This window comes from Malus domestica, chromosome 06, assembly GCF_042453785.1.
Source record: "Malus domestica chromosome 06, GDT2T_hap1".
NCBI lineage: Eukaryota > Viridiplantae > Streptophyta > Magnoliopsida > Rosales > Rosaceae > Malus > Malus domestica.
The window spans coordinates 23385329-23457417 of NC_091666.1; the positions used below are offsets into that span (position 1 = coordinate 23385329).

Below are 72089 nucleotides of genomic sequence, written 5' to 3' on the forward strand. Positions count from 1 at the left end.
GAAGTTTGCAAATTTCAAAACTATAGTACATGCCACAAAAACACTAGGAGACATCAACTCGTACGAAATATTCATCAGGAGGCGGACTTGTTGAGCTCAATGACGATCACAGTAATATTATCTTTACTCCCCCTCGCCAAAGCCAACTGCGCCAACAAAGCCGCCGCGTCCGCCGCCGCATTCGATCCGCTCATCCCCTCCGACGACCTCCTCTTCTTGTCCGCATCCAGGCACCTCCGCACCACCTGACACGCATGCTCGTTCGAAACGACATCCCAAATCCCGTCGCTCGCAATCACGAGGAAGTCGCAGTACTCGGTCCTCTCGCTTATCGTCACCTCCGGCTCCGATATCACGTACGGCTTCAGGTAGTGGTCGCCGATCGACCGCGACGTAGCCAGAACTCCGAGGACGCGGCATCCGTTACAGTTGATCACTCTCCCTCCCGCTGCCTCCACTCTCTCGCGCTCGTCGGGTCGGTCCGGGTTGTGGTCACGTGACAGGGGAATCGCCACGCCGCCTCGGCACAGAACGGCACGTGAGTTTCCAGAATTGGCCACTACGACCTCGTTTTGCCCCACAATCACCACCACTGCACTGGACCCCACCGTGTTCACCCTATTACCTTCCGTGTCGGCGCCATCGACACTGCCGCCGACCTCCTCGTCCATTTTGGTGAAGCACGAGGCCATGACCTTCTCCCAGTCGACCACCCCCTCGCCACCGCGTATCCACGGCTCCACCTCCTGAGCCAGGTGGTGGTGCAGCCGATCGCGGCACGCGTTCGACACTGAAGAGCCGCCGTGGCCGTCGTAGACTGCGAAGAACTGGTAGGAGTCTACCGTCGTCACGACCACGGCGTCATTCATCACTCTCCGCCGTCCTATCAAGGAGATCGAGCCGTATGAGAGGCAGGATGTCCTCTTCAACATATCCTTTTCACTCTCCTCCTCTGCGTTTCCGCTTCCTCCTACAGCGGAAACAAGGATTTCAGTGGGGGATTGGGGATTCTCGGAGGACCAGTGGGTGGAGGAGGAGGAGGGATCGTGCTCTTTCGAAGACGAAACCGAAGCAAGCTCGTGGGAGCTCCGGTCGGTGATGCTCCTCTGCCTCCTATTCACGTAGCAATTCTCAAATCGAGAATCGACATCCTGCAGAGTTAGACTCTCCATTTGAAGAAGAAGTCGAATCGGATTGGCGAATCGAATTGTGCGGACAGAGACTGAAAAAACTGTCACTTAGATTCCACCATTTTGTTGTTATTTCAGAGTTTTCTGAGCTGGTGAGAAACAACATATCAGCCTGAGGAGGACTGAAACATTTATATAAAAGGGGAGAAAGATGAAATCTGGACCGTTGGGAGGGGATGGATGGGGGATGGTGGACACGTGTGAGGGGTGTGTGTGTGAAGGCGGTAGGGTTTGAAGGTTTAAGGAGTAGGAGGATTGAGGTTTTTGCGAGGGGGGGGGTGGGGGAAGGGGAACCGCGACACGTTGACAGTGCAGTTAAATTCCAAGTGGTTAGGGTTTCGGCGGGAGATGGTGACGTGGCCACTTCCAGGATACCCAAACGTTCGGGTCCCCATGAGTCAAGAGACGTTGCGTTTAGAATTCTAACCGCGGCGGTCCAAACGGTGCTGTGCCGTGCCGCCGCTGCATGCTCCTCTCTCCCCAACTCCAAGTGGTTTGAGTTTCGTTTGTTTGACACGTCGTTTCAGTTTAATGGGAATGCTTGGATGGATGCCCTACGTGGTATTTGGAACTGGTTCTTCACTTCGTTAAGCTCGTTTGGAAAATGCAGGAGCTAATTTAACAACACGTAACGGTTGAAATATAAGCATTGAGCTGATTTCTTAAAGCTCAAGCAAGTATATTTGAATGTAATTTTGTTTTTTCTTGTCTGTTAGTAAGTAAAAGGACTGCTGAGATTAGTTTTCGATGTAAGGCTCGTAATGTTGCCAGCTGTCATAGCAGCTGGTGGTGTGAGTTCACAAATTTGAAGTGTAAAGAGAGAGCGCAACGATTACTTCTCTTCTCCTTCTTCCTCAATGAATAATGTGATCTGCAGATAATTTCTTTTTGCTGCATATTTTCCTTCGATTAATCCCTTATCATTTATACAAAAGTTAACATGGTATCAAAGCTCCGTTTGATCTGAATCGAGGGGTAAATAGGGAAGTCCAAGCAACACTAGGACCTATGATAATATAATGTCTATGATATAAGTGTATGTTGATCAACTTGAGGGATTTATAGTTCCAGGTTCTAAAGACGAAGTGTTTTTTGAGCTTTTTATGACTTGAAACAAGCTCCAAGAACTTCGTATGAAGACATTAACACTTATCTGCTCCGTACTAGATTTCAGAGGAGTCCAAGTGAACCCATACGTACATCAAGACGAGAAATGCAAAGTCATTTATAGTATCAACCTGGGTTGATGACATAATGTATACAGGAAGCAGTGATGAATTGATTGCAGAGTTTAAAGTAGATAAGCTAAAGAAATATTAAATGACTGATCCTGTTTTATTATATGACTTTCTTGACATGGGAATTATTCAATGTGAGGATGGATTTGCTGAAAAAGTTTGGTTTGAATGACTATAAACCAGTGAGCATTCCTCTTATTGTGAATGACAAATTGAAAAAAAAATAATGATAGTGAACCTATAATAATGACTATGGGAAGTTTACTTTATCTGACGGCAACGAGGCCAGATAATAATGTTTGTTGCCAGTCTACCATCTAGATTCATGCACAATCTAATAAAGAAGCGTATTGAAACTGGTAAGAAAGTACTCATATGTATATTCAAGGAGCTTTCAAATTTGGAATTAAGTACGTGAAGGGGAAATCTACGCAGTTTTTGTTAGATATTGTGACAATGATCGGGGTAATGTTAAAACTTATATGAAAAGCACATAAGATAAGCTTTTCCATTCGTTGCATTTTTTCATGGGCTTCTGTTAAACAACAGAATGTGGTTTTATCCACAACTGAAGCTGAATATGTGAGAGTATGAGAGGTTACTATACAAGCAGTTTGGCCTACGTTTGTCTTGGAAGGTTTTGGAGAAATGCAAATATAGATGCAACTCTACTATATTGTGACAATACCTCAGCCACTGCAATGACAAGAAATTTGTGTTTGATCAAGGATCAAAACACATCGATGGAATGTATCACTACATCATTCCTAAAGAACATCATCGATTTTTTTTTTTTTTTTTTTTTGTCTGTTAGTAAGTTAAATGGATGGCTGAAATTAGTTTTTGAAGTAAGGTTCAAATGTTGCCAGTTGTCATAGCAGCTGGTGGTGTGAGTTGAGAGAGAGAGTAGATTTCCACTTGATATTCACAACTTTGTAGAGAGTTCGTACAACGGTTACTTCTCTTCTCCTTCTTCCTCAATGAAACACTGAGATTTGCAGATAATTTACTTCCATTTTAACTGCATACGTTCCTTCGATTCAGTTCAGAATTAATTCCTAATCATTTATATATAAGTTAATAGTTACTCTCATAAGTGGTATCATTACGATGTAACTAAGTTTTAATCTTGATGACATCATTGTTTCATAGTTGTTTGTTATATGTTTAAAAAGTGCATTATTCGTCCACAAAAGAATGTAACTAGTAAATCGTGTGAGTGTGTTTCAATGTTATTTAATATCCAACAGTTTGCTAAATTTTCTACATATATAAAATAGTCAAAACAAGTGTGTTTTAACTGACTTATCAGAGATGCTCTAATGAAATTTTTCGTGATAAATATTTTGACAGATGAATGCATCCGTGTATATTATAGACCAACAATACATGTAGATATTATAAAAAGAAGACGATGGGCGGTTGAATATATTGATACCGAAAGGGCCAAGATCGTAAGAGAGATGTTACAAAAGCTAGCTAGGTGGTGGTACTCAGTATTCTTTATTGCGATGACGATGCATGATTACCCTTTGAAGTTTGAACCCCAAGCCCAAGCGTAGTTTTCCATGCGCAAATACGCTATATATGGATATATATTGGTTTACATGCACAAATACTTCGATATATGGATATGTCTTTGTATCTCAGACTTTCCTCAGACTACATGTTCAGATATATGGATATGTCTTTGTATCTCAGACTTTCCTCAGACACATATATTCAAGCTGCATGCAATATTAAGTTAATTTTATAAATATCTAACGCATGTTAGTAGCACTGACAGAGGTTGAATTTTGTTTGGAACTGCATGCATATGACGACATTTCAATCAGTCCCGCTGCTCTGACATGGATAATTTTCAACACTCTCGCTCCCTCTGGTCAATTCTCTCAGAAACTTCTTTCAACTTTTAGCCAACTACTTGTCCTTTTGGGCCAACTTGTGTTGCGCATATCTTTGACGAGCATCAGAATCAAGTCCATGACCAGGTTCTTTCTTTTTTATTTTTGTAAAAAAAACTAGTTTGTGGCTTCGTCACAGCAGTTCATCTTTTCAGAGGCTGGAATGACTTATACAAGCATTTCGGCCTCCTCCTAACCACTATCGTGCGATTCACCTGCGACGGGAATCGAACCTAGAACATGCCATGCGGAATACAATAATACTGGCCTGAAATTCGTCCCCAACCACTTGACCTCCGTCGTGGTGGTTCATGACTAGGTTCTTTGAACTTCTTCAACGGTTGTTATTGGAGGATTGCTGTAGCTTTTTATAAGATTGACGCATGTTGTTTGATGATAATCAGTAATATAGTAAAGCAGTTGTGAATTTAGAAAATCGTAATTTAAAGTGTTTAACGTGTGAAAACAATGTAATTATATGAAACTACTTTAGTTGTGGATAACGATTAAAATGGACGAGTTATGGTGAATGTGATGATAGTGATCGTTGTGGCAGTGGTGTCAACCAGGGAGGGTAGGGTAGGGTAGCAGCAGCAATGGTGTGCGGTGGTGTCTGTTGGTGGTGGTGGTGAGGGAATTGGTGGTGGCATCGATGGTAGGGGTGGAAATAGTGGGGAGAGGTGGTAGCAATGATGACGAGAAGATGGCCGTGGTCATGGCAAAGAGTCAGAAGATGGTACGGGGAGGTGGTAACGATGGTTAAAAAGTGAGACGGTTTAGATCATTTGAAAGAAAATGTACTACATCAGTATTTTTCTGAAGAAGATCCAGATTCAGTAAACATAAATTCAGGTTGAGTGTACAAATAAGCATATGTACAGTCACAAATATAAAAACAGAAACTAGAACAGAACTTGTGAACGTCATTGGGTTTCTGGCTCCACATGGTAAGCATCTTCAAGCATCAGCCTTATTTTGCATTCTTGTACATGTTATCGATCAAATCCTGTGCATCAAAAGAATTTTCACTCAGTGTTTTCACCGCAATTAACATCTTTACATGTAAGAAGCAAGTGACCATAAATGAATACTCATCGAAATTAATCGGGTGTAATTTTGATCATAAATAACTTCCAGTCAGCACTCTAGATTTGAGCTGAGAAAAAATTGTTGTATCTAAATGGACTATCCGCTTGGATGATCGATGCAACGGTAACAACTATTAACCTCCCTGAACCCGGCTTCATGGGTCATAATGGATAGACAGAAACAAATCATCTATCTAAACAGCCACATAGCATATGCATTCTTAGGTCCCTATATCAGATATCATGACTTCAAATGAAGCTAAGAATGCTTTTTGGAATGTGTCAAGCGAAAATCAAGCAACGAATGTCCAGTTACCATAGTGGCGAAAGGGTGTTGAACACGGCATTCAAACTTAACATTATGCGTATGTTAAAAACAAAAAGGTCGTACCCAGTGCACAAGGCTCCCGCTTTACGCAGGGTCTGGGAGAGGTGAATGTCAGCTAGCCTTACCCCCATTTATGGAGAGGCGTATGTTAAAAACAAGCATTTAGAAATTTCAGAGAACATAACAGGAATACAAGCTACCTTGTAGTATTTAAGCAACTGGGGTCTCTTTTTCTTGTATGTTGGAGTGATAAGGTCACGCTCCATGTCAAATGGTTCTGGGTCGAGGTGAACACCTTTTATAACCTCAAAACCTTTCAACTGCAAGAACACAAGAGCGTCATAAACAGCTTCATAATATTTTTCAAAAGCCAAAAATAATTCCCTGCCCAATGACTACAAATTTAAGGTACTCAAATTAAGAAAACAGAAACCTTCTTCTCTTTAGCGATCTTGTTCAGCTCTCCAAGTATGTATTCTTTCACCTTTGCATTTTCACAAAGAGATTTGAAGTCACCAGATATACCATTTTGTTGAGCCCAACTTTCAACTGCTTGCTTGTTGGGGTTAACTACCGCGACCAGGAAGGACTCAAAGCTGTTCCCATAAACCCATATCTACAATTTGCAGAACAAATTACAAATCATCAGACTAGTATAAATTCACGTCAAGCGGTTGAAACAAATCCCACTATAATAAAATAAGAATATTGCATTTAATGCATGCATCACTTAAATACGCAAGTCATTATATCTAAAAGAACATTTTTATATTAAAGAGGTGCATGAGAATATAAAAGCACAAAGAAAATTGCAGACAAAATAGTGTAATTTTGAAATACAATTACAAAGCTGAAGGGCATACCGCGTCAATATCAGAAAAAAGTCCATAAATATTCTCCAAGTTTTCAACTGCAACATACTCTCCTTGTGAAAGCTTGAAAATATTCTTCTTTCGATCAATGATTTTCAAGCTTCCATCTGGTTGCCACTCACCAACATCCCCTGATGCAAAGATAATCATGGGCAAAGTTAAATGTTTGAAGTGAAAGATATGGGAGCCATAGTAGACCACGAAATACATAAATATACAAACCTGTATGGAACCACCCATCGATCATAACCTCTTTGGTGAGGTCCTCACGTTTGTAGTACCCTGAAAACAAAGTGTTTCCCCTTACACATACTTCTCCACGCGGTGTGTCTGAAAGAGCATCATATCCCATTTCAGGGACGGATTCTAGGCACACATCCACATTTGGAACAGGAGGACCCACAGTGCCAAGCATTGACAGCTCATTTGGCAGTGATACAAATGTCCCCGCACAAGTCTCTGTTAGACCTACAGTAGCATATATATGGAATGCGTTATCAATATATCCAGCAAGATTCAATAAAGTCGAAGATAAAATGAAAATTAGCTTATATAATCCTAGCTCCTGAAGATTGCTTTACCATATCCTTGTAAAACATGAGCGCAAGCCACCACTCGTAAGAAAGCTTCTACATGAGTAGAAAGAGGAGCAGCTCCAGATAGAATAAGTCGCACCCTACCGCCCAATCCTTGCTTTACCTGAAGTGGTCAGAACATAAATTAGGCTCAATCTAGGAAGAAAATATGGTTCCAATTGCTGTTCATAGCATATAGAGCATGGTCAAGAAGAAAATAAAAAATAAAACATTCCACTACCTTACTAAACACAACTTTGTCAGCAATTGGAGACGCCTGTACATGCCCATGGCCATTTTGCATGTTATGATACTTGCTGCAGCACCAGATCAAACATATCAGATTGTAATAACAACTATCCTGTTATCTACTGCCCTTAAGAACACAAGTATCTATATCTACTTCAAGCCTTAATATCAAGTAGGCAAAAGGTCACTAAAGTAGGCATAAGGTCACTAAACTTGCACGGAATCCACACAGGTTGTATACACACAACAAACAAATAGACAGGATATTTTAGGGGAAAAATAGCAATCCACATGCAAATACAATGCATCTTGTTTACAAAGTAAGAGAAGAAGGGTACAAGGGATAGGATAACTCACAAATTCAAGCTTCTTTTCACAACTGGCATGTAGAATTCGATAAGAAATAATATTTTACTAATGATCAAAGCAAAGAATGGCACTTACTATGAATATGCAACATTGAACAAGGTCTTTTTCAGAAAGCCGCCTGATGAAATCTTCTGTGTCAAGCCTGGAAATGTGCATAGAAGTTATATAGCATATCAGTTTTAGTTATTACGCATTTATTTGATGATATAATTGCATCAACGAGTAAGAAGCCTCAGTTCTGTGACTAAAATCATGCACTAACAAGGGATCCCTCCACTGAGATGAATATGTTCCTTCATTACTTTCCACTCATGTAACTCCGCCTATGTCTTACATGGCCGGTCCCAAGCCCGGATAAAGGAGGAGGGGGAGGGCGTCAGGTAGTCGACAGCCGGCACTCCATGATCACGTCGAATCCTTATGAAAATGAATCCAGAACAAAATCGCGCTAAAGCTAGGGCGTCACCCGTAAGTGGCGCGCTGTGTGGCCCAAGCACAGTGATAAGTGAGCAAGGGTCGCTGTATCTCCATCGGCACCCGGATGCAGTGTTAAATGAGCAAGGGGGCCATAGAAACTTCTTTTCGAACGACTCCACTCAAAGTTGTTTGGGAGCATATGCTCCTATCAACTTTACCCGGGACACACAAAAGAAGTACTTTGATCCTATTAGACGGGGGAGGGTGAAGAAGCTAGGACAGAAGGGTAGAGTTCAAGAGAGCAAAATGCGTTTAGGAACGTGGAATATAGGAACCTTAACGGGAAAATCTATGGAAGTAGTGGAAGTTATGGTGAGGAGAAGGATAAATATTATGTGCCTACAAGAAACTAAGTGGGTTGGTAGTAAGGCAAAGGATCTAGAAAACTCAGGGTTTAAACTTTGGTATTCGGGCACAAATAGAACGAGAAACGGTGTTGGCATCATCGTGGACAAGACCTTGGTACAAGATGTTGTAGATGTCAAGAGGGTAGGAGATAGAATCATGGCAATCAAGATTGTAATAGGACAAGAACTTATCAATGTGATTAGTGCGTACGCACCTCAAGTAGGGTTGGATACGAGTTCGAAGGAGAAATTTTGGGAAGATCTTGGAGACTTGGTGCAAGGAATTGCTCAGACGGAGAAGTTATTTATAGGAGGAGATTTAAATGGACACGTGGGCAGGGAGACAGGCAACTATGGAGGTTTTCATGGTGGCCATGGTTTTGGGGAGAGAAACGAGGATGGGGAAGCTATCTTGGATTTTGCAATGGCATATGATCTCTTCTTAGCCAACACCTTCTTTAAGAAGAGAGAAGAACATGTGATCACCTACAAGAGTGGGTCGTCAAAAACACAAATAGATTTTCTTCTAATGAGGAAAGGGGATCGTATAACTTGTAAGGATTGCAAAGTTATACCAGGAGAGAGCGTGGCTAATCAACATCGCTTGTTGGTGATGGATGTACATATCAAAAGAGTAAGACAAAAGAACAAGACTTGGAAGTGCCCAAGGACTAGATGGTGGAATCTAAAAGAAGAAAAACAAGTCATTTTCAAAGAGAAGGTAATCACCCAATGTGTGTGGGATAGAGAGGGGGAAGCTAGCCAAATGTGGGATTCCATGGCTAGTTGTATCCGAAAAGTAGCAAAAGAGGTATTAGGAGAGTCCAAGGGCTTTGCCCCACACCAAAAGGAATCTTGGTGGTGGAATGAGGAGGTACAAACAAAGGTGAAGGCTAAGAAGGAATGTTGTAAAGCCTTATACAAGGAGAGGACCGATGAAAATGGTGAAAGGTATAGAAAAGCGAAGCAAGAGGCGAAGAAGGCTGTCAGAGAAGCTAAGTTAGCGGCTTACGACGATATGTATAAACGACTAGATACCAAAGAAGGAGAGTTGGATATCTATAAACTATCTAGAGCAAGGGAAAAGAAGACAAGGGACCTAAACCAAGTAAGGTGCATCAAGGATGAGGATGGAAAGGTTCTTGCTACAGAGAACGCGGTTAAAGACAGATGGAGAGGTTATTTTCATAATCTTTTCAATGAAGGACATGAAATGAGTGCTTCTTTAGGGGAGTTGAGTAACTCAGAAGAGTGTAGAAACTACTCTTTTTATCGTCGAATCCGGAAGGAAGAAGTGGTTGTAGCTTTGAAGAAGATGAAGCATAAAAAAGCAATAGGCCCAGACAATATACCAATCGAAGTGTGGAAACTTTTGGGAGAGACAGGTATAACATGGCTCACTGACCTTTTCAATAGGATTTTGAAAACGAAGAAGATGCCAAATGAGTGGCGAACGAGCACTTTGGTGCCTATCTACAAGAATAAGGGCGACGTACAAAATTGCATGAACTATAGGGGTATTAAGCTAATGAGTCATACAATGAAGCTCTGGGAGAGAGTCATTGAGCATAGATTGAGGCAAGAGACACGGGTTTCGGACAACCAATTCGGGTTCATGCCAGGGCGCTCAACCATGGAGGCAATCTATCTCTTACGAAGATTGATGGAAAGATATAGAGATGGGAAAAAGGATTTACACATGGTCTTTATAGATTTGGAAAAAGCGTATGATAGGGTCCCAAGAGACATTCTTTGGAGGATTTTAGAGAAGAAAGGAGTACGAGTAGCATATATCCAAGCTATAAAGGATATGTATGAAGGAGCAAAGACTGCCGTAAGAACTCATGAAGGACAAACCGAAAGCTTTCCCATAACTGTAGGATTACATCAAGGCTCATCCTTAAGTCCTTACCTTTTTGCGTTGGTAATGGATGAGTTAACAAGACATATTCAAGATGATATTCCTTGGTGTATGCTTTTCGCAGACGATATAGTGTTGATAGATGAAACTCAAGAAGGGGTAAATGCAAAGCTTAACCTTTGGAGAGAAGTGTTGGAATCTAAAGGTCTTCGCCTAAGCCGATCAAAGACAGAATATATGGAGTGCAAGTTCAGTGCAAATGGAGGCCAAAACGAGTTAGGGGTGAGGATCGGAGATCAAGAAATACCAAAGAGCGACCGTTTTCGTTACCTAGGATCTATCTTGCAAAAGAACGGAGAATTAGATGGAGATCTCAACCATAGAATACAAGCTGGATGGATGAAGTGGAAGAGTGCATCCGGCGTGTTGTGTGACCGCCGTATGCCACTGAAGCTCAAGGGAAAATTTTATAGGACGGCAATAAGGCCGGCGATGCTGTATGGCACAGAATGTTGGGCGGTGAAACATCAACACGTACACAAAATGAGTGTAGCGGAGATGAGGATGCTTCGTTGGATGTGTGGGCACACGAGAAAGGATAAGATTAGGAATGAGGATATCCGGGGTAAAGTAGGAGTAGCCGAAATTGAAGGAAAGATGAGAGAAAATCGGTTACGGTGGTTTGGACATGTGCAAAGAAGGCCTACTGACGCTCCGATTAGAAGATGCGACTATGGGACAGAGGTTCAGGGCCGAAGGGGTAGAGGAAGACCTAGGAAAACTTTGGAAGAGACTCTAAGAAAAGACTTAGAGTACTTGGATCTAACGAAGGACATGACACAGGATCGAGCACAATGGCGTTCTAAGATTCATATAGCCGATCCCACTCAGTGACTTGGATTTTCCAAGTCTCCAACCGAGAAGTTTTCCTCACTCGGAAAATTAAGGGAACACTACCCCAACCTACATGCTCCACTCAGAAAGCTTCAACATACAAGCTTCAACAAAAGAAAATTCAAAGACCTTAGCGAAGAAGGCTTTGGTGTATTTAACACAATACGTTGAAATGAAGGAAAGCTTATTTATTGATATCCCCGATAAGCTACAAATATGTACATATACATGAGTCAAAATAAACACACAAGAGGGAGCCTTCACAAAGGTTGCTTAGGAGAAGTCTCAGCAGTCGGTAGAGCCCCAGAAAGAGAAGGCACCGGAGGGGGATCATTTGGAGCCTCAGTACTGGACACAACCCTAGAAGGAGGAGGCATCAGAGGTTGATCATTCGGAGCTTCATTACGCGGTACAGCCCCAGAAGACGAAGGCAATAAATGCCTTTGGAACAAACCCACAAATCTCTGATGATCAAGTAAAACCTGACCATCAGTTTCCTTCATTTGGTCAAGCTTCCTCTTCATGTTTGTAGCATAGTCATGTGCGAGCCGGTGCAACTGTTTATTCTCATGCTTGAGCCCTCTAATCTCCTGTTTGAGACTCATCACTTCAGCCGCCAATGATTCAACTTGGCGGGTTCGAGCAAATAGGCGTTGGGCCATATTAGACACAGAACCTGCACACTGAACACTGAGAGCCAGCGAATCCTTAACAGCTAACTCATCAGACCGTTTGGAAAGTAGTCTGTTATCTTTGGGAGTGAGAAGGTTCCTGGCCACCACCGCAGCGGTCATATCATTCTTCATCACGGAATCCCCAACGGTAAGAGGACCAGTAGGAGAGACGAAGGATGGGCGCCATATGTTGTCTGGAGAAGGCGGGGCTGCCTCTTCAACAAGGTTCAAGTCAAAACGACGGTCGGAGGGGCCAGACATTTTCAAAGGTGTTGAAGAGAGAAGAGGTCGGACAAATCAAGATCTTAGAAGTGCAAGAATGAAGCTTCTACTGGTGGAGATTCAAGTGTGCTTTGGAACTTAATGCCAGCCCCTATAAAAATCTGCACTCGACGGAGCTTCAGAAATCGAAGAGGCGCCTGCTCAGAAATCGAAGAGGCGTTTGCTTTCTCAAAAGTTGGGCTGCTCAAAGACCACGAAGGCCGATCTCAGAAATCGAAGAGGCGCTCGCTTTCTCAAAAGCTGGGCTCCCCAGAGACCACGAGGGCCGATCTCAGAAATCGAAGAGGCACCTACTTTTCCAGCCTTGTCAGCACCTGTCACACGCACACTCAGCTTTGCGGAAATTATGGGCATTCTGTCGAAGACTTCTGGGGAAGTAGAAAACACATGAATCTTACTGTTCAATCACCCACTTCCCACACGCAACAATAGCTCATGGGTACCACATATAATTTTGCCAAAGTTCTCTGCCAAAGTTGAGCACGTGAAGCTTGCAGCTCCCACTACATCGCTATGACCAAGAAGGGTAAAAGAATAGCAAAGAAACAGCACTAACAAAGTTTAGACCCATAAATTTTGAAGGTCTAGCTACCATATTATTACCCACAAGGGTAAAGGAACAGTACCACTGCTGGATAATTGGAAAGTCCCTGTGTGTCAACCTCTGTGCTTCGTGGCAAGGTAGACTAGCAAACATGCCCAACCTTTACTCACAGTCGAGAAAACACTCCCAATAAGATTGCTTGCTCCAAAATCGAAGAGGCACCGTCCTCCGAATCTCGAGAGCCAGACTCCCAACATGACTACTTTCTTAAAAATCGAAGAGAGGGTAAAGGAACAGTACCATTGCTGGATAATTGGAAAGTCCCTGTGTGTCAACCTCTGTGCTTCGTGGCAAGGTAGACTAGCAAACATGCCCAACCTTTACTCACATTCGAGAAAACACTCCCAACAAGATTGCTTGCTCCAAAATCGAAGAGGCACCGTCCTCCGAATCTCGAGAGCCAGACTCTCAACATGATTACTTTCTCAAAAATCGAAGAGATACTACTCCCCGAATCTTCGAGAGCCAAACCCCCAGCATGATTGCTTTCTCAAAAATCGATGAGGCATCGTTCTCCGAATCAATCGAAGAGGGGCTCGCTTTCTCAAAAGCTGGGTTGCTCAGAGACCACGAGGGCCGATCTCAGAAATCGAAGAGGCACCTACTTTTCTAGCCTTGTCAGCACCTGTCACACGCACACTCAGCTTTGCAGAAATTATGGGCATTCTGTCGAAGACTTCTGGTGAAGTAGAAAGCACATGAATCTTACTGTTCAATCACCCACTTCCCACACGCAACAATAGCTCATGGGTACCACAGATAACTTTGCCAAAGTTCTCTGCCAAAGTTGAGCACGTGAAGCTTGCAGCTCCCACTACATCGCTCTGACCAAGAAAGGTAAAAGAATAGCAAAGAAACAGCACTAACAAAGTTTAGACACATAAATTTTGAAGGTCTAGCTACCATATTATTACCCACAAGGGTAAAGGAACAGTACCACTGCTGGATAATTGGAAAGTCCCTGTGTGTCAACCTCTGTGCTTCGTGGCAAGGTAGACTAGCAAACATGCCCAACCTTTACTCACATTCGAGAAAACACTCCCAACAAGATTGCTTGCTCCAAAATCGAAGAGGCACCGTCCTTCGAATCTCGAGAGCCAGACTCCCAACATGACTACTTTCTCAAAAGCGAAGAGAGGGTAAAGGAACAGTACCATTGCTGGATAATTGGAAAGTCCCTGTGTGTCAACCTTTGTGCTTCGTGGCAAGGTAGACTAGCAAACATGCCCAACCTTTACTCACATTCGAGACAACACTCCCAACAGGATTGCTTGCTCCAAAATCGAAGAGGCACCGCCCTCCGAATCTCGAGAGCCAGACTCCCAACATGATTACTTCCTCAAAAATCGAAGAGACACTGCTCTCCGAATCTCGAGAGCCAGACCCCCAGCATGATTGCTTTCTCAAAAATCGAAGAGGCATCGTTCTCCGAATCTCGAGAGCCAGATACCACAGACCACTTTTTCAAAGTGCTCTGACAGAGTTAAAACATGTGAAACTGGCAGCTCCCACTACCGTGCTATGACCAAGCAGGGTAAAGGAATAGCATTACTACTTGTTGTTAGGGAGACTCCTATATATGTCGACCTCCATCCCCAACGGACAGGCAGACCTGCAAAAATGCTCAACCCTTCATCATATCTGAGAGGGCACTCCCAACGAAGCCTTTCGAAATATTCAGCTTTCTTTCCCCCCGATAATACCTCTGCAAACAAGCTATACTAGAGCAAGAATATCTCATATCATCAGGGTTAAAAGCAAGAGTATCCCATATCATGCTTTTTCCCTGTCTTTTCCTTTGGCCTTGTTTTTACCTGCAAGACAAGGAGAAAGAGAGCAATCAGTCAGCACTTGGAATCAAGCTTCCAGCCAGGAACTGACTGCCTGGAACCCCTTACCTGATTACTTACCTGGCATTGCTCTCGAGTACTCATCTTCAACATCTTATGTTTCCAGGGAAGATTCCGCATCTGCTTGAGGAACAGATAGGGCAAGTGCGAAGGATACAAGGAAGCATGTGGAGACAAGCGTAACAACACACGTGCCGATACATCCATTACTCTGTCAAAAGAAAAAGTATCCCATATTAGCAGGGTGGAACGTACTCTAGATTTGATGGACTTGTTTTGACCCTCAAATTCTTCAGTCGGCCTTATACTCTGGAGGAAACCAGAAAACCCTCCAGCTCAGTTCAAGAATAAGCCTGTGGAAAGTTACTTCTTCAAAAGCAAAAGTATCTCATATCATCTCTTCTCATTTTTCTTCTCTTTATCCTTCATGCTGCTGCAAGATGGGGAGAAGGTGAACAATCAGTCGGAGCTCTGATTGCTTACCTTGTCTGTCACCTCTTTCAGCAGACCCCCTAGCTCGGCGACTTGGGGGACTCCTACTACATGGTTTGTATCGTGCTTGACCAAGCCTGAAACTACAAGTAAGCTTCAAGTGAAATTGATACATTACCTTGTGCATCTCCACCAGTTGAAGATACCACCCCTGGATGGAGGAAGAGTACTTCCAGAGAAGATGCCACATCTACCTATGAGACAGATAAGGCAAGTCAAGACGACACCACACTCCGATACTTAGAAGTTTCGTGATTACGAGATCATTCTCCCACAATATTTCCTAATGTCATTTGTACTAAATCATTCACTTGTACTCACTAAAGGAGAGCTTGAACCTATGTACTTGTGTAAACTCTTCACAATTAATGAGAACTCTTCTATTCCGTGGACGTAGCCAATCTGGGTGAACCACGTACATCTTGTGTTTGCTTTCCTATCTCTATCCATTTATATACTTATCCACACTAATGACCGGAGCAATCTAGCGAAGATCACAAAAAGCGACCGTTTTCGCTACCTAGGATCTATCTTGCAAGAGAACAGAGAATTAGATGAAGATCTCAACCATGGAATACGAGCTGGATGGATGAAGTGTAAGAGTGCATCCGGCGTGTTGTGTGACCGTCGTAGGCCACTGAAGCTCAAGGGAAAATTTTATAGGACGGCAATAAGGCCAGCAATGTTGTATGGCACAGAATGTTGGGCGGTGAAGCATCAACACGTACACAAAATGGGTGTAGCGGAGATGAGGATGCTTCGTGGGATGTGTGGGCACACGAGAAAGGATAAGATTGGGAATGAGGATATCCGAGGTAAAGTAGGAGTAGCCGAAATTGTAGGAAAGATGAGAGAAAATCGGCTCCGGTGATTTGGACATGTGCAAAGAAGGCCGACTGACGCTCCGGTTCGAAGATGTGACTACGGGACAGAGGTTCAGGGCCGAAGGGGTAGAGGAAGACCTAGGAAAACTTTGGAAGAGACTCTAAGAAAAGACTTAGAGTACTTGGATCTAACGGAGGACATGACACAAAACCGAGCGCAATGGCGTTCTAGGATTCATATAGCCGACCCCACTTAGTGGGAAAAGGCTTTGTTGTTGTTGTTGTTGTTGTTGTTGTATTACTTTCCACTCATGTGAAAGATCCAGAAAATCAAATTCATTGGAAAATTCATCCAGGTAAATGTACCTGTATTACCACTATTCCCAAAAGCTTATGATGTTACAACTGGTCTATGATTACTTTATGTTAAAACAGACCCCTCACATGTGAGCCTCTCTCCACCATTGGAGCCCAACTTGTTAATATTAGAAGGTTGCAACTGCACGAATTTCAACCTAGGGTCTCTTGTTCAGGTACCATGTTCATGTTTTGTTGGTTTGTCACTGTTCCCAAAAGCTTAAGATGTTGGCATGTACTTATATAGTTGAACAGTACCTGCGTAGATTCTGTCTAATACACGTGGAACAGCACAGAAGATAGTCGGTTTTAGCTCCCCAATGTCTTCAGTTAATAATTTGACATCCTGCAGAACAAGATATAACTTATAAGTCAATATCACACTTGTAATTTATGGTTAGAAACGAACAAGAAGTAATTGTTCTCACCCCACGCCAAAACCCTATTTGGGCGCCAGTCCAGATAAATAACTCCTCAATCACCCGATCGAAGATATGTGCCAGGGGAAGAAATGAAAGATATACATCCTCCTCACTGAGCTTTAAAAATGAAAACAAAAACCAAATATATTTTGCAAATTGTCAGTATTTTAAAACACAAGTAACCAGTTCTTATTCTCACAAAATGAGGTATGTAGGTTGAAATGAAAAGGAACTCACCTGTTCATTTACACTCTCTAGCAAACGCTTCACCCCAGCCAGAAGAGTAATGATGCTTTCATTGGATATCAGTACTCCCTTGGGGTCACCAGTTGTTCCACTAGTATACATTATAGTGCAGATATCACTTTTCTTTTTTACTGGAAGGTCATACTCTTTATTCTCTCCCTGCAGGAACATATTTAAAACTTAAGCCAGCAAAAATGAACAGTATTGATCATTTGGAAATGAATAATTAACAAACTGTGCATGAAATATGACAATTAAAGCCAGATCCCCTCCTCGAACACATTACAGATTTCCTCTAAATTATCAGACAGTAATTATCTTTCAAAAAACTGATTAGCAGTTCAGTAATTCCACACAGATAGAGAAGCACCATTTGCAACTTTTAAACAGCGCTCAACACAAGAAGAGTACTCCCATAAGAAATTTCCCAACTATTTTCTCCATAAAAGTGATGTTGAGGCCCTTTTCCTTCTTTTCTTTTCGGATAACTTTCTTTGGCTCACAAATATAATTTATTACATGAGAAGAGATTGGGAGGAAAAAAAATATAACCCACCAATTGCAGAAATTCACTCCATGAATATAACGTCACTTCATACTGCCCAAGTGTTTCCTTTTGTTCAGGTGTAACATTGCCAAAGCTCACAAGTGCTGTAATTAAAATAAAGATGAAGTTATTTCTAATTGATAGCAACAGATACATACACTAAGAATCTCGAAAATAAATTGAGACATATCAAACTTACTCTTCAGATATTTTGCTGCACCAGGAAATGTTTTCAACAGCTGAAATAAAGGGCAGTGAAAGAACAGAGCTTGAATAAGCACTAGCAGCTTTAAAATGTTTGAACTCTAAAATTGTCACCAACTCGCATTTTTTTACGCAGTTACTGTCAATATTCAACCTATATTTGAAGTATAATCTGCCAACAGTATCCTCTGATGTACATGTACCACATTAAAGTTTTACTAAGCAATAAAATAAAAGATACAAAATTGTGTACCTCAGGTATCTTCTTTTCTTCAGCAAAAGCAATTGAAACTTCAGCATGGCATATGATAAATTCCACAGCACCAGCACCTAAACCATATATCGGAGATTAGGGACAAAATATAAATAACTATTGAAAATCATGAAAAGTGAGTTAAGGTACACCTCAACTATTTCAACCAAGCCTTCAACCCAACTGATTGGGGTGGGCTACATAATAAAGAAGAGATATGCCTACCTAGAGTGTCATATAAAGGCACGCAATAGAGTCCATGAGCATTGCAAGCCTGCAGAAATGTTTTATTGTTAACTAGAGTTTCCTAGAGCAAAGGATATTTATGTAAAAGTAACAAAAAATGAATGAGCTACAACTCAGAGAATGTGCATGCCTAAGCAGAGATACCAGACACAAAATAAAAATTTTTCGATGTAAACTCCTCACTTCAGAATTCAAGAGGTACCACAATGGACAGAAAAAGACTTCTTTTCTTGTTTCTTTCATGGACCACATCAGTAGAAAATATGAAGTAACAAAACAAACTATGGCTTGAAGGTACTACTGCCTTTATCATGTAAGCATTTTTCTAAACAGGTAGATGAAAATGAAAAAATACAGCATACCTCCATGCTCATAATCCATTCTGGGCAGTTGACACCATATATACCACACTTGTCTCCCTGCAATCAGCAATAAATACGTTAAATCATAATCTGCATGTCAATTCCACGCAAAAGTAATTCGCAAAGTATTGAATAAAAAATAAATTAGCGAATGATAACAGATGATGACATACTTCGACCACACCACAAATGCGCATGGCATTTCCAACTTTGACTACCATGTCATACACTTCCTTATAAGTTAGCCACACATATTTACCAGCCTGCAAAGAACCAAAACTTTCCATATTAGCTACAAGCCAAAAGAATGAGTTAGAAAGCATGCTATGGCGTCGGATAGACACAGATGATCTACAACTACGATATTATACCTTCCCATTCACAATCTCCCGACGACCAAGCATGGGGTTTCTGGGATTTTTCTCCACTGACATGCTGTAAAATAAGCAAGATAACTTACAAACAAGAAAAATTCATACATAAAATAATTTAGTATTCGATTGTGGATAGATCAGATCAAAGTGTTATGCTTGTTCCATAGTAAAACTGAACCACCCATTTTTCATAACAAAGCAGAGCTCTTTAACAAGCATGACCCAGAAAACCATACTTCTTCGATTAAATTACCGGATTGAAAACAGAGTTCTTCAGCAATCATTGTGGATTTCGGGATCGAAAAACCAAAACAATATTTACCGTTAAATTTTTACTGCATCACTTTAGCATGGTCAAAACTGAATGTATTGCATTCAGATTGTGAAAGCTGCCAGTTTTTTTTTCAGTCAAAGCCACAAACTTCACAACCGAAAGTACAAAGTTACAGAATTTGACACTAGAATTCTCAGAATATACACAGAAAAATCCGTACCGTGCTCGATTACTGAGAAATAAAAAATCAAGTAGAAACAAAATCCTTTCGGAAATTCAAACTTCAAATCCTCAGAATTTCATAATCCGATATAAACGAAGCATCAAACCTCAGTCAACTTGTTATTTTAAACTTAATTTTAATAAAAAATTGGATCCAACGACAAACTTCCAAGCAAAAAATCACTAATATTAATTTTCTTTCGTTTCCTTGCGCTTTCTCGGCAACCAAACAGAAGAATTGGATTAAAAAATAATAGTACCGGAAAACATCCCAGCAACTGTCCATTCCGGAAATCGCAGGTGGAAAGCCATCCTTGGCGAACAGGCTCCGGTACACAGGTCCCTGCGACGGCTTGCCGTCCTTGGCCTCCTTGGCCTTCTCCACTTCTATCAGATACTTGTACTTCGTCGCCGCCATTTCTCAAATCACAGTCGGATCGCGCGGAGCACCCCCTCTCTCTCTGCAAATCTGAGAAAATCGAGAGAACGCAGAAAATGGGGAGGGTAGTTAGTAATATTTATATGGGAAAAAATAATAGTCAATGAATTTAGGTGGCAGTGGGTGGGTAGTTTGGTAAATTCGCTCACGATTTCAGAGGCTCTGCCGCTCGTAGCTCAACCGCTCGCAAGTGGTATTTTTACTTGTAGACGAAGACGAGTTCACTGAGTCACTGAGTCAGGAAAACGCAGAGAGGAGAGGACCACAAAAGGAAGGCTTTGGGGATTTTCGCTTTGGTTTTTTGGGTGGTGGTTTTGCGGTCGAGCCTCTGTGCGGAGAGAGTTCAAAGTTATAAGACTGGTCAGTAGAACTGACGGCTGTGATTTCAGGGTCTGGTTTTGTTTTTGACGGTTCATTATACATCGTGCGGTAAAAAATTATTTGAAATTAAAAATTAAAAATTAAATATAAATGGTACTAACGAAAATTGACTGCACGATGTATAATAAACGACTGCAATCACGGGATTCCAGGATCCCCAGGCAAGGATCCTTTTCTAAGAAAGAGAACTTCTTTTTACTTTTTGAACAAATCAAGTTTTCTCACTTTGGCTAACTTAGAAAGGTAGCAATTTCCTTTGTACAATTATCTCTACTAATTAATAAAATATTTATTGTCAATCAAAATCCTATAAAATTATCAGTTTAACTCTTTAATTAAAACAGAATATGAATAAGAAACATGGGGTAGAAATGTAATTTCACACAACCAAATTTTGCTTTTTTTTTTTCAAAGCCTCATCTAAATGTAATCCTAACATATCTCTAATAAAAAAAATTAAAAAAAACCAAATTTCTAGAACAACAAAAAAGTTGAACAAAATTGGATTCAAAGTCATTTGTTATATTTTTCTTGGTCCAAAAGGAAACAAAGACAAGTCTTATGGCGTGTTTACCAAATTGAAATTGAAATGAATGAATCAAAATTGTATTGTTTTCAAGTCATTTTGTTGTTTACTAAAATTTAAAATTTTAGGGAATCAAAAACACGTGGGGCCACCTAAAATCCGTAATCACACTTCCGAAATTCTCGGATTTGGATTCCTGGAGAAACTTTTCATCCGGATTCTAACTTTTATACCGAAACGACCCTCATGATTTTTGGCTAATCCGAAAGTACCCTAACACGGAGTCCTGCAATTTCATCTGTATCAACTCGCGGTGAGCTTCAACGGCGATGGCGGTGCAAACAAATACAAAACCACATACAATGATACAAATCAAAACAATCATGAGAATCAAGTTTCTAACAAAACCCAGAATGAGCGAGAGATATGGGTTCCTTCGCACCTTTGTTTTGAGAACCAAAGAGGGCTCTGACCTCTTTTCTTCTTACTACTTATTGCAATTTATTTTTCTCTTTAATAAATTACTTTTATGAAATGTTTTTCTTCTTCTTAAAATGAAATAGAGATAGATGTGCTTCTACAAGGTAATAAAATGTAAAAATATTTGTTAAATGTTTGCCCTTTGATCTTAACTCCTCACTAAAATGTTATTAAAAATAAATATAGGATAAAATAAAACAAAAAATAATAAGGGCATTTCAGTAATCTTATTGATTTATATTCCGATTCATTTGAATTAGTAAACAACTTATATGAACTAAAGTTCATTTATACTCCGATTCCAGAACATCGAAGTAAACAATTTCAACAGTAATCCGATTCTAACTCCTCCTCAATCCAATTCCTCTATTTTGATTACGGTTACGTAAACGCGCCATTAGTCTATTCATGTAGACAAACCAACCAAAATGCAAGTGTGGTCGGAGGAACGGCTTTCCTGCCCACAACTCGCACTCCCTTTTTCTTACAAGGAACTTTCTCTTCAATCTGACCAACATTATTTGCAGTCGAAGTACATAATTATGAACGGCTAGTGATTTTAACGCTCATCTTTTAATTTTATGCACTTTTGTGAGTGAGAAAAAATACAGATTATATTTACTTTCGAGTGCAAATTGTTAAATTGACACTTGCCGGACCAAAGAACTACATGATGGTTAACTGTCTTGCATTTCAATTTAAATGCAGGCTTGCAGCTGCAACTAAAGTTATTAATTGTGCTCTAAGGTCAAATCCATCAATCCACCTTCTACTTTTCGTCATGTGGCCCTCTTCTATCTCATTAGGTTTAACAAATTATTCATATTATTTTGAAAAATCATGCATAAGATGGTAGCTTCGTCATATCTTCTCGTTCCCATTCCGCAAGCTTTGTACAATAATCAAAAGTGTTTGTTTCGAGATCAGCTTTCAAAAATCATATCTGTACATAATAAACTAAACTAAAAACTGTCTAGCCGTTTAATTAACGTTGACAGGATAATTTAGTGTTTAAAACAGGTTGATGAATAAAATATTTTTAATTTATTCACTGGGAGGTGCAAAGGATACACGCTACTTCAAATTATACAAAAAAAAAATAAGAAGAGAAAGTTTGAACTCAGAATATATTGGTTAACATTCTTTATGGCAATCTTCTGTTTGTCCAATGGCTGAATTCTCCCTTCTTTTCATTTTTATTTTCGGAAAAAAAGTGAGGTGATGTAATTGACCGATTGGAATCGGCTGGGGATGCATTTCCTTATTTTCTTCACCCAGATTCATACGTTATGGGCAATGCATTATGCATGTTGGTAAACCACTCAGACTCGGTCTCCTTTTTGTTTTACGTTTTCTTATCAACCCATAGTCCAACACCAAAAACGAAGCCTACATAATCGGAATTATAACTATTAACTAGAGCCGGTTCTGAAAATTTGAAGGCTCTAGACGAGCTTTCGAAGTGGGGTTTTAGAGTTCTCTAACTCTCGATCCTTTTGCACACTAATGTGTATAAAAAAAATTACTGAAAATTTAACTTCCCCCCTCCAAACTCATTTTTTATAGCCTCTAGCCCATCATATAATATTTGTCCGAATAAAACCCAATGATTAGGATTAGACTTGGCATTTCAAACCCAACCCGTTAACCTGATTTGACCCAACCTGTTAAAATGAGTATTCGGGTGAATGTTTAACGGGTCGGGTGGTTAATGGGTTAACCTGTTAAGCACTCGTTAAATAACGGGTCATTTTAGGTGAACCCGTAAAACCCGTCAACCACCCGTTAACACCCGTTATTGAGGACTTTTGTGTAATTTCAATTGTCAATAATGAAACCCTCCCTCTATCTCGCATTGCATTGCACTATTGTTGTACAAGCATGACATCTTTGAGAAGTTCTCCCTCATCTTTTTCCTCAGAAATTACCACTTTCTCTAGCGTCTTCTTCCACTCCGGCATGCCCTCATCTTCTTCCTCCGAGTCCTTCGCGTGCCCTCATCTTCTTCCACTCCGGTGTCTTCTTCAACTCGACGGCGTGCACAATACTGCAGTATTGCACTATTGCAGTACGGGATAACGAAATTGCTTCTGGTTCTTGTTGCCCTTCTTTTAACAATGAAGGCATTCATGAATATTAAGAGATATTTGTGTTCTTCTGGTTTGTTGTTTCAGTATTTGAAATATCAAGCTAATAAATGGGTTCTTTGCTATACCTGCACTGCATGATAATTCGAAGTACCACTTTCTTGAAGGTCCAAAGGTTAACGGGTGAAACGGGCGAACCGTTAGTTTAACGGGGTTGGGTTCAACCCGACCCAAATCCAATACACTCGACCCCGTTTACAGGTCTAATTAGGATCCAACTAAGCAACTTACCAAATTAAGTTTGTGTGTCTGTTTTTTTATTTTTTGGATCCCTAATATACCCATCTAAGCCAGTATGGAAAGTTCTTGTAATTTTGTTTTAATTGATCACGTGCATTGAATTTGGCAAGGTCTTGTAGCCATGAAATATGGTTCTAGATGGAGGAATTAATTTACCTACTATGAAAATTAATTTTATGAAAACAATATCTATTGTTTAATTTTATACCTATAGTATAATTACATGAAAATAGTTTACCTACTATGAAAATTATTTTTTTTAAAACAATATATATTGTGTTGTAGGTATAATTTACTGAACGATTATGGAGGTCATAGAGAGAGAGAAAGGTGCGGCAATAGTAGAGAGAAGAGCGATGTGTAATTATGAGTGTGTTCTATTCCACCCCATTGTGCCGTTATTTATAGTAGTAGGGAAGGTTAATTCCGTACCATTTTAGGATTACAACTCTTAATAGGTAATCAACTCCTGATAGGAATATAAGAGATATTTCAAGATATACTAGGATTTACACAATCACATTCATAATCTAATAGGACTGCAACACTCCCCATTGAGTGTGTAAATACTCAAGTAAATGGTGCATCAGGTCTTCAATGATGAAGCAAGTACAGTTAATGAAGTCGTTGGCACAATGAGCGAATGCGAGTCTTAGATCAACGGAAGAATGCATAAAAAGTAAAACTCACAAAACCTCGCTATGGTAAAACCCAAGGTGGGAGAAAACCCATAAACTAAGAAGAAAAGTGAGAAGTTGCATTAAGTCAAAACTATACGTCTTTGGGACGCAAGTAGTAGAGCTCACAAGGGTATGATCAACCCAGGATGGGTGCCTCATTAAAACCTAGTTAGGTAGCAAAAACCCAATGGGAAAAATGCTCCTAATTGTAGGGAAAAAGAGTACATTAAGATCAAGTGAGTATACTTCTGGATACTCCCCCTGAGTTTGACATAACTTCCAAATGAGAACTACAAGCATTGCATATCAATAGTTAGGCATATCAATTCCTCAAACAAGCTTTTGGAAGGTTGACTTCGGCAGTGACGTCGTGTAGAGGTCGGCAAGGTTGTCTGGGATCGGCTTGCATGACTTCAATCTCCTGATGCTTTGCTGATATAGACACAATATGTCTTGGCGTTGACTTTGTTGATGTATCATGTCTTGGTTGGATGGATACATGTGGCATAGTCTTCATGGATAGTCGTCAGGACTCAACGATGGATGAAAAACAACAAGTACTTCGTAATACTCAACAAGAACTCCTAACCATGTCTCACTTGTGGCATAGTGAAGTGAGGTGAGTCTTGGAACGATTCGAAGATTTCACAATTAAGGTCATGTCGTGGACCTCCAAGATATTGCGATATCCTTAACGGTAAAGACATAACTGTTTAGGGATTTTGCCTTATGCGGGTTTGATAAGTAACATGCGTCAGCATAACAAACAAGGCAAACATCATTTCGAGGATCAAGGGGGTTGGATTCGCTAAGATGCGTTGGGATTTGCCCATGTACCTTTAGGGTACGTTTTTAATACAAATTCAGTGGTTGCGTGTAGGCGCGGTACTGCATCTTTACCAAGATCAACAGCGAATGAGATGTCCTTTCTAAATACAATGAGCTAAGTACAAGGAAGCGCAAAGTTGAACTTTAGATATAAAATTTCGGATTCCATAACCTCTTCAAGGGTCTCATTTGCATATAACGTATGGATGATCAAATGTATATTCAAAGGTAACACATTCGGGGCGTAGTTCGAATGGTACGACCAAAATACCGTCAGAACAATGCTTCAACATCAGGTCAAGGCATAAACAAGTTTTCCCAAGATCCTTCATCTCAAATTTCATCTTTAGGTGCGAGTCAATTTTCTCAAGATCTTCCAGAGTCTTAGCGAGATTCATGTTAACGACATAAACTGTAACTCTAGTAATTTGGAATAAGACTTCATAGTTTAACATGCAAGGGCATAATTCATCCCTGACTGATCAAATAATCACATAGACGAGTATAACACATCCGTCAAATTGTAGGTGAACGCCTCAAACAAGTTAAGAGGGTATTCCGTGGTTTGGAACTATTTGAACCAGTCCATGTAATTCTTCGGGAACTTACATGTAAATCTCTGTATTTATATCCCTATGGAGAAAACACTAACCACATTTCATAATGTTGCTATCAATCACAAGACGTTTGAGAGAAACCTTGCGCTGTAAGGCATGCATCATATTGCATTATTTCATTCATCTAATAATGCATCCTTTCCCACTTGTAACATAACAAGGTTACCTTGGGCAATGTAGGAATGACAGGTCCAATACACACTTTGGTAAGGAATTTGACATGGATTGTAATTTCAGTTGTCCAATCAGTGCTACGTTATCACTTAATCAACGGAACACGATTCGATATCGTCGCTTTTCATTTATGTCGGTAGCTACCATATAAGTGAAAACATCATCGATGGTAATCTCATTTCAATTCCATTTAGCTCATCCAAACTAGTATACTGGACCAAGAACTTCAAGTCTCGGGAGTAATCCAGATTAATCTCATAAGATGGAAATGATTTAAGACATCGATCAAGTATGGATTCATTGTTGTGCCATGTCTTCCTTTTCTAGGAAAGTGAATCATACGAACCGAGTGATCTGTCATGCTCCAGGCCAAGACAGATTGATTGGCTATCCGTTGGTGTATTATATCATCCAACAAGGGTGTCCAAACAGTCCAACAGGGGCGGCACACTGTCCAATGATGTTGACTCGACATCCGTTAAGTACGTCTATCCTTGCAGGCATGTTTGCAGTTGGTATATGATCTCGTCACTGTAGCTAGATCAGAGGAATACGTCAAGAGCAACATTTTGAAAGCTAGAATTCATCACACTTGCTTATCATACTTGTGCTGTATAGGGATCGAGATAAGACATAGTGGGCAATGTCCACGCAAATTCACGCTATTCTCTAAGAACATTGATGTTCTTATCTCCTCTTAACGGTGGGAAGACTGTTTCATTAAAGTGACAACCCACAAATGAGCAGTAAAGAGATCTCGTGCAAGGGCTTGAAGAAAGCTAATGTGAAGGAGAATCATAATCAACAAAGATTCACATCTTTCTTTGAGGACCCAAGTTGGTACGTTGCGGCGGCGTAACTTGGCACATGGAATGCACACCTAAATGCATAAATGCGAAAATCATCAGATTCGTACCCAGTAACCAATTGTAATGTCATATAGGTTGGGTGGTAATAGGCCTCAAGGCTGACCAACATAACTGCGTACAAGATTGCATAGCCCTAGGTAGAAACCGAAAACTTAGTACGTTTACCAAAATTCGGGTGATCATTTAAATTGCGCTTTATGATCGCTATGCGAGGCTATTTGGGGTGAGCATGAGAATTCGATGTTCAATTATAAATCCAAAATACATGCAATACTTTATCGAAAACCGTCAATATAAACTCTCCGGCATTATCCAGTCTCCCGGACCTTAAGGGATAACTAAGGTGGTGAACCCTTAATCGGCCAGGAAGTTTTGCAGCAATATGTGTGGACTAACATGTGACTAGTTTGTTGATTCATCAACCAAAACCATATATGGTCCGCATTTTGGTTGGATTAGTCCACATATATTCCCTTGAATCCACTGTGAAAAAGGGTGATTTCATATCTTTACGAGGGTTGATTTAGAAAATCAATTTCCCTAATAAGCAGGATTGGCAAAGTGTGCTTGTAGGCACAAAATCCTTACTTCAGATAAGGAGATGCGTTGTAGCATCATTGTCGACCTAAGTGTCCCAAAAAGTCGTGCAAAAGCAAGTAAACTGCTCAATCACCAGACTATAGGCCGGCCACATGTGGTGTATTCCCAATTGGGAGACAACTCATTTGCCCCAAAGCAAAGCTTCAAGCTTATTTTTGGAGGTGGTGCAAAGATATTCACTCTATTTTCTTCAATGGTTTCATTTATGATCATTGTTCTCTTGAATATCCTTAAAAACTCAATGACAGTGAGAATTTAAGGTCCCTTAAATGGTAATTCAGTACCATTCATACAACGAAGAGCATGCCAATGCTCTTAATCAGGTTGTATAGACCTTAAGTCGTTGTTAGAGATGTGATTTAGGTGTAAAGTTAGTGTGCGTAGTACGCATTCATCCAGACAACTAACTTTCCCACATTCCTACCTAATCACATGTTTAATTGAATCAGTCACATGTATTAAGAAACATGATTCAATTAACTCATATTCGAGGATAATATCAATAAGATTATCCATAAGTAAAACATACACCAAACTTGAATCCAAGAACAAGGAAAAATGTTCACAAAGTAAATGGTTTACTAAGGGGATTCGGCCAACAAGGCCATCCATGTCAAAATTCTACTCTTCCAACGGTATTTATTGGAGTAAACTTAGTCTCACATATTGACCACAAGAATGGTACTCCTCAACAACATTGGTAGGGGCACTAACAGGTATATAACTAATGATCTATTCCATCAAGACTGAAGTAGATTCTGCAGGGTTAAGGTTTGGAAATACTATCCCTTATTCTTAAAGTTTTAGGTCTTAGGTGCCAAGGATTATGCTTTGGGCATGATGCCATACCTTGGCAGGACCTGATTCTACCATATGTTGTGGTAGTAATCAGATCTGAGAATTTGGAAAATTTCTGCTTTCTACATTACTGCTTCAGGGGCGAGTTAGGAACATGGAATGTCGAGAAAAGTATTCTCTAATCAAAATTCGATCGGATTTATAAATTCAGAATTGTACTCATTCATGGACATAATTATGGTGTTCTTCAAGCAATGTCTTTCATGATTAGACAGTCCATAGGAGCGAGCCAAAAAGCCATGAAATCCTCGTTCGGGAGGTATTTCCATTTGTAATGCTTCAGGCATAAGTCTTCGAATGAAGATTAGGGCAGAGGCTTATTCAGCTCTTCCATGCCATTGTTGGCTACAATGGTTTCTCAACTTCTTGATAGTCAAGTGGAGATTCAAATCTTATACCCCACATAGAGTGGTTTACGTTAGAAACGTCCAAATAAGGGAAATCGAACTTGTGACGGTTCGACAATCCATTGAATTTGCAGGGAACAAGATTGTGATTGGTGCTATAGGAATGAATCATCCATAAACATCAAAGTTAGAACATTCGAGTTCTAAGAAATGGTTTTCATGGGTGTATTGTTTTATGAAAACTTTGGGTTTCAAAGGCACAAAATTTAAAACTACAGGTTCAATTTAGTTTATGAATGTTTAGTTCATAAAAGAGAGGTTCATGCAAGAACACAGAATGCAATATACAACTAAGTGTAGTGGATTTGAGTTTCTTCGGGAACTCAAGTGTGACAGCTTCGTTACTACAAAAGTATGTCAATGGTTCAAAGTATGAAAATAAATTTTTGAATCGTTAATGTCCAAAAGTGATATTTAGGTCAATAATTTTGAATTCATTATCGAATTAATGGACTGCTGGTCACTTTTAATTAATTCAATAGATCGGGACCATTTGGGGTCGATCGTAGAAGCAAAAATAATTATGACATTCAGGTTAAATTTATTTAAAATGCCTAAAAATAGCATTGGGTCGAAAGAGAATGCTAAATAATAGCATTGGGTCAAAAACCATAGTCCAAAAATTTTGGGTTGGGTGCCGTAAATAGGCAAAGGCCCTAAAGGCCTCGAGAGTGAACTATAGGCCACAAGCCCGGGTGTGAAACAAAAAAGGGCAACCCAAGCTACTAGTTTTGGCGAGGGAAGCCCAACCAAGAGGCTAGCGTGATTTTGGGCCAAGGAAATGTGAGGGAATTAGCCTAAAGGCTTGCGGGTTGCGAGTGAAACCCCAACCGTAACTGGGTTTCAGTTTTGGGCACAGAACTAAGCCCAGCCCCATGAGCTGGCTTATGGAAAAGTAGGTCGTAGCAAGGCTAAGCCCAGTAGCATAGCTATTGGCGTATGCCGAGACGAAATGACCAGCCCAGTAGGCGCTGATGTGGGTCGAGGCTACAGGTTTGTGGTAAGAAACTGGACCAAGCATACAGCCTGGTTATGCACAAATGCAGCGAAGCCCAAGGGCTTTGGCAAAAGGTCCAAGACGTCGAACGACATTGTCTCAATAGGGTCTCCACGTGGCTAGGCTTCAAGCTAGCACAATGGTCCTTGTGGTGGTGCCATGACAGTGGTGCCGCAAAATCCCATATTCCTATCCTTTTTTTTTTCAAAATTGTTAGGGTTTTACAAACCCTAAATTTGCTTCTAATTTATGAATATACTTTGACTCACATATTCCACATAGCAAGTTAATTGCATCATGCATGAAACAAATATATATTGACAAATATATAAACATATACAATATATATATATAGTAAGAAAAATATAAACATAGAGGGGTTCATGCATCATGGGGAATGCTTTCATACTTCAAGATCGTTTCAAATATCTTCCTTTATTTTAAGCGTACCTGATTGGCAGAAAGCAACAAAAGCCTTTGAATTTGTAGAAGATCATTCTCGAAAAGCTGGAATTGCATCTCCAATGCATTGTATCACGTTCAACATAGAAAAATTAAATTGAAACAATAGCTTGTAGATCAATTCAATAAAATCGTAAATTAATCATAAAAAGAATGATTAAAACGTAATAATCCCCTGATTAAAGAATAAACTCTCTTTAGCGTAGCGTTAAGAGCGTGGTGATAACGTGTTGTAGGCATAATTTACTGAATGATTATGGTGGCCATAGAGAGAGAAAAAGGTGCGGCAATAGTAGAGAGAAGAGAAAGATGTGTAATTGTGGGTGTGTTCTATTCCACCCCATTGTGTCTTTATTTATAGTAATAGGGAAGGTTAATTCCTTACCCTTTTAGGATTACAACTCTTAATAGGTAATCAACTCCTAATAGGAATATAAGAGATATTCTAAGATATACTAGGATTTACACAATCACATTCCTAATCTAATAGGATTGCAAAATATTGTTTAATTTTATGAAAATAATTTACCTACTCTATAATTACATGAAATAATTTACCTACTATAAAAATTAATTTTTTTGAAAACAATATCTATTGGTTAATTTTATGAAAATAATTTACCTACTATATAATTACATGAAAATTAATGTGCCTACTTTTTAAACTTGTAACAAAATTAATTTACCTACTTCTTTTTATGGTAATAGTATACATAAATATAGAATAATTGTCCGTATATATTTGATCTAATTAGGTTTTGGATTGGAGGAGTTCACACAAAATTAAAAATATATTAAACAAATTAAATGTCTAAAAAGAAATGTATAAGAGATTTGGTGGCATGATTTTGTAAATAAACACAAATTTATGGACATCTTTTATCCAACATGACATCATATTTAAAATTTGGGTTTTATTTAGAAGTTATAATATATGTAGGTTTTTGTCTAGAGTTTAAGAATTGCAAGGGCTTAAATCTAAAGAACCTAAATACATGAAAAAGTCTATTTCTACGTCAAATATCATAAAAAGTTAATATCAAAAGAAAAATGATATACAAACAATACTTAAATATTTAGACGTCTCGCATTTCTAGACACAAGTGTATTAATTAAGTTTATATAATCTAATTTTTCAACCAATTCTTTTTCAATTGATAAAATAGTTAACCTGACACACCCCGACCTAGATCGAGGTATGCTGGCCGTCACGTGAGGGTGACGTAGCCATATGCACAGTGCGGAAGCAATATTAATATAAGGAATGCTAATAAACAAAAATCAAACCAATTAGAGTACTAGATAAGATAAGGTGCAAGTGCGATATTAAGTATGATTGCACAACCAGAGCATAAGTAGCCTAAGTGCAGTCCAGCAGGACGAATACTAATTATACAACACCCAAAGGTAATCCTACATTGGTGATAATCTGTCAGAACCTCCGTCAAATCCTCGTAAGCCACCAACAAGCACTCCTACCTAAAACCTGGAGGAGCACAAAACAGAAAGTGTGAGTGGGCAAAAACAAAGCTTTTCAAAACCATTTCAACATCAAAGAGTAACTCCTCGCCGTAAAACTTGTATAATTTCCGAGAAAATATAATATATACATATCTCAAATATCTCAAATAACTGAATAAGTAACTCAGGTGAATTAACTCAAATAACATATTAGCCGGATCCACCTAAAGTGGCATGTACGGCTGAATCTATAGCTCAACAAGTATGCCCACACAAGAGTCGAAACCACCTAAAGTGGTCTGTACGACAGGACTGGGTGTAAATAAATACGCTCTAGTGCTACGATCATGTGAAGATTGTGCAAATAATCGCAGGTCACCTATAAGTTGGAACCACCTATAGTGGTCTGTATGACAGGAATGTGCACCTAACTTGGATCCAAGGTGAGCGTATGGTGCGGGAGGTGAACATCATGTGAAGGACTGTGCCCTAACCACAGGCGGAAGCACTAACACCGAGGTGCAGGTTTATGAGCTCTCAACACATCTCACATAATCATCAATTCACAATAACAATCTACAATTCACCTGGTACTTACCTGAGCATCCACATCGTCAAATCACATTTATACATACTATACTAATTCCTAGTCTAAGCATAAATCAATAGGCATGGCATTTCAAAATATAATTTCATTTAAACATATTTTCTGGGAAAAATACCAAGTATAAGTATATACTAAAAACCAAAAGCCCACTCACTGATATGTGGAAGGGTCGTAGCCCCTGAGTCTTGCTTGATTACGCTCGTCCTTTGGATAGGTCTCACCTATATGTGAAACAAGTATATAAACATTATTTTAAAGCACATAACCAAAACTAGGTAATAACTTATCATACATTGCTCAATTGGGGTGTTTGAATATACCACCGTGATCTACTCCACCCCACGAACAACCCCATATTTTTAGAAAAATTCTCCGAGCATCCACACGCCCTCACGCGTCGGCCAAGGCACGACCACACCCACGGCCACGCGCAGGCACGTGCCTGGCACAATGGACGGAATTTGTAACGCCGTTAGGGAATATTCCGTTAAAATATAAGCATATGTCGTTAAAGATACCTAACGCTGTTATAATATTCCGTCAACTTTGACGGAATATTCGCCTTCTTCTCCGGTGAGTCACCGCATTCCGTCGTCGTCGCCGTCTGTGTCACCGAAAACTGGAAAATTTTCAAATCTTCATATCTTCTTAATTTCTCAACCAAAGTTCACGAAATTTGTACCAAATTGAAGCTTAGGATGAGAGGAACAAAACCTTACCACTTTTAGGTCCTAAAACTCACAGAATGTCGCTGAAAAAATCATGATAATCCAACCACCTCTGCATCTTGTCAAACCCGAGCTTCCTAACGTACAAAACACTTCAAAATCCTTCCTTAAGCTTCGTGAAGAAGTTCTAAGGCTCTCTAACACCTCCAAACTTGAAGAAAAGTCTGTGATCACAATAGATAAACAGTGCACCAAATCGGGGTTTTCTGGTTCTCGAGTTCTACGAGTTCTCACGTCGAACTAATGGCATGGATAAGCTCCTGGACTTGCAAAGAACACAAAGATCACCTTCACAACCTCGATCCATGCATGAAATGGTTGATAGAGAAGTTGTCCGTACAGTTATAGGGACAATGGAGGAAATCATAGAGAAAATGAGAGAGAGAGGGTCAACCGGAGTGGTATGGGTTGTGTGTGTGGTCCAGCTTAGGCTACCAACCAAAAACAAAGAAAAACTTAGTTCTAATTGGGTCCAAACAATTAGAACTTAACATATTTGGTCCATAACCAAAATGTATGTCACACAACACCATCTAACGTCCAAGGGAATAAAAGTCATTTCACGCTATCGAAACAGGCTGTCACATAACCCATTCCATATTTCTTCTGATATAGTTGATCAAAAATAAGATTTGATCAACTTCAATTTTGAAAACTTCTTTCTCTGGAGGCACAACTTTAATTTTGAAAACTTCTTTCTTTGGAGGCATCTGTAACTTATATGGTTAACAAAGTTCTATAAGCAACCCATGCATTTGGAAAACAACCATCCATTTGTCTCAAATATTTCAACACTTCTATTGCCCGATTTATTTCCTTCCATAAAGTTTCTCTCAAGATTCTTAGCTCTAGAAATAAATATTTCCCATCAATATCAGAATGCTCATAGTGTAAAGAGCGATACAAAAGAGTGATAGTTTTTGTGAAAAACGAAGAGATAAAACGAATGGGACTATATCAAGAAAAAAGATTGACATTTTGATTTTTAAATTTTAATTAGATTTAAAAGAGTAAAAATATAATTTCCATGTGGGTGGAGAAAAAGAAAAAAAAAGTAAAATTATCTTTGTGTAAAATTAAATTATTGCCTAAAATTTTATTTTTTTAATATTTTTATTGAATTTAAATTGTAAAATTTATATTTCTAATAATATATACATACATACATACATACATACATATATATAGACTCATAAACCTTACATATTGAAATTATATTATATATTTTTAAAAAAATTGGGAGCCCTTCAAAGTGGGAGCCCAGGTTGCTGCCTACTTCGGCTATCCTCAGTGCTAGTCCCGCAATTAACCCTAGTGTGTAATAAAGTAATTTGCATGGAACGAATTCACAATCTCATAATATTTTGATTCAATAATATTATCAAGATTTGTTACAATATGTCATTGATTTGTAATCTGTTTGTGTGTGTTATATTATTATCAGTTTAAAATACTAACTTAACAAAAATCTGTATCAGCAATTCGAGACTCTACCAAAATTTTGTAGACCGGCTGGCATTGAATGTAATATAAGCCACTAAACATTAACATTTTCAAAGGTTTCTTCCCTGTATTTTGTCTTCTTTGACTTAGTAAACTCATTTATTAAACGAATTGATTATGTTAATGTCACTACACAATCAGCAATCTAAAAGTCAAGGATGCAACAAGCAGAGACATCCAGATCCATAAATATTGAATTGACACCTAATTTTTTAATGGGAAGTTTTGATATAGACGTTTGGTTTTTAAACGTCATAGACGAAACATCTATTTCTTTTGCAAATTTGATTAAACATTTTCCCTACAATTTTGGTACTTTAATTTTATTTCATTAGAAGTCTATTCACGTTAGCATTCCCTTTTTTTCCTTATATTTTTATGCATCTCTTATTATGATGATTTAAGATTTTTTTTTTAATTTTTTTATTAAAATATTTATTTTAGTAAATTAAATAGAATGTAACAAAACTTGTTGTTAGGTACGTTTGGTTATATCGGTATGTTTGTGTCACATCCTGGCCCGGGCCCCACCACATCCCGGGCTTGACTTCACAGTAGCACAATATTGTCTGCTTTGGACCCCGACCACGCCCTCACGGTTTTGTTTCTAGGAACTCACATGAAACTTCTCAGTGGGTCACTCATCATGGGATTGTTCTCGCGCGAACTCGCTTAACTTTAGAGTTTCGATGGAACCTGAAGCCAGTGAGCTCCCCAAAGGTATCGTGCTAGGTAAAGATGTGAATATACATATAAGGCTTAGAGGATCCATTCCGTTGGGCGATGTTGGATGTTACAATCCACTCCCCTTAGGGGCCTGACGTCCTCGTCGGCACACTTCCGGTCAGGGATTGGCTTTGATACCAAGTTATCACATCTCGGCCCTGGCCCCCACCACATCCCGGGCCTGACTCCACCGTAGCACGATATTGTCCATTTTGGGCCTTGACCATGCCCTCACGATTTTGTTTCTGGGAACTCACACGAGAACTTCCCAATGGGTCACCCATCATGGGATTGCTCTCGCACGAACTCGCTTAACTTCGGAATTCCAATGGAACCCGAAGCCAATGAGCTCCTAAAATGCCTCGTGCTAGGTAGAGATGGGAATATACATATAAGGCTTAGAGGATCCATTCTCCTGGGCAATGTGGGATGTTACAATTTGATTATAATGATACATTTAGTTACTTGGTATATTTGAATTTTTGGTCCATTTGGCTTCTTGATACATTTGAATTTTTGGTACATTTAGTTTTTGGTACATTTGAATTTTTTGGTACGTTTGTTTTCAAAACATAAGTTTTATTACTTTTTGTCCTAATAATGAGGAATTACTTTAATTAATTATTTTTTTTATAGAAAGAGTCGTTAACAATGTAAAAGTTTAAATTACTTTAATTAATTATTTTTTTCTATAGAAAGAGTCATTAATCAACGGACAATAGCCTTTTTGTTAATTCAAAATTATATGATTCATGATTATTATTTAGCATTATCTACAATAATAAGGATTTATCTCCGATCAACTAAACGTTGTTCCAGAGACTTATCTACCAAAAAACAAGATTATCTAGAGCATTCCAAAAAGATGAATATTCATTTCAATATAGTTTATAATTGGGTACATTTTAATTCGAGGTTGGTACATTTTCGTTTGACTTTGGTATGTTTTCATTTAATGTTGGTATGTTTCCATTTGGCGTGGGTGTACATTTAGATTTGAAAAGTTTAAATTTTTAGACTTAAATATAGTTGAAATTATTTAAAATATATATCAGATATTTAAATGTAAATTAATTTCAATTAAGCAAATGTTTCAAAAGCTTAATCAAAAACTCAAAAAGTAAAAATATTTAGTCTACAAAAGTCTAAAATGAGGCATCTCATTTTAATTTTCTCTTTTTTAATATTTAACCGAAAAATATATATTAAAACAAAATTAGGAAAGTGATCGAGACATTTGAGCTTGCAATCGAGGATACTTTGCATGTGACACCACCTGCACAACTTCAGGGCAACCGTACTGTGGATATTACAAGACCAAAAGTTAGGATACTCATATTGCCTGGTTATAACTTATACAAATACAACTTCTTCTAACATATGCGTGCCTCTGTAGATTTAACGAGACAATACAATTTGTTTTTGTATATCGTAAGGCTAGAGTAGTGGTGTTAATGCTATATTGGATGTGATTTGTGGGCAAAGCTTAGCCAAAAACCATAGAAAGAAAAAAATAACGTGCTACAAGGCTTAAGCATGATATAAGAAAGAAAAAAAAACGTGTGCTAAATGACAAGGTTTAGCTACGTTCTAGTGATATTTTTGTTCAATTTACATAATAGGTTTTAAGTTCGATACTTAGTTATGGATGATTCATTAATTGTTTGTTGGGTGCTCACACTAGGCTTCTTAAGGAGAACGTGTAGTTGAAGAATGAGAAAGCTGGTCACGAAGTGGGACTTGCTTCTTGTCAGGACGATTTCTACAAGCTTGGCTATGTAGACTATCTTCAGGGCAGACCGTCAAATTATGAGTTTTCTGAGAAGGACTTTCCATTTCTCCAGTTGATCTGCTTGAATTCTTGTTTAAGGCTTCCTTTGGTGGAGCAACTGAGGGTCAGGCAGTCCAGGCAAGGGCGACTAAGGATGAGCTGATGGAAGCTTTCGTTGCTAGGAGCGGTGCGGCTGCTGAAGGCGTGGCAGTCGAGGAACCAGTGGTTGCGCAAGATGCCAAGAAGTAGTCTTTTTGCTTAGACTTAGGAATTTTCTTCTTTTCCTTTTTGTTCTGCTTTATTTGAAATTTGTTGGTCTTCGAGCCGGTTTATCAATTTGTTAGAAATTTAATAAACAGCTTTCCTTGTTTTGCTTCATCCTTTTGTTTCGCCATGTATTTTACAAAGCTTTACCCTAAGATAGTCGGCTAGGTAAGCTGCCTCAATGAAGCAGCTGATCCCATGTCGTCACTTAGGTTTTAGCTTTGTCTTCGGGGCTTTTAGAGCTTTACTTGCAAGAGGAAAAAGTGCGAGATTTCTAACTTATGGAGTCGGTGGCCGAACTCATTGCCTCTATAGGAAGCACGTGAGTTCATGTAGCTACTATAGTTATAAATCTCAGCTTTGGATGGCTTCATGAGCTTTAACCCTTTCGGGAGGGGTATTGCGAAACTTTTTAACCTATAAGGTCGGTGGTCGAACACGTGATTCTCGTAGAAAACAGAGGAGTTCGCGCAACCACTGTGGTTGTATTTTGGCTTTCGAGTGGCTTTTTGAGCTTTGGCCCTCCCGGGACATGTTGCGAAGTTTTTAACTTATAAAGTCGTCGCCCATACTCATGCTTCTCATAGGACGCACATGATTTCCGTGAAGCTGCTATAGTCATACCTCGACTTTGTCCCAGCAAAACTTAAACCGTAGACAGTCGGCCGGAAATGCTGTTTTAAGTAAGTAAACGAGTTTGTGTAGTCATAGCAAGTGTAAGTCTCAACTTACGAATTGCCTTGGTTGCCAGCCATTAGGTCGTTGGTTGAGTGTCTTACTTACAGAAGTAGACAACCCGCGTAACCACTTCAGGCGTCATCCCTGGCTTTCGGAAGCGTTTTAGGTGTGAGGTGTAGGCAGAATCATGCCTCAGAGTCCACATCATTTCCGAGATATAACTTGATTCTACAGGTCGTTTAACTAGTATTGTAACACTTTAAAACCAAGCCACGTTTATGAAGACTTGCACGTTGAGGACAGACTATCTTATCAAGCGAACTCTTTCATGAGCAAGTGTCATGCACTTAGTGTTTCTTCTGGTTAGAGACCCAGGATCCTACGGAATTGAATCTTTCAATCGGTTAAGTCTATTTTAGGGGAAGGACTATCATGACCAATTATGGGAGTCATTCGGCTCAGGTAGTCGCTGTATTCAGGGGAAACTGAGCAGTCGTACCACCCATCCACGTCTGGATATTCCGGATCAATTTACATTTCCCATATTGGAAAGTTTACCCAGATGGGTGTCGGGGGAATTAGTTTACCCTCTCGCACTGGAGAGCTTACCCAGATGGGTGTCGGGAGAATTAGTTTACCCTCTCGTACTGGAGAGCTTACCCGGATGGGTGTCAGGGGAATGAATTTACCCTCTTAAGCTGAAGAGCTCACGCCATGTTTGCAAGGCAGAGGGTGTCTTCTGCTTGTAGCAAGATTGGTCAGTTTGTTTATGCATTCAGTCCAGGCTTGTGAATAATTCCTTCAATCTTCGTTGAAGATAGAGGCTTTTATTAACTTTGGTCATAGGCGGTAATGACATAACAATTGATAATCCTCGGCATGTGAGATCTTGTTCGTCAAGCTGCTTGAGTCTTCGAACTTTTTTCGTCTTGAACAGGGTCCAAGGAACGATAGAAGGTCACACGTAGTACTTTCTCAGGTTGTAAGCATTCCACTGCTTGTCGATTTCTTTGTCGCTCATAATGATGAGGGTGTAGTTGCCCCTTCCTCATACTCGACTAACTTTGCACGAACCTTCCCAAATAGGAGCCATTTTTTTTCCCATTAAGCGGTGATGAAGGCTTTTTTGAGGACTAAGTCTCCTGGCTGGAATTGTCGGATTTTCTCCCTTTTGTTGTAGCTGGAGATGAGCTATTGTTGATGAGTGATAACCTTGTCGCACTCTTCCTCTGTCAAGTCTAAGTTTATGACCATCTCTTTCTCGTTCTGCTCTAAATTTGGCAGTACAGTGTTGATGCTTGGCATTATGACATTGGGAGGAATGATCGCCTTAAAATTATACGCCAGAGAGAATGAAGCTTCACCGATTGCTCATCTTTTGGTGGTGTGAAATGCCCATAGAACACCGGGGAGCTTATTTGGCCATTTGCCTTTTTAGTCTGAGAGGGTATTCTTAAAGTAGTCGAGGATGGTCTTGTTAGATACCTCGGCCTGCCTGTTACCTTGCAGATACCGGGGTGTGGACATGTGTTGCTTAATGCCATATTTTTCGAAGAACTTTGCTAAGTTTTTACCCACAAACTGCGGACCATTGTGGGTGATGATGAAGTATGGGATGCCGAAGCAGTAGATGACATTTTTCCATATGAAGCGCTTTATGTCCGTCTTGGTAGTTGTAGTCATAGGTTCAGCTTTGACCCATTTTATGAAGTAGTCGGTTCTTATGATCATCATGCTTTTGCCCCTAATGGCTAACGGCATTGGTCATACCGAGTCAATCACCCGCTGCATGAATGGCTAATGGCTCGTCTGCGGGTGGAGTTCGCTAGCAAGAAGTGCAAGCACAGGCCTGAATCCCTGGCATCTATCGCATAATTGTATATACTCTTTGGTATCTTGATGTATGGTTAGCCAGTAGTAGCCAGCGTTAAAACCTTTTTGGGCAAGGGAGGGGCCTCCAAAGTGGTTTCCACAGAAGCCTTCGTGGATTGAGCTAAGAATCTTCAGATCATCGAGATGCAAGAGGCAGCGGAGATGTTGTCCTGAAAATGATCCTCGAACAAGCATGTCGTTCCATATGTAGTAGCGTGCTGCCTTCATCTGGAGCTTTCTGGACTCTAGTCTGTTTGCGGGGAGAGTTCTATTGATTATGTAGTCAATGATAGGATCTTGTCAACTTGGAGTTGTGTTGATCTGCGCCACCTTGATTGCTGGTTCCTTATCTATGCTCGACTCCTCCAAGTATTTGACTGGGATGGAGCGCTTGCGCTGATGGTCTAATGTGGAGCCTAGGCTTGCTAGTGCATCTGCGTAGGCATTTTTTTCTTGTGGAACCTGAGTGGGTGTATACGCCTGGAACGTCACTAGTTACTTTCGTTCCTTCTCGAGGTATCAGGCTATCATTGGATGCTTTGTTGCGTACTCCCCTGAAGTTTGGTTGGTGATCAGCTGGGAATTGGAATAGATCATGAGCTTTTTCACTGCTAGGTCATTTGCCAATCAGAGACCTGCTAGTAGGGTTTCATACTCTACTTCGTTGTTTGATGCCTTAAAGCTTATAATTAATACCTGCTCGAGCATCGAACCGTCCGGGGTAGTAAGAACTAAGTCTGCTCCCGATCCCTGGTCGTTGGATGATACATCATCGTCTAAATGCCTAAAATGTCCTATAGGTGGGGCTGGTGCGGCTACAATGTGCTCAGCTGCCTTCAAGGTATTTCTGAGCTAAGTTGCTGGTCTGGTCGGAACATTCATTAGTTTTTGCGTCTTTAACATCGTGCTTCTGGACTGTACAAAATATTACATCATGACAATGACTGCGTACGTTTGAAGGTACGGCTTGAGCTTCCGGGTTGCAACAACTAGCGCCAAAATCAAAGTTTTGATTTTTAAGTTTCTGGTTTTTGCATCGAGAAGAGCTTTTGAACTGTAGAATACAGGTGGTAAGGCCCCCAGCTCTTTTCATATGAGGATAAAGCTTATTGCTGTTTTAGATACCGCCAAATAGATGCATAGATCCTCAATTGCTTCTGGCTTGCATTGCATCGGTTGGTAAGTTACGAGAGGAATCAGCTGAGTGCAGCTGCTCGTCAAGTCAGACCTTGGATCTTTTTCAGAGTGGTGAGGGACTTCATATCCAGGATCGCTCAGATATTCTTTAAATGTGCGTTTTGCATGGTTTGGCCACTACTTAGGGTTAAGGTAGATGTGCTCAGCGTCTTTTTCGGGTTTCCATCCTGATTCATCTGCCAGGGCATTGTCAATCTTGACTCTATCTTCTTGATCTGTCGATCTGTCTGTTGTGATTGCTATTTAATGGAGATAGAATTGTCTTTCTGCACTTCAGCTGTTATTACTGGGGCGAAAGACTTCTTCTTCGACTCCTTGAGAACTAGGTGTATGACTTGGTTGCTATGCTTCCTTTCGTTGGGGATCTGTCCATGCGTCTTTGCATGGCTGCTCAGGCGGCTTTTGGGATCGCTTGGCCTTATCCCAGAATGTGTGCTTTTCTGCTAAAGAATAAGAGTCTGCCAGGGTCAAGTTCTCGTCCATGATCAATTCTTCAAAATGTGGGTGATTTGTTAGGAACCCATTTCGGAAAACTAAGCATGCGATGTTGTCATCGCATCAGACGATCTTCACCTTCTTCGCCTTGAAACTCTTGACGTAAGTGCGGAGTGACTCATTCGGGTTATTCTTCATGTTGAAAAATTGGTCAGACTTCTTTTTGATCGAGCGGTAGGATGAATATTCCATAATGAAAACCATGAAAAGTTTGTTGAAGTTCCAAATTAAACGTGGCGGCAGGGTGTGGAACCAATCTTGCTCCTCGTCTTAGAGCGTCGTGGCAAACATCCTACACATAAAAGCATCGTTGTTGGCGTAGAGGGTTATGGCGCTTCGATAGTGCATTAGATGCCTGTCCGGATCTTCATCTCCTTTGAAAAAGGTGAAATATGGCAAGCTGAACTTCAGCGGTGGCTCCGTCTGCTCAATCTCGTCTGTAAAAGGTGACCTGCTCAGGTTTGCCACGTCTATTCGAAGGGCATCATCGGTAGTGTCAATGCGCTAGAATTCACATAGCTGTTCTGCTACGAGCATTTGTACTTCCTCATAGATTTGTGCCTGGTAGGGCAGCAGAGCCTCCAACTGCCCCCAATGTTGACCTGCCGGTATATGTTGCTCTTCAGCATGTCCTGCTCGTACGTGTCGCGGCTACGGTGTACGTGGTTCGCCTTATGCTGCTCGCCGTAGCTCTTGGTGGAGGCTACCAGTGGAATTTGAGTTGAACTGCTCTTGTGCTCTCCTTTAAATGTCATACAGTTGCCTACTCCATTGTCTCGTAAGAGAATCTCCTTGTGGGCTTAGCCTCGTGTAGACAATTCTCCTGGAATGTCCTGAGTGTTCGTTGGAGTATGGACCAAACCTCGAATGCACACCGACTTATGAGCCGAGTCGGGAATGAAAGCTTTTCTACGCATCTAGGCGGGAGAAAATGTTTCCCCAAAGGCTCAAACGAGAGTGCACACTACTCGAATGCATAATTTATGGCGGGCTGAGCGGCTCTTTGTCGGGACGTCGTTGGAAATTTGGGACACCTCGTCTGGGGCACGTTGCATCTCGATGCGCTTGAGGAGTTAGTTCACCAAAGTGGTCTGCTGCGTGAGGGCGTTCATCAAATTGACAACCTGCTGGGGCTGGTGGTTCTCACTATTTGGATTGGAAGAATATGAAAAATGGGTGTCTCTATGTGTGGTGGAAGTATAGTGGACTGCAGGTATAAAGTTTGAGCCCAAAGTCGGCATTCTTGCAGAAAAGTGGGGTGAAAGTAACCCTGAATCGATCGCGGGACCGATGGTTAAAATCTAGATCACTGGAGGTGGTCTTAGAATTGATTAGGTCGTGGGCCGAGTCGTCAGAGCGAGTCACAAGGATTGCTGGACCTGCGCCTACTTGCCTTGGGCCTGCATGGCCGTGGGCCCTCCTGGCTGTTGGGCTGCCACATCATGGCCTACTAGCTGAGTGGCTTAGGCTTGGGCTTGTTGAGCTGCCTGGCTGGCAGCAGCTACCGTGTTTTTGGCTCGGGTTTAGGCTTGTTGTGCAGTAAGGCCTACTGTCGGATTGGGCTAAGCCTTCTGCCCTGGGCCTGTTATGGCAGGTGCCAAGTTTTAGGCCTCTTGCCCATAAGCTTGGAAATTGACCTGGGCTTCCTGCCTAGGGTTGGGTTAGGTGTGGCGTTGCAAGGGCAGTGACGGTGGAAGTGGTGCCGTGGCCTGGTGGCCTTGAAGTGGCTGCTGGGTCACAGTAGTGGTGGTAGTGGTGCAACTCTATTGCGGTAGGGCTTCTCCTACCATCGCGTTGAGCCTTGAGGATCTCCGTCGTGGGGCTATGTCTTCGTCTCCACTCTCCGATCCAAATCCTTGCACGTACAGGGTTCCGTTTGTCGTAGTTTTTGAATTTCCTACCATTGTATCCTTTCTTCAGGGATTGATCAAGAAACTTTTCTAAGAAAAATTAATTGATACGACGTGTGAGAAATTCAACATAATAGAAAATTCAAGAAACAAATGCGAAAGACTTCTTTGAGTATTTTGAATCAGCTCTCAATGATAACACTAATTTGTCGATGCAAATTTCCGCTGTCTTCAGTCTTGACGAAAATGCACCTTCAAAACAATCAACACCTTTGATCAAAGACCACCTAAGCCTCAAGCGCCCACGAGGTGGGGGGGGGTTAGGTCAACGGATATTCGATGCCTAAGTTAGTTTCTCTGAGAGAGTAAGGTGTTTAGGGCTTTTTAGGGTTGCAAAAGCTCCCTAATATTTGGTAGAATATGAGGTATTTATAGGGATAGGGCCGGCCATAGTGTTTTTATGGAGAAATATTCTCTAAATATTCTCAAGATATTTAATAGGAAATAATATCTTAAGATAATGGAGTAAGTATCCCTAATTGATTTAAATTGATATTACTTACTTGATTGGAGTCAATCTTCAATTGGGAATGTATTAAATATAGGATTTAGGTAATTAATCCTTATCTTTAATTCCTTGCCAAAGGCAGGCGAGCTGTGGGCAGTCGTATTCAACTGCTGAGACCTCCAGGGATGTAAGCTGCGTGTGAGAGCATCTGAGAAACCTGTCCATTTATTGAGGGCAATCTTGTCTTTCTTAAGTAAAAGTCCACATGTCGCCTCTAGAAATTTTAGGATTATTTTAGGCTCCACACTCACCATTTCATTATTGTCAACCATATTCAATGTGCCATGATTTTAACATTTCATCAACATCCTTAATTACTATTAGTTATTTCAGGGGTACTGCAATGGAATCAGGATCTTCGCTGGATCCTCTTTGTGAGGATCTCGGAGATCCATCAATTATGTTTGTTTATCGTACATCGTGCGGTTAAAAATTATTTTAAATATTTTTAGTTAAAATTAAACACAAACAATACTTGACAAAAACTGACCGCACTATGTACAATGAATGAACACGATTCACAGATCATTAGGATATCCGGCGAGGATCCTATTGGCTACTAATGGCTCACCATTTCGTTATTGTCAACCATATTCAATGTGCCATGATTTAACGTTGCATCAACATCCTCAATTACTATTAATTATTTCATAACTTGGATGAGAATTCTCTTCGGATCCTCTTTGTGGGGATCCTAGAGATTCTCACATTCTAAACATCACCTCCCCACAACCACCCCCTCGTCGACACCCACCTATACCAGCGTCCCCAAGATCTCTCTATTGAAGAATTGGATTTGGTAATTTGAATTTGGTTGGTTCTTTGCCTAACCAACACTGCCCACTCCATTCTTGATATACAACTTTTAATCCCAAATTCAACTTCTACAACCCATAACCCAGCCACCCCATTCACTCCACCTTCACCTCCCCTACTAGATCAACCTAGTCACTCGCACTCCTACCCCCGCGTCGCACCCAACTATCCTACGCCCAAAACTTGTATCCAACCTCTCCATTCACTCTCAGTAGTCAGTAACATGGACATGTTCTGGTGTTTATCCACAAAAACATAAAATCTGCAAACATAACTGTTCATATCAAAAAAGAATATTGAATTCATCAAGAACAATGAGATAATTTACCATGAGATGAAGATTGATTGTGTTGAGACTTGAGAGAGGGTGTGCAGAGCGGCGGAGGCTGGGAAGGAGAGGAGAAGGTCCAGACGGCTAGGAAGGACGGATAAGGGAATGAGGATTGAGGGATCGATGTTTAGCTTTAGGGTTTCAGACTGAACAACATCGTTGATCAATATGAATACAAACCTTCAGAATGACATGCCGTTTCTAGTACTACATATAAAACGACGTAGTTTTTTACAACATTTCAGTTCGGTTTGGTTCGATTTTTTTTCGGTTCAGTTCTCGATTTTCTCGGTTTTCGGTTTTTTGAACCCACCCCTAATCGTATATCATGCAGTCAATTTTTGTTAGGTACAATTTGTGTTTAATTTTAAATAAAAAAATTCAAATGATTTTTGATCGTAAGATATACGATGAATGACTAAAACGTGAGGATCCCTAAGATCCCCACCATTTGGATTCAGATGGAATCCAAATCCAGATGAGGATCTTCTTCAAATACTCTTTGTGGGGATTCTAGGGATCATTACGTTCTAGCCGTTCATTATACATCGTGTAGCTAATTTTTGTTAGGTACTATTTATGTTTAATTTTAAATAAAAATTTTAAATAATTTATGACCGTATGATGTACGATAAATGGTTAAACTATAAGAATCTCTGGAATCTCTACCATTTGAATCCACATCAAATCCAAATACGAGGGAGGTCCCCAATGGAGGAGCATTTGATCCAAAATCATGCTTTTTTCGTTTTCCCTTTTTTTAGTTTTTATGTATTAGTAATGGTACTACGTGTGTAAAGTTGGATGGGACCATATAACAAAAGTCTAGTTTTCGTGGGTTGGTCAAACACGTCATGTAGCAAGATTTTTTTTATTAATAAAATTAAGCATACGATTATTATTAAATAGTGTTTCAGTTAAAATGGTCTCTAAAAGTAACATAATTCTTTACTTTAGTACTTGAAATTAGAGATGGGCACGGTTCGGTTCGACCTGGTTTCACCCTTAAAATGGAACCGGAATAGGAAAATTTCAATGTTTTGATTCGGTGTGGTTTCGCTTAAATTTATTACTAAAACCGTATGGTTCGGTTCATGACGTTCTGGTTCAGTTCATGTCGGTTTACGGTTCTAACCAAAATTATATGTATGTTTTTTCTAATTTTCTACTTCCAATACCAAACACATATTTTTACCACAAATTCAAGTAAATTTGAGTTTCCATTACCAAATCTACAATATTTGTGATCAGAAGATAGAAAATGTGCATATAAATATAAATCAAAAGATAGAAAGGCTCATACCAAAACCAAAGTGTACATGGTAAACTAAAACTAAAATGTACATAATGCATAATATACTGAAAAAGAATAGAGAAAAATAATGTAGGTGGAGAAAAGTGATAAAACAACAAAGGAGGGGGAGAGAAGTGAAGAAAAATATTGGGCTTATGCACATGGTCTTTTTAGAAAAATGTCTTATTTATATAAAAATAATAATAAAACAATAATTTATATTAAAAGCGATTTAGTCCGGTTTATCCGGTTCTTAATATTTCCATACTGTAACCGGAACTGTTTGAAACCGTTCAGTTCCGCTTTTGTTCCGATTTTGACTTTTTTAGTCAATGTGGTTTTTTACGGTTTTTTTTGTCACAGTTTGATTCGGTTTTCCAGTTTGGCGGTTTTTATGCCCACCCCTACTTGAAATTTGAAATCGATAGAACTTATCTCTGAATTTGTTCACCGTCAATTATTTTGGTTCTAGTTTTGAAAATCTTTGTTAAATAAGGAACAAAATGACAAAAAAAAAAACATGTTAATTTAATAAACAATAAGCCAAAATGATTTGACAAAAATTGAGAGTATTTTGTAATTTTTTCCTTATTTAACGAATATTTTCTTTACCAAAGAAAAAAATATGATTGATGATAAACAAACTCAAAAAACAAATTAAAATTATATCGATTTTGAATCTCATAAATCAATCTGAAGAGTTATCTCAGTTTCACAAGCCATTTTAATTTAAAAGCCTTATTAAATTCGTAGGGTGCAGATTGGTGGGAAGTTGTGACACGCAAACCAATAAAACCCACATATCCTTTTCATCTTTCTTTGCTCAAACATATTTAGACATGGAAATGGAATGCAGTCCAATTCAATTCAATAGTGATGTGACAAAAATATTGCAAATACTTCCAAACATTTATTCAAATTTAAAGCCATGCATAAGAAACCGAAAAACGACCAGACGTCTTTTCTCTCCATGAATTATTAACTTGTATGAAATTTATTGGAGCATTAGTCTTTGAATTATGAACTAGTTATAAGTTTTGATCACTGAAAAAAAAGAAATTGATGAACATAGAATCCTAAAACATTAAAGTTTCATGATGACAAACAAATGGGTAAATGAATTTTGATGAATTTAAGAAATTAACGAACATTGAGCCCAAAAAACACTAAAGTTTTATGATGACAAACAAATGGGCAAATGAATTTTGATCAATTTCAATTTTTTCAAACATAATATATACAAATAGACCCAAAAGTTAGACAATTTTGATCATTTGTAAAACAATGCAATGTGGGCCGCTCAAGCAATCCCTCGTGGCCTTGGTTGTATTGAGTGATAAGAGTGATAATTTGATATTTTGTGGAATAGGAATGAAAAGGGATGCACATTTAATTTGAAGTGCGGTTTTTATACAGTTTTAAAAATCAAAATTGAAATCAAACCGTTTTCTATTCTATGGTTCTGTTCCAAAACCGTAAAACCGAACTGTTCGGTGTTTTAAGCGTCCATCCACTTCTTGCCCTTTCAGCTTTGGAATGAAATAAAAATATATATAAATGAGAAATTACCCTTGGCTTAAATATTTACTTTGTTCAAACAAAATCAAAATCTTAAAAGAGGAAAATAAAAATAATTCCAATTCTGCAGCCAGGCCTGCTGTTGGAAATCAGCGGACAAGATGGAGAGGAGCGCAGCCTTTGCGAGAAATCAGTGGACGGGATGGGCTTGCTGTCCGAATAGAAGACATGGGCTTGCAATCTAAGTGCAGCCTCGACGAGTCTAGCGAAGGTCTCGGTCATGGCGAGCGAGACGACGATGCTAGCCTCGTGAGGGTTGGAGGAAGATTCTCTACCCTCCTAATCTCTCTACCCTTCCATCCCCTTCTATTTGAGCGGTCATGGTTAAGTCACGTCAACATCTTATATTAATTTGTTTATAGAGATAGTAAGACAAAAAACAATGTGTGAGAGGAGGGGATGGAAAAGGATGGGAATATGAGGGTACAGAATCCTCTTGCTACGAGGGTTAGTGCATCAGAGGGAGGAGAGAGGAGAGTATCATATGCTGACATGTTAAGTTTGACTTTTTATGTTAAAATAAGTTTTTAAGTCCAACTGAATAATAATTGTACATGTGTTAAATTCTGAGTGGAAGTATCATATGCTGACGTGGTAATACTGTATTACCTAATAATTTCTCATATATAAATAGTTCGTCTAGTTGAGTTAAGCCTTTACATTATGTTTGGACGAGGAAAATAAACTTAAAATTTAGGTACAAGTTAGAATTTATAAAGTGATATGTACCAATTCCTTTATTTAGATTCATAAGCATAGATATTTAGAATTTCCTTGTGGAAAAAAAAAACCTTGGAATTTAGAACCTCCAATTCCCAAGTTCAAATTCCATGTAAATAGATGTCATTTTTCAATTTTTATGATTGAGAATTTAAAAATAATAAATTTCGTATTCAATTCCATTGTTTTTTTAAATTAACCAAACAAGAAAATTCACAAATTTTAAAAAATAAAATTCTGTCATTTCAATTTCCATCATTTTAAAATTCCTTAATAATTTTAAATTTCTTCATCCAAACATAGTGTATAGGGTGTTTAGGAATGCCATCAACCATGCCCTGAATGCATTGGCATATTACACGAGGTGCGTTTTTCTCAATTTTTTTTTGCGATCGCGTTCAACGCCCTGACGAAGCCACAACTCGCCATTTGTATATCGTCCACCCCGGTAACCAAACTGAAGCAATTGTGAATTCACGATTGACATCGCCACGAAACACTTGAGCAGTGGCTGGCAATCCACAAACTAGTTGAAAATAAACGAAGAACAAACAAAATATAATTATGAACATTATTGTTTTAATAACGAAAAACAAATAAACGAAATTGTCTAAACGGTTACAAAGCTACGTCTTGATTGACTTACTCTCGCATTAAACTCCAAGCTACATTTATAGAGAAACCACCACCAAAAGATCTCTGTAGTTTTATTTTATTTTGTTTCTACAATGCAAGTGGACGTCTTGGGTTCTGCAGAGTATACCATACACAGAACCACCGGCAAAAATACTTCCCACAAAATTCTCAAACTTTCTGAGCAAAAATTACATACTCTGATAGTTTAATCTACCATCATCTCTAATTAAGTGAACCGATGAGTCGCCAATTTAAGGGATATTATATTAAAAGGGTAAAAAGCAATGAAACCTCCCCATCAATGGGGCATGGTAATGGTTGAACTTGTAAAAATCGATACTCACTACCTCTTCTTGTTTCTCTTTCTTCCCTTCACTTGTTTCTCTAAACTTTTAATCCTTTGACTAAGAACTGATGATGACGACGACGATGATGTACTTCGATCTTGAACCTTTGATGCTTCACCAGGTGAGGAGGTTGAGCCACGAGCCCCTTCAGCGACTTGTTTCAGTGTGGATAATAGTGAAAATGCAGGTTGTGATCCTTGAGGGGGAGCAGTATAAGGTGGCGGTTTAGGAATACCCAAGGCCTCCTTAAGCCCAGTATATTTAAGCACTGAAATCAAAATTCAGAATCAGTAAACGGGGAAAAGTGCACCAGAATTTCAGCACAATAAGTTGAGATATTCTTTTAATTTCTGAAGCTGCACAAATAATGTGCACATGACATCAGTGGAAAGCTTCTCTATTGATGAAAAAAGTATAAGGTAAAAGGACTCACCCAGCCCATACGAGAGTGAAAACAAGTTGGATGTAACCCAGTAACAAAATACAGCCTGCACAGTTGACAGACCAAGCACAACATAGTGTCAGCCTGGCTTCAAAGTCTATGATTAGCCTTCGTCATCATGTGACTTCGGTATATAACATAAAAGCTAAACAAATCAACCACATAAAAAGAATTTAAGCACCTTTTTATTGCTGTGCAGGTACTATCATAATTAAATTAATAAATAAGTCTTAAAAGTGGCCTGCACTATGGTCTTTAAAACTACATTCAATCGACCAGGAGACAGGAGACATATACGAGACCTTTATTTAATTGTCTATCGTTAATGACATATATGAAACAACTATTTGACTGTACATCCTGAAATGTAACTATGTGCCTTGATCGATACTGACATCTGCTAACGAAATGACTAGAGATAGCATAGAATGTATCAGAAGCCACTAAAATTAGCAAATATACCTTTGGAAAGCTCATGGTAAATGGAACTGTAAGAACAGCAAGGCCTCTTGAAACATTTTTCATGGTGCCAGCAGCAGGATTTCCCTCCATACCTTCTTGCAGATTGCACTAAAGAGCAAAGCGAAGCAAATAAATTCTTCCATTGGTTTAACTAAGGTTCAGAATCAATCTAATTGCACAAGTACACACACAAGCACCCTAACTTGACAGACTATCAGGGGCAAGGATTGACTAACTGGTCCTTTTCTTTCAAAAATGTTATCCTTTCCCATATATTTAGAATGCCTTTTACCTTCCATGACCAAATTTAAAGAAAGCAAAAGCCTTGGTTTCAGATCTGTCGATCGAAACCTGTCAAAATTCATTCTACTGTAAATAACAAAATGATTTCCAGGTGTTAAGCATGTATATTAAACTATTTCCTCATGGAAGTAACCCTTCTAAAGGAAAGCAACAAAATTTAAACATATTATAAGAAAAAGCAACTGGCTTACCTCCACGGTCAGTAAGAATGTCATGGCTGCCAAAACTGGAAAAACGTACATGGCATCTGGAGTTGTAAGATCAAGAAACCAGTAGGCACCACCAGTTTTAAAGGATGGCACTTTCTCTGCCATGTTACCTATCTGCCAAACAAAAAACAAAGCTATATTGAGACCTCCAAAGACCACAACCAAAATCAAACTTCATCAGTTCGAAGGTGTTAAGAGAAAGATCTTACGGCAAGGAAAAAGCTGATGAATACAGGACCTTGAATCAAAAGTCCCTTCATTGGAGTCAATGGGGTTACACCATATCTGCAAACCCGATATCATAATAAGTAAAATGAAAATTTTCGGGATGATTTGGGAGACATAATGATGGGAAGACAATTAGTACAAAAACAATAGATAATAAGGAACAAGTTTTTATCCCAGTTAACTGCACTGGATCTCATATTTCATTTGTCAAAACATAATATTTGGAAAACCAAAGTAAGGGGGAAGGACACGAAAGAGTTCAAAGCGGCAAACAAAGAATTTGTACATAAATTTCCGATTGGTGCATAAGATTTATGACCAAAAGTCTATTACAGCTTAGACACCTAACGAAAAGGAATCGCCATAACTACCAAGTAATACTTTTTAAAGCTTAATTTTATATACTTCTGTCTTAGCTGAAACATAACTACATGAAAACAGATATAGAAGGCAACAAACAAAGAAATTTCTGTACATTTCTTAGTCTCAAAGAAAAGGCTGCTTACTCCTTAAATAGCTTCTTTGTTTTCTGTTGAAATTCAAGCTGAGCAGAACGATCTGAACCCTGACAAAAGAGTAAAGAGCATGGTTAAACATACTCAAAAGAGTAATTTCTTAGGCTCCTAGACAGCTCACTAACACAATCTATGCCCTGGATGGTGTTCTCTAAATTTGCCTAGAAGAAAGAATCATTTCGTAAAGCGCGCACCATCCTATTACATTCATTGGTCATATGAGCAAGTAGAAGTAGACAAGCACAACAAAATGAGTGTCTATCAAAGAGATTGCTGTAACAAAGGTGACCTTGCTAATTCCACTATATATATATAGGAATGACTTGGGCAGGAGAGGCTAAGGGATGCATTAACATGTATTCACAACAGTTTTGTAAGTTAATAAGTGGTAGCATAATAAGGAAGAACCAGACATCATACCCTGTCTTGCATCTCTTGCTTCAATTCTTCAAGTTGAGGCTTCATGAGCTGCAGAAAGCACAAAAGTCAACAGAAGAACCACCTCCAGGCGAGAAAATGAACACTTACTAAATTATGAGTACAGTCGCTTAAAGCTTGTAAAAAATGACGCACTGAGAGACTATAAGAGGTGGTTAACATGCTTGGTGTGATCGTACAAGTTTAGAAGAAATGCACTAACAACAACAAACTTACAGAGAGTTTTGAGGTTGCTTTAAGTTGATTAATCAAAAGCGGAACCGTGGCAGTCCGAATCAAAATAGTTGTTATCGCTATGGCAGCCCACCTGAAGAGTAATCGACACAATACATATACACACAAACATAATGTAATACACTGCCAAAACCGAACGTACAACTGTGAATTCATACAAAAATAGATTAAGAGACTGCTCTAACTAATCCATTCACATCGTCATTGAGCTCTTCCGTCTTTAACAAGATGTTAACAACAATCAACTAACTTTTACAAACTCAGAGTTATGATCTGCTATCTATGAGGTCTATGGTTTCATCTAGTGAGTTACTCCCTTCACTTTTTTCAATTTCACAAATTTAAATAATTGGTTTAATATCACAACAAATAATTAAAATTGGGTAAACTGCCAATTTAGTCCCTGAATTATCACCTTAGTAAAAATTAGGTCCCTAAACTATTTTTTCAGAAAAATTAGTCCCTGAATTATAAAAATCTGCCAATTACATCCCTAATGTTATATTCGAAGCTACTATATTCAATTTTCCATCAATTTAAGTCACGTTACTTGCATGTGATACACATTGAAGGCTAGATTGGTAGTTTTTCATAAAGAAATAGTGTATGGAGTTAACTTTGGAGGAGAAATTGGTAGTTTTTCATAAAGAAATAGTGTAAGTTAACTTTTAAGGGTAAATTAGACATTAAATTCGCAACATATATGAAATGTTAAGCACTTATAAACAAGAAAATGATGGTATTACATTCTAAAGTGTGTCAAGTGACTCAATTTGACGAAAAATTAGATAAAATAGCTTTGAATATAATAATAGGGATGAAATTAGCAATTTCTAATGAATTTAGGAACTTATTTTACTGAAAAAATAATTCAAGGACCTAATTTTCACTGAGGTGATAATTCAGGGACTAAATTTGCACTTCACCCATTAAAATTTAACAAAAAAGCATACGCAGATAGCTTTCTAACCAATTCAAGCCAGTGTGAACATGCACAGCTTCAATAAAGTACTGCAAGCCCTTAACTGGCAACCACGAATCCGCGGCAGCAACCGCCACCTCGCTCATTGCCGGTACCTGAGAAGTCAAGCCTTCGATCCCAGTGTCGGATAAAACTCCCGATACATCACTCAACAGCTCAACCTTCTCCGAAGCCGACGACATGGATCGAGAGAACGCGAATCCCGAAGTGGACGAAAGCAGAGCATTCGAAATCCTCCTATCCTGAGCGAACCCACCGCCGAAACCCGACACTCTGCTCAAATTGTTTCCGAAAAACCGCTTCTGGCTGAGAAATTGATTCAATATCGGCGAAGCAGATGCGTGCTCGGAAACGACATCTTGCTTGCGGTCGTCGTCGCGGAGGATGTGAGTGACGGACGGATGGTACTGGTGCCGTCGAGCTATACTGCTCGTCGTCGTGAGGCTCCGCCGGTAAGCCATTGACGTATATGAATACCTCTATCCAGCAAGATTTGAAACGAATTAGGGAGAAAAGATGGAATCTTTAAACCCTAATAAAACCCTAATAACGAATTCTCCAGGAAAATGGGATCTTGAATCGAATTGAATTTTTTTATTGGGTTGACCGTTGGAGCGTACGAGAGAGGGGGAGAGAGAAAGGAGAGCGAAAGAGGAGAGGAGGGAGGGAGGGAGGGAGAAAGAGTCCGGGATTTTCTGTTCGAGAGTGGCGGAACTGAGATGAAGCAGAGCACTGGCGGCGCGGGTAGGTTTGTGCCCGCGTTTAAGTTCGTTGGCCTTTTAGTTGTTGAAGGGCACATTAGTCTTTTAATGTTAACATTTTTTTGAAAGGATTTGGAAAAATGACTTCGGAAAATCTTTGAGAGATTTTTTTACATTCACCTAATTACCCCAATGTCACATACAATTATTTCATGATAAGCTATTCTGTTAAAGATTTTTTTTACAAACGGTATCATTAGCGGATTAAATGGTTAGTTAATACTTACTAGGGGAGAGGAGGATCGGTTATGATCGAGTTTCTTCCGAAGTGCACAAACATAATTATTTTCTGCCACTACGATAAAACACTATTTGCTTAGAGACTTGAGTGTGTGCCACTTTGAAATTTGATTTTGAGCAAAAAGAAAAAAAAAACTTGGAAGTGAATTTTTACGGCTAGACTTGTTAGTTTATGCCAATTTGCAATTTGTTTTGCAAGGTGGTTTTGAGACTTCTAAAACCTAATCATCTTAGATTTATATTTAGAGAGATTCTACAAATATATATTCATGTTAATATCTCTCTATTCACATAAAAAGATTAGTCGCTTATTAGAAGATTATCAACTTCCGACCATAGCAAAAGATGTCAACATGTGCATGCAAATTTAGAGTTGGAATTGCAAGTACTATCCCAAGGAAAAATTGTGCCGGCTTTCCCCTTTTTTGCACACACTCAACTTATGCATGTGGTATAATATCCTAATAGATATGGTGTTGGGTTTCTATCCAGACATTCTAGTTTAAAACTTCTTATTGTAATAGTTTGGAACCATTCCACCTCTTAAGACCATCTCAAACCCTTAGGCTAAAACCTAAAATTTTTAATCCAGAAACAATTTTTCTACTTTAACCCTTCTTGCCTAAATTTTTTAGCCTGAGATTATTAAATAATAAATTTAGGCTAATTTTTTTCTTTTAAAGTAATTTAAAAAAAAATTATGTACACTATCATTATTTAATTTTATGAACATTTTAACCAAAAAATATTTAAATTCCGATAAATATTGAAAAATCAATCAATTTGGGTGAATTTTGAGTTAAATAATTTTTTAATTATTTTAGCCATTGGATTTAAATTTGGGCCATTAGATCTTTTTTCTATTGTTAGATTTGATTATATTCAATCTCAACCGTTGGATTCAATAAATCCTGGAAGACATGGCCATGTGGGTGGGGTCTCGTTAGTGGTGCCCACACCATTTTCTGGGCTAAATCTTGGGGAGAATTTGGCTTTTGTTTGGCTTTTAACTTTTAGCCCACACATTTAGCATGGGTTGGGTTGGGTTTGAGGGGAGAATAAAACCTAAAAAATAGCATTTAGCCCAGGGTTGAGTTTGGTCTAATAATAATAAAATTAAAAAAAAGGTAATGATGTTGGAGTTGCAAATATAAGAGTAGATTTTAGGTAATGATGTTGGAGTTGCAAATTAACCTTCTCCCCTTCCTTTCACCTCCCACAAGTAAAACAAGCTGGTATTCATATGATCCACATGTTCCATTATTTTCAAATTGCAATTTCTTTTTCCACACATTTGTTTTACATTTCAAATCTATGTAATTAACCCCATTAATTTCCTTGAACACAACCACATCTATTCAAACATCACCAAACTCTCCTTCTTCTATTTTCAAACCCTGCAAAAGAAAACCAAAATCAGTGTTTCCCTTTCCATATGTAAAAGGAAGGGGAGAAGGTTAATTATAGCAATCGAAAGAGTATTTACTGGGAACAATCGATGTTTCTTGAGATAGGTGGAAGGTTAACACAAACACCACACTTGCTAGGCAGATCAGAAATGAGAGAAAAATCAATAGACCCCATCATATTAGCTGCACCTTTGATGTAGCCACATATAGCCCGCCTATCTTCCCTGCCGTTTGAGTACTTGGTGAGGTATTGCACACCGTTACAGCAAGCCGGAGGCGGCTTTGCCACCCCTGCAGCAGGTGGGAGATGCATGGGGTCAACCGGTTCATAATGTCCGGACAGGAGGGCACAGTGCCCCTGGTTGAAGCAGAAGTCACAAACAAAAGAACAATAGCAATGATCCTAGTTAGACGAGTCATATTTGGGGCTTAATATTGATTAGTTAAGTTGATGTGTTGTGTTAATGCGATGAAAGTTTATTTTCAGATAAATGGGGTGTTTGTTTGTGTGGTTAAAATTTAATTATTGTCATGTAAATGTCAAGAACCATATTGTGGGGGTTTATTGTTAAGAGTTGAGACGAGAAATTTGTATAATACGCAGGAAAAAGGATTTCATGGTTGGGCTGTTGCCTGATCAAATGAAAGTATAAAATTAGATCAAGTATAGACTAATTTTAAGCCAAGTTGTCTAGAGCATGCGCTATACCTTTACACCTACAACTGAATTTCTCTCCTCGTAATTTAGATGAATTTAGTATTCTACATCGCTTATATAAAAAACAATAAAATTTCAATGCGAAATTTAGCAGTTACAAAAGAGGCGGGCCGGCTGTGGTTGCCTCTCTGCGTTTATGTTTTGTTTTTGGTATGTTTGACCAAATTTGAATTCAAGCGTGATTATAGATTCTTTGTGCAGGTTGTATTGTGAATGTTGTGAATATTATTCTATGCATGTTCATAACATGATAAAGTAGATTGTATAACCGTGAAATGAAATTCATGCTTTTACATGCGTTGAGTTTTCTTTGAATTAAAGTAATAAGACGCATTTTCAAAAAGAATTACATGTTATAACAAGATTTTAAAGAAGGTTTTCAAAGAAAGGATTTTCTAAATGCATGTATTGGTTTTAGTCAAATCTTATCACATGGCATGGCATGTACATAGGTTGTAATTTTAGTTTTGTTGACCAATATTTCTTTCGTGGTACGATTGTTTGTTAGCCATTACTAAGTTTTGCTCATTAAAGTTTCCCCTTTGTGTGTTTCAGGCAAGGGATGAAACTAGGCGATGGCGGTTGGCATTGAACAAGCTTTGTGGACCTAATTTCTTCGAGTTAAAGGTATCAGACGTATCGGTAATATTTCAGATATGTTATAATGGTTCAAAATCACACTCCAAGATTACATAATTATGATAAAATTCAAGTTAATGACAAAGAATAACGTGATTGTTACTATAACGAGGTTGGTATTGACATTGTGGATGTTTTGTTACATTGTTAGGGTAGATTTTTGTACTTCAATGTGATATAATTACAAAATTAATATGTTATTATACCAATGACGTGCTAGTACAATATAGATGTATGTTATTACTGGGGAGAGTTATGAACTTACACAACATCGTAATCATGTTACAAAATTATGTCAACATACAAAGTACTCTAAGGTAAGGTTACATTGTAAGTCGTTCAAATTTATACTCCAAAGTTACATAATTATCTTGATGTTATATTTAATTACACCAAATTATTAACATTGGTTTTACTATACTAAGGTTGCTATTTATGGTTTGGATGGTAGGTTATACCGTAATCGTTCATATGCTCCAAGGTTACATAATTATTTAACATTATATTAATTACATCAAATGACGTAGGTATATATTACTATACCAAGATTGCCCTTCGTGGTGTGGACGTTAGATTACACTGTTAATGTATGCATTACAATTTAACGTTCAAATTAAATGGTACTGATACCTTGTTTTTATTAAAATACTCACGGACCCATGAAGGTTGTTTTATTCTTATTACATTTATTTTTCTTTCAAAAGAAAAGAGAAGACAAATTATTCGTTTTACATCCCAATTTTAAGAACACGCTGGAAATTGGAAACACATTTATTCAGTTGCCAAACTCTGGAAGCACCACTCCTTCACCATTAAATCTTCAATCAACCCTGTAATATATAAAGAAACCAGAATCAGTCATTAATTTTTTTTATATATAAGTAAAAAAAAATAAGATTGCATATAGAAGAAAGAGACAGAAATAGAGCCAGAGAGTGATGATTACGTGGAACAATCGGTGTTATTGGAGATGGTTGGAAGGTTGATTAATAGGCCACAGGCTTTAGGGAGAGAAGAAAATTTAGAAAAATTATCAAGAGGCATGTTCATCAAAATAGCTTCAGCCTTGATGCAGTCACATATATTTTGTCGACCTTCCTTATTTCCTGCAGAGTGGCTCAGGTCTAGGACGCCATTACAGCAAACCTTGGCTGGCTTCGCTTCATTTTCGAGTACGTAAGGAAGGCAAGGGGTCAAGTTGTCGAGGACGATAGGGCAGTAGGGTACTTTAGGATGATCATCTCCATCTCCCATGGCTGACCCAGCAACCAGTAATATCATCAGAATGGCTATGATCTTTGCCATTGTTTGGTTAATTAATGCTGTGGAATACCAAAGATGGGAAGGGAGGAGGTCATTTATATATAGGGTTTACGTATGTGTACTTAATTAACATATGTTGTGTTTAATTAACTTGATTATCATGTATTGATGTACGAAACTTGTGTTCCATAATCGTAGGGATTATTGTTAGAATATGTTACTTTTTTTGTTTTGTTTGTTTGGTCGGTGAGAGGGTCCGAAGAGTAGGCATTGGGACCCAAATATATGCAGGAAAATGCTTTCTTCATGTCCGAGCAGTTATAACATTACCAGAGATACAAATGAAAAAGAAGGCAGCCTTTCTTGTATCTCTCATAATTGGTTACAGTTTCATGTTTTAGTATTTATAAGTTGTTGCTTTACAGTTTGGTGATATTTCTTTTAATAAATTGACTCTTTTTGACGGCAAGTTCTTTTAATTTGTGAGTCAAAAGTTAATGTATAAATATATACTTAGTTACTATATGTTATTTGGTTGATTTTAACTGAATTATCATTGCAAGTCTCATGTTCCATAATAGTAGGCTTATTGTTAGGACTTGGGACATTGATGTCTATGTATGCAAGAAAATGCCTCTTTCATGCGCCGGGCTGTTGCTATCACACTCCTCGTGCTCAGAATATATCATTCAAGAATAAAATGATATAAAAAGAACTTCAATGAATAAAATGATAACATTCAAGAATATAACCCTAGAAAGTGAGAAATTGAGGACGGGTAGAGAGAACAAAGAGATTTCTGATTACTGTAGAACATGATTATATAAAGTTTCACCTAATCGTTACAAGTTTATATTCATGAGTAGTGAAGGTTGCTTGTCACAATCACGTTAATTGAATTCTTGGCAAATGTATCATGCATTCATAGTTACAATTGCCTCGTCAACGCTTATGATTTTCATGGAACTTAATGAACTTTAATTGTATCTCTATTATGCATTTATATAGGGGACTTTTAGAGAATGATTTGGGTTGTCGCATGCATTCATCCAATTCAATGAGTAAAGGAAAATCTGAGGGTTAATTTGTGCATCACGGTTAATCTGGGGTGTTGAGCATCATAGTTTATTGAAAAACAATTGGAGATTGATTTGTATGCAAGTGTGTCATGTGTGGAGAAAGACCTTCTAGCTAGCCCATCATCCATCCAAAACAACCAATTTCGTGCAAATCTGTTTAGTTCTAGTTTCTGTTTTGTTTTACTTTATTTTCGTCCAAAACCCAATCCCCCTTTACTTTAGTGTGTCTAATTAGTTAGAATCTGTTTTAGTTTGTGTTTTTAAGTGTTTTGAGTCTATAGAGTCTAGTTAAGTGCTTTTAAGTTTCTTTTTGTAAGTCAGTTTAGTTTAGATTAGCAATCCATCCTAATCCCCGGTCCAGAACGATCCCTACTTATACATATACTACAATTGTCAAAAGATGGTTTAATTTGAGTGCTTAACTTTCATCGCATCAGCGGCTGAAGTGATAAGTCTAAAACAGAAGATTAGAGGGCTCAAACATGAGAATAAACAGTTGCACAGGCTCGCGCATAGCTACAAACATAAAGAGGAAGCTTGACCAGCTGCAGGAATTTGATGGTCAGATTTTACTTGATCATTAGAGGTTTGTGGGTTTGTTCCAAAGGCATTTATTGCCTTCGTCTTCTGGGGCTGTACCGCATAATGTAGCTTCAAATGATCAACCTCTAGTGCCTCCTCCTTCTAGGGTTCTGCCCAGTACTGAGGCTTCGAATGATCACCCTTTGGTGCCTTCTCTTTCTGGGGCTCTGCCGACTGCTGAGACTTTTCCTAAGCAAGCTTTGTGAAGGCTCCCTCTTGTTTGTTTATTTTGATTCAATAAATAAGCTTTGCTTCATTTCAACGTATTGTGTTAAATACACCAAAGCCTTCTTCACTAAGTTCTTTGAATTTTTTCTTTTGTTAAAGCTTGTATGTTGAAGCTTTGTGAGTAAAACATGTAGGTTGAGGTAGTGCTCCCTTAATTTCCCGAGTGAGGAAAACTTCTCGGTTGGAGACTTGAAAAATCCAAGTCACTGAGTGGTCGTGAGACTTCCGAGTATCAAGGTGCAGTAGCATATGGTAAGAGTCCCCCAAGTCTCTAGTCGAGGGAGTTGGCAAATGAGGTATCTTGCTAGTAGCAAAGTTTCCAAAGTAACAAAACTTCACCATTTTCCTTTCTAAGTGGTAGCCCAAAACTCCTCATTCATATATATATTTGTTATAAAAGTTGTTAGGCCCAAAGAAGATAAGGCCTAGGCAATTTTTTTTTTGAATTTTCGAATATATATATATATATATATATATATTTAAGCTTTATAGGTGAAGCTTTGTAGGTGAAGCTTTGAGGTTGAAGCTTTGTTGGGTACCATGAATTGATTTTGCTTTACACTATCTTGATCAAGAGTGTGTGAAGCTTTTGTAGGTGAAGCTTTTGTAGGTGAAGCTTTTGTGTTGAAGCTTTGTAGGTGAAGCTTTTGTGTTGAAGCTTTTGTGTTGAAGCTTTTGTAGGTGAAGCTTTTGGGTTGAAGCTTTGTAATTGAAGCTTTTGTAGGTGAAGCTTTTGTGTTGAAGCTTTGTAAGTGAAGCTTTGGTGTTGAAGCTTTGTATGTGAAGCTTTAGAGTTGAGGCTTTGTAGGTGAAGCTTTTGTGTTGAAGCTTTGTAGGTGAAGCTTTTGTGTTGAAGCTTTGTAGGTGAAGCTTTGGAGTTGAAGCTTTTGTAGGTGAAACTTTGGAGTTGAAGCTTTGGTGTTGAAGCTTTGTAGGTGAAGCTTTGGAGTTGAAGCTTTTGTAAGTGAAACTTTGGAGTTGAAGCTTTGTAGTGAAGCTTTGGAGTTGAAGCTTTGTAGGTGAAGCTTTGGTGTTGAAGCTTTGTAGGTGAAGCTTTTGTGTTGAAACATTGTAGGTGAAGCTTTGGTGTTGAAGCTTTTGTTAGCACCATAAATTGGTTTTGCTTCACACTGTCTTGATCAAAAGTGTGTGAAGCTTTTGAGAATTGTAGTTGCCCTCCATTGATGAAGCTTTTGTTGGCACCATAAATTGGTTTTGCTTCACACTGTCTTGATCAAGAGTGTGTGAAGCTTTTAAGAATTATGGTTGAACTCCTTTGATGAAGCTTTTGTTGGCACCATAAATTGGTTTTGCTTCACACTGTCTTAATCAAGAGTGTGTGAAGCTTTTGAGAATTGTAGTTGCCCTTCATTGATGAAGCTTTTGTTGGCACCATAAATTGGTTTTGCTTCACACTGTCTTGATCAAGAGTGTGTGAAGCTTTTGAGAATTGTGGTTGAACTCCTTTGATGAATCTCTTGTTGGCACCATAAATTGGTTTTGCTTCACACTGTCTTAATCAAGAGTGTGTGAAGCTTTTGAGAATTGTAGTTGCCCTCCATTTGTTGAAGCTTTTGTGTTGAAATTTTGTAGGTGAAGCTTTGTTGGGTACCATAAATTGATTTTGCTTCACACTATCTTGATCAAGAGTGTGTGAAGCTTTTGAGAATTGTAGTTGCCCTCCATTTGTTGAAGTTGTTGAATTTCCCAATTTCCTTTTTTTTTGGGAAAACTAGAAATTTGTTGAATTTCCCCATTTCCTTTTTTTTGTTGGGAAAACTAGAAATTTGAAAATGTGGGAGAGCCAACATATACAAATTTTGCTTCCACATTGTTGAGCAAGAGATTGTGATGCAAGCCACACCTTGTAGTAGTCGAAGGTTTGGATGAACCATATAAAATGAATTTGCTTCGAACAGTCTTGATCAAGAGTGTGTGAAGCTTTCTACGAGTTGTAGTGTTTGCATTGTTACAGAGAAGAAATGACGGTTCTTACCCTCGAGAACACTCCACACACACACACCCCACTTCCCCATGTTTCCCCCTCCCCCAATCTTTCGAACCTTCTCCCTCATTCCTCTTCTTTGTTTCTTCTCCTTTCATCTCTGCAACTTTCATTCCCAGAGCACAGACACACCACACCCATACCCACACCCACACCCACACCCCATCGAGAAATGATATGTTGTTGTCACCCTCATCCTCCACTAACTTCTTCGTCTTATCTTCTGATCTCGACACCGAGGTAACTCATTTCCCTCATTTATTCCAAGTTCTTAATTTTGATTTACAAAATTTGTGAAAAGTTGTGAAATTTTCAATCGTAGGTAGGCCTTATGGCACTTATTGTCCGGGATGAAGATGGTTTTGGTTGGCGGGTACGAGTGCTCAAAGGATAGGTTGGGGTCCGACTGGATCTCCCTGTTTGAGCCATCCAACTGCAGGATCTCCACTCAATTTGGGTACTACTCGAGGAGGCTGGCGACGGCCAACCGGTACTTCTTGTCCCGACGGACTCTCTAGTTCATATCGTAGATGTGCCATTGCGCATCGTAGCAGGTTCGAAGAACAAGCTGAGGCCGCCCGTCAACGAGTCCTCCGAGCAACTCCGCTACAAGCTATGCGCCTCTCCGACTCACAGCCTCATCTGCGTCGGCAAACAGTTCATCCTAAAAAAAAAGGAGTACCCGTGTACCCAGACCAAACCGGCCCGTTTCAAATGGATCGGGTTAGGTTCGGTTCTAGTTTTGCAAATACCATAACCCGCCCCGCCCTGCCCCGTTTCATTTTCAAACGGATCCAGTCTAATTCCTCCAACTTTGGACTCGGCCTAGCCCGTGCCCACCATTCCTCATGGTAGGGGATAAAATTTTGATTGATGATTTTTTTTTTTTTTTTTGATGAAAAGGTAGGTTTTTTTAATAAATACTAGTTAAAATGATTATAGCCCCCAGAAAAATATTAAAAACAAATTTGGGACCAATGAAACCCCACATAATGAGAACCACCATGTTTAAACATATATGAAGCCGCGGAGTATGCTGCTCAATTACCATTACGAGGGACAAACAACTCCTTCACAGACCTCATAGTTCGAGCAAGATACAAAATATCATGAAGAAAAAAACTCTATTATTGCGTCACCTCCAACTTCTTTGTTTACCATTTGGATGATAGTCTTCGCGACAGATTCAATCTCAATACAATCTAAGCCTTCCTTAATACACGTCACTAGAGCTGCACAGATTGCAGTAGCTTCCGCCATTGCAGCATTTTGAAAGTTCAAGTCACCAGTGCCGCCCACTAAGTGAAAAAGTCTAGCAAAACCTTAAATCACCCATCCAATTCCACCTTTCTTTGATTGCGCATTCCACGCAGCATCACAATTGTTTGGATTGATATTTAAATATTAGGCCTTGCATAAGGGAAAACCCAAAGGCGTCAAAATAGGTTGAACTTGCCTAAACCCCAGCAATGAAGCCTGGGACAAATTGAAGCCTTCTTAGCCAAGGCATAGGCCACGTGTTTATGATTGAAGTGACAGGTGATAAAGGCCAGCTCATTACCAACCAAAAAGCACTTTCTGATGGCACAAAGGTGTAAATACAAGATGACTCATTGCCCCTGAGAGCCCTTGGCCAAGAACAAAGCCCATACAGTCGGGCCAAATTGCCTATAAAAGCCAAGAAAAGTACAAGAGACAAGGACACTCAAGCAATCAAACAAACAAGACACAAACACTGCTCTTAAGCCAGATTTAACCCCCAAAAAGATGAAACTCACCCAGATCCAGTCATTTTAGCAATAGTTCCCTTAAAAAAGTCATCTTTTGTTCAGTGTAAATGCTATGCTAGCTTCCCTAGTGTTGTAGTATCGATTCCCTTGTGTAAAAACTGTTTACAATCCATCCATTTTAGCATACAACCTCTGTAAACTCAAAGAGAAATGGCTACAAGAAGTTCGACCTTGCCCGACAAGGTGAAATCTTGTCCGAGTCTCTGTGTTTGTACTTTAGTTTTAGTAGATCTGTTGCTTCATGTACTTTACAGCATATATTCAAGTTATTTCCAACTGCTTTCTACCTAATAGTCCCATTTGCAAATGGATCTAGTTAACTTAATAGACTTATTTTCATTAAGAACAAACTGGGATCGAGGAAATGGTTTGAATGGCTCTGGACCCCCTCATTTTTGGACATACAAGATTATGAACTAAAAGTCCTTGTTTACAAGGCAAGAAAAAGAACTTAATATAGATTTAAATCATCTGTGACAATCCTTTGATAACAAAAAGTTTAAGTAACTTAGGGCACAATTAATTGACTTAAAACACACTTATTCTACATTTGGTATACTGAGATAGCAGTGGCACGCCTAGCTTTCTGTTAGTTTTGATTGTGAGCCTCAAGGCCTACACCAAAAGCCTTGCAAATGCACCTTTCAAACTAACTTTGAACTCTTCTTGTAGCACACCAAGCAACAAGAATTCGCCCGACAACACGCCAAGTGCCATTTACCCTTGAGGAACCTTGCAAAGAGACAATTCCATCTTTGCCTCGAACAACAATTAATTTTTAAAACCCCATATACAGGTCGTTTCTACCGTACTCTTCTCCCCGCAAACTCCAGAACAATAGGGACTTACTGATCAACCACAGTAGAAGCCTGCATTTGTAGAAATTCTTTAAACTTATAAACCCTCCATAACTCCACGGCTTCCAAAGGAGATCTCAAAGCTCCCTGAAAGCAGCTTCATTCCTGCACTTTCAGATCCTCCATAAGATAAACACAATTTCTTGCATGGTTTCATCCCTCCTTTTACTTGCATGGAATCCTATACACAAATTTGACCAGCATGACAAAGTCTTGTCCATCGATGCGTAGGGGGGTGTTATTTGTAGAAAGCTGCAATACCAAATAACATGACTGAATTCACATCGAAAAAATATATGATTGTCAGTCTCATCTTTCGTCCCACATAAAGCACAGGCATTCTCAACCCTCATCTTTCGCCAACGTATTGTTATAGCACCTCCAAGTAAATAGTATTTTTATAGAAAATTTCATTATAATCCTTGACAAAGATGACTTTTAGACTACAATCATAAGTAATGTCAAAATATAATTTTAGTCCCTTGATAAATTAATAACCTCATTTATCAATTATATATTGATTTTTTAATTATTTCTCTTTTTCTTCCTAATTTTAATATATTAATTTTATTTCATTATAATTTTCATTTTCATTTTATTCATCGTAATATATTTTGTTGTAAATATTTAGATAAACTAATTTTTGTTATACAATAAATTTCAATGTACTTTGTCTTCTTCATTTAGGTACATTAAAATTCATTATAATACATTTTGGTGCATACATTTAGGTACATACATTTTGGTACATATATTTCGGTACAAACATTTAGAGACATTCAATATAATATATTTCAGTACATACATTTTGGTGCATACATTTCGGTACACAAATTTAGGTACTATTTGGGCTCAAAATATTAGTTTGGGCCGAGTATAGAATTATTCTCGGCCCAGAAGGCCTTACGACAGGGTTATCAGGGATCGTTTAGTTCTGGATCGGTTAGGTTGTGGGCTTCCAAACCTGGGTCGGTTAAGTCATGCTGCAAGACGAGTCGAATCCTGATGCAATAAGGAGTCTCGGCAAGATTAATAATCCGGAAGTGAATCCGGCTCAATAAAGGACTAGGTTCACAATTATAGTGAAAATAGGACTGGTTGAGTTGGTGTTTGATTAGGAGAAGAAGTCCTAATCCGGGTAGGGTTTTAACTCGACCTTGAAGGTATCCGGTGCTATAAATAAAGGAGGCTGTACATCATTCAAGCCCTCAAATTCAACACACAACTGCCCTGCGCAAATTCTCTCAACAACTTTGAGATTTTTATTTTCTCTTTTCGCTGACACATCTTCCGTTGGCATCAACAGCACTGTGAAAGCAACCGGTGATATCTTAAGTCGGCATAGATAACTTTGTCGCTGTAGAATCAGCCGATCTCGTAGCATCTTCCGTTGGCATCAACAGCACTGCGGCGAGGATGGTTGGTTACCTATCCAAGTCTCAGTCGAGAAGGATTTCCGAATCCTTATTAATTGAGGTCATCTCATTAGCCTTCTCGGCGAAGTGAGGTGTTACAGTTTACTGAGCTCGGCGCATTGCACGCCGAGTTATTTTATGATTGGATACTCTCAAGTGGGATTTAGAGTTCGGCATTCAGACGGTCGAACCACGTTCACTATTAAGACTTATATTTGCTTTGAGTATTTGTGCCCTTACACTTTGGTGTCGATTCGGCGTGAGTTTACTCTAACGAATAACATCACTGTGACCGAATCCGATAACGACGATTCGTGAACTTCGTAAGAATAGTAGCCTTGTCTTCAGGTTCGAGAACCCAAGAGGCCGAGACGTGTTCCTTCTTCGATCGCAATCGCAAGACGTAGAAGTTAGCCGCACACCCAACGCAACATTAACAAATTTACTCCTCGGTCGAGCTCGGCCGACGAGTTGGCACGCCCTGCATTCATCGAAGAACGTAGTTAGCTTATAGATTACTCAGCTTGCGCGCCACGTAGGCTTTGTAGTTTTTAGGGTCAAAATTTTGGCACGCCCAGTGGGACCCAGTGCTAAACTACGAAGTTCATGCCAATTGAAACGCGATCGGTAAAAAAGAAAACAACTATGGGAAAGTCAACAACTGATTTGCCAATTCAAAACATAGGACAAAGTGTGCCGCAGGCGCAAAATTCGATTAGCTCCGTGACACCTGAGTCCACAAGCGCGACTCGTCGAGAAAGGGAAGTTAATCTCGGCAGTCAGTTTTGCAATCTTGAAGTCCCTAATAGGAACACCTACGTTCCCAATGAAGGGATAGTGGAGGATTGTGACGGGGATGGTGGCGAGGGAACTGATCCACCAACAAGATCGTTTTTTCGAAAACGACTTGACGAGCAATCTCGGACGGTTGAACAGACGTTTAGTCGAGGAATGAATAAACTTCATGACGTGATACGCATTACCAATGAGGCACAAACCAGATTACTCGAAATACTGGTTAGTAAGGTCAGCGACGGTAGGTCTTTCAATCTTGCCCAACACTTGCCACCAAAAAATAATCTATTACCAATTGCACCGGCCGAGTCAACCCCTGTTCGGCTCAAACCAATTAACTTGGAAAAAGGATGAGGATCAAATAGTAGGTCAAACGGATCCGACCAGAGAGTGGAAGCAACACCCGTCGATATGACCGAGGTCCAACGGATGATCGATTCGGCCATGAAGAAAGGGCTGAAGTTCCCTAAATTTATACATCCGTATCCAGCTTATGTGGAACAGTTCAAATGCCCTAGAGGTTTCAAAATCCTGGATTTTAGCCTTTTGGCCGGAGAATCATCCTTATCCTCATTGGAACATGTGGCTCGTTTCACCGTGCAATGCGGAGATGTCAATAGCGACTTTCACAAGCTGCGACTATTCAACTTTTTGCTGACCGGTTCAGCATTTGCTTGGTATATCAACTTCCCACCGAACTCTATCCAGAGCTGGGAGAAGTTGGTCGAGAAATTTCATGAGCAGTTTTATCAGCCAGGGATGGAAGTGTCAGTATCCTCGTTAGCAAGGATGGCTCAAGCATCCGACGAGTCACCAATGGATTATCTTACCAAATTTAAATCAGCTAGGAATTGGTGCCGAGTACCTTTCCCCGAAGTTGAATTCGTCAGACTTGCTTTGAATGGTCTTGACGTAGAATACAAAAAGAAATTCTTGGGGGCAAACTTTCAGGATATGTATGAACTAGCCCAACATGTTGAGCAATATGATTATTTGCTCCGTGAAGAGAAGATCTCGAAAGCTCCGTCCAGAGGGACGATTTACAAAAATCCCATTGTCAGTTATGCATCGGCCGAAGGTGAATGTGATAGCGTGGACGCAGCCGAGATAGTCATAGATAAGCCATACGTTTGCAAGGCACTAACTCAAATTGACTCTAAGGAAGTCAAAACCCGCTCGGCCTCTGAAGAAAAAATGAAAACGTCAAAAGTCTATACTTTTGATATTACAAAGGCCGATGCAATTTTTGATCAATTGCTATCAGTGAAGATCATCAAACTTCGGCCTGGGCATACCATTCCCAAGGTCGACGAGCTTAAAGGAAAGATATATTGCAAATACCATAATTCAAGCAAACATACGACAAATAATTGCATCGTGTTTCGAGACAACATCCAAAGTTGGATTGATAACGGTAAACTCAGATTTTTGGAGAAGAAGATGAGTGTTGATACCGACCCATTCCCCATGGCAATAGTAAATATGGTAGATGCTCGCCTACCTAGGGACAAAGGAAAAGGGAAAGCAGAGGTCGCTACACCGCAACGTTCTCTGAATCAGAATTCTCGGCCACGTTTCAATGCTAATTTTCGTTCAAACAAACCACCTACAGCTCTAACGGGACCTGCTATTGTCAAGCCCATGATAGATTACAGCACTGATGAAGACAGTGGGTCGGCAGTTTTATGCAGCAAATGTAAAGCAAATGTCAACACTAAGCCAAAGGAAAAGTCATATCCGCCTATAATGGAACAACCTACAGCCGCAACACAGCAAAAGGTGCTCAACGCAGGCCAACATCAAGGGGTTTTTGATAGGCTTAGTCCTAAAGTACGGGTGGAAGAGACACCTTCAGTCAGACGGCGCCTCGATTTTGATGCTCCATTTTATACGAAGATTATTACATACGTAATTCTAGCAGCTCAAAATCATCGTAGAGACAAAAAACTTTCAAACCTCCCAAACCTCGAGACCAGCGTTGGTATACATATCACTCTTCGAAAGGGGTCTACACTACACTGTCCAAATCCCAGAAATGTCGGCACCAAAGAATAGATTGCATGGCCCGCCGACGGGTAGCCCAAGAAACTTCGGTTCCTAAATGGCGGCCGAATGAAACAGTTGCCAATAACGATGAACAACCATCTCCAACGATTATGACAGAGCTGGTTCCAGGGAAACGGCTGGTCAATCGAGATGTTGAAACCATGTTTGAGGAGGCTGATAAACGGATCAAACTTCTTCTGTGGCCCGGGGAGATGAAGGCACGCTTCGAGCATTTCAGGCAAGAAGCTGAAAGCAAACTGCCCCCGCCAACCACATAAGCACCTTTGATTAAAATTTGACGGAATTTACATCCACCATTCCTCGGGAAGGCCTTGGAATAAATGCGAGAGTTTCATAAAAAACATTCGGCCAACGATCTATATGGTTTGCCGAAAGCATGTCAAGATACAATCGATCTCGTCCTAACTTGCCCGGATGCCGAGCGAATTATTCAGAAGACCTCAGATCCAGGATTGAAAGCTAGGTTCCAGCATATACGAGAAGCTCGAGTCATTGGTTTTGAAGTTGACCCATACATTTATATCGATGCAGCCGACCTTCCTTTCTCAATGGAAGATATTCAGTATTTACGATACCATTTCGAAGTCTTTTCGACTGTTTCCCTTTTCGGCCTTACGATCGATGAAATAACACGAGTCACACGGTTGGATGCCTATCTCGACACCAGGGATGTCCGTATAATGTACTAAGAGCAAGCTCGTATCCTGGCACCAATCCCAGGCACACTTCTGATCTCAGACCCACCTGAGGCACCTACGCGGAACCAACGGGTTGCCAAAGAGACACCAAGGGAACAAACTATTGAAGAAGGAGCAAAGGAGTCTCTTGGTACAACACTGACGGAAGTAGATACCGTAGTCGATGACCAGGAAAGAGAAGAGGCTGAAGAAGATGATCGTAACCCGATGGGCCTGTCAGTCCTGGATAACATGGAAATCAGTATGGTCTATGTTTGCCCACTGATTTTCAGTCGAGCACAGCTCAATCGAATTTCCTCGATGGCGACGTAGTTGCCAAGGAAGCCGGTCACATTGATTTTGTAACCATTGCTGAAGTCGAGTCGACAACAAAAGATGACAATCTCAATGCAGCTTTGGCTGAATTGTTTCCTCACTCCTCATCGGCCAAACTTCATCATTTGAAGCCATTGTACGTAACGGCCCATATCGAAGGGTATCCAGTCTCCAAAGTTTTTGTCGACTGTGGAGCCACTGTCAATATCATGCCTGTAAACGTCATGAAGGCATTATGTCCCTCCAATGACGAACTTATTCCCTCTAAGATCACAATGAGCAGTTTCATCGGAGACAAATCCCAAACCAAATGGGTGTTTCCTTTAGCGGTAAACATTGTCGACCGTAATCACATGATCGCTTTTTTTATCGTCGACTCCAAGACCGAGTATAATGCACTGCTCGGTAGCGACTGGATTCATCAAACCAGATGTATTCCTTCATCATTGTATCAAGTGCTCATTTTTTGGGATGGCAAATAGGTCATTGTTCACCCGACCGATAGCACCAGGATTCAGCGAGACTCAGTTTAGCTAACCTCATCCCCGACCCCGATGTTTGACACCGATCGAGAACAACGTCGGGCCGTAGTTTTATATACTATGGAACGACTGCTGGCTCATTGGTATACTATATCTAAGCAACCAAATTCGGGCGTTAGCCTCGTCGAGTTCCTCGCCGAAGGAGATAATGGTCCTGTCTTATCTCTTGACAAAATTCAAGCTGCCCCGGCCGAGCTCAAAGACAATCGGCCCCAAGTTAAGGACCCCTTGGAAGAAATTAATGTTGGGGCGGCTGATGACCCACGACCTTTATTTATTAGTGCTTTACTTCCCCAACCTATGAAAGCCGAACTTCGTGCCCTGCTTGAGGAATTCAAAGATTGTTTTGCTTGGAGCTACCATGAAATGCCTGGCTTAGATCGCACTCTCGTCGAGCATGAGTTATGTATTAAACCTGGATGTAAACCTTTCAGTTAACCACCTCGACGATTCTCGACCGAAGTGCAACTCGGTATCAAGGATGAACTGGTTCGGTTTTTGAAGCATGGTTCATTTGGACAGCTCGATACGTTGAATGGTTCGCCAATATTGTTCTTGTTTTAAAGAAAAGTGGTGCATTGCGCATTTGCATCGACTTCAGAAATCTGAACCTGGCAACAACCAAAGATGAGTATACAATGCCGATTTCAGATTTGTTAATCGATGCCGCAGTGAATCATACGATCTTATCTTTTATGGATGGACATGCCAGGTACAACCAAATTTTCATTGCAGGAGCCGATGTGCACAAGACTGCTTTTCGCTACCCGGGGGCACTCGGCACTTACGAATGGGTTGTCATGCCATTCGGTCTGAAGAACACCGGCGCCACATACCAACGAGCAATGAACACCATATTTCATGATTTAATTGGAACCATCGTCGAAGTCTACATCGACGACGTTGTAATTAAATCTAAACGTCGGCAGACACATCTGGATGATCTCCGACATGCTTTCCTCCGTATGCGTCAACACAACTTCAAAATGAATCCTGCCAAATGTGCCTTCGGTGTGTCGGCCGGTAATTTTCTCGGCTTCCTCGTGCATCACCGTGGGATTGAAGTGGATGAAAATAAAGCAAGCGCAATCATCAATGCTC

General features: G+C 39.5%; 3 protein-coding genes and 1 long non-coding RNA gene across 4 annotated transcripts in view; all 4 read right to left on the reverse strand.

Annotated features, from left to right (window-relative positions):
• The window catches only part of LOC103428272 (probable protein phosphatase 2C 8), a 1769-nt gene extending 48 nt beyond the window's left edge, over positions 1–1721 (reverse strand). The window contains exon 1 of the mRNA XM_008366366.4: positions 1–1721. This exon is cut by the window's left edge and continues 48 nt beyond it. Coding sequence (XP_008364588.3) covers positions 75–1172 — 1098 coding nt within the window. The 5' untranslated portion in view covers positions 1173–1721 and the 3' untranslated portion in view covers positions 1–74.
• A 3395-nt stretch (positions 1722–5116) lies between these two features.
• On the reverse strand, positions 5117–20442 carry LOC103428271 (long chain acyl-CoA synthetase 4-like). Its single transcript, XM_029103706.2, has 20 exons — positions 20214–20442; positions 19886–20094; positions 19127–19190; positions 18929–19018; positions 18756–18812; positions 18373–18421; positions 18148–18224; positions 17890–17929; positions 17700–17794; positions 17135–17302; positions 16904–17014; positions 16734–16821; positions 7889–7955; positions 7437–7512; positions 7202–7319; positions 6843–7088; positions 6612–6751; positions 6182–6364; positions 5949–6068; positions 5117–5338 (listed from the first exon to the last, which is right to left on the reverse strand). Exons 2-20 carry the CDS (start codon positions 20041–20043, stop codon positions 5303–5305), a joined length of 1983 nt encoding a protein of 660 aa, XP_028959539.1. The 5' UTR covers positions 20044–20094; positions 20214–20442; the 3' UTR covers positions 5117–5302.
• Positions 20443–49348: 28906 nt separating this feature from the next.
• Positions 49349–54351, reverse strand: LOC103409676 (mitochondrial inner membrane protein OXA1-like). The gene is made up of 9 exons (XM_008348485.4): positions 53574–54351; positions 52586–52676; positions 52352–52399; positions 51923–51981; positions 51398–51473; positions 51171–51302; positions 50677–50784; positions 50206–50260; positions 49349–50040 (listed from the first exon to the last, which is right to left on the reverse strand). The coding sequence occupies exons 1-9, from the start codon at positions 54044–54046 to the stop codon at positions 49769–49771; spliced, it is 1314 nt and encodes a 437-aa protein (XP_008346707.1). The 5' UTR covers positions 54047–54351; the 3' UTR covers positions 49349–49768.
• Positions 54352–57959: 3608 nt separating this feature from the next.
• On the reverse strand, positions 57960–58511 carry LOC103409690 (uncharacterized). Its single transcript, XR_011581804.1, has 2 exons — positions 58299–58511; positions 57960–58182 (listed from the first exon to the last, which is right to left on the reverse strand). It is a non-coding gene; the product is annotated as an uncharacterized lncRNA (long non-coding RNA).
• Between the last annotated feature and the right edge of the window lie 13578 nt (positions 58512–72089).

Excerpts from the sequence above, each read along its gene's own strand:
- LOC103428271 (XM_029103706.2), bottom strand. The coding sequence starts at position 20,043 with ATGGCGGCGACGAAGTACAAGTATCTGATAGAAGTGGAGAAGGCCAAG. Across the intron at positions 18,813-18,928 it reads GCATTTGTGGTGTGGTCGAA|GGAGACAAGTGTGGTATATA; the intron begins GTATGTCATCAT and ends TGCTGATTGCAG. Across the intron at positions 18,422-18,755 it reads AATGGATTATGAGCATGGAG|GCTTGCAATGCTCATGGACT; the intron begins GTATGCTGTATT and ends ACATTTCTGCAG.
- LOC103409676 (XM_008348485.4), bottom strand. The coding sequence starts at position 54,046 with ATGGCTTACCGGCGGAGCCTCACGACGACGAGCAGTATAGCTCGACGG. Across the intron at positions 52,677-53,573 it reads GTTCACACTGGCTTGAATTG|GTGGGCTGCCATAGCGATAA; the intron begins GTTAGAAAGCTA and ends ATTACTCTTCAG. Across the intron at positions 50,785-51,170 it reads CATTCTTACTGACCGTGGAG|TGCAATCTGCAAGAAGGTAT; the intron begins GTAAGCCAGTTG and ends TTTGCTCTTTAG.